We start from the raw sequence: 72,089 nt of genomic DNA, 5'->3' as shown, positions 1-72,089 counted from the left end.
GAGTTGCTTTAGAGCGAGAGAACCAGGTCAGCAGAGCTGCTGTAGAGGGAGAGAACAAGGTCAGCAGAGCTGCTTTAGAGCCAAGGTAGCAGGTTAGCAGAGCTGCTCTAGAGCCAGAGAACCAGGTCAGCAGAACTGCTTTAGAGCCATAGAACCGGGTCAGCAAAGCTGCTTTAGAGCCAGAGAACCAGGTCAGCAGAGCTGTTGTAGAGCCAGAGAACCAGGTCAGCAGAGCTGCTTTAGGGCCTAAGAACTAGGTCAGCAGAGCTGCTCTAGAGCCAGAGAACCAGGTCAGCAGAGCTGCTGTAGAGCCAGAGAAACCAGGTCAGTAGAGCTGCTTTAGAGGGAGAGAACCAGGTCAGCAGAGCTGCTCTAGAGCGTGAGAACCAGGCCAGCAGAGCTGCTTTAGAGGGAGAGAACCAGGTCAGCAGAGCTGCTTTAGAGACAGAGAACCAGGTCAGCAGAGCTGCTCTAGAGCCAGAGAACCAAGTCAGCAGAGCTGCTTTAAAGCCATAGAACCAGGTCAGCAGAGCTGCTTTAGAGCCAGAGGACCAGGTCAGCAGAGCTGCTCTAGCGACTAAGAACCAGGTCAGCAGAGTTGCTCTAGAGCCAGAGAACCAGGTCAGCAGAGCTGCTGTAGAGCCAGAGAAACCAGGTCAGTAGAGCTGCTTTAGAGGGAGAGAACCAGGTCAGCAGAGCTGCTCTAGAGGGAGAGAACCAGGTCAGTAGAGCTGCTCTAGAGGCAGAGAACCAGGTCAGCAGGCCAGCTCTAGAGCCAGAGAACCAGGTCAGCAGAGCTGCTTTAGAGCCATAGAACCAGGTCAGCAGAGCTGCTTTAGAGCCAGGGAACCAGGTCAGCAGAGCTGCTCTAGAGCCTAAGAACCGGATCAGCAGAGCTGCTCTAGAGCCAGAGAACCAGGTCAGCAGAACTGCTGTAGACCCAGAGAAACCAGGTCAGTAGAGCTGCTTTAGAGGGAGAGAACCAGGTCAGCAGAGCTGCTCTAGAGGGAGAGAACCAGGTCAGTAGAGCTGCTCTAGAGGCAGAGAACCAGGTCAGCAGGCCAGCTCTAGAGCCAGAGAACCAGGTCAGCAGAGCTGCTTTAGAGCCATAGAACCAGGTCAGCACAGCTGCTTTAGAGCCAGGGAACCAGGTCAGCAGAGCTGCTCTAGAGCCTAAGAACCGGATCAGCAGAGCTGCTCTAGAGCCAGAGAACCAGGTCAGCAGAGCTGCTGTAGACCCAGAGAAACCAGGTCAGTAGAGCTGCTTTAGAGTGAGAGAATCAGGTCAGCAGAGCTGCTTTAGAGCCAAGGGACCAGGTCAGCAGAGCTGCTCTAGAGCCAGAGAACCAGGTCAGCAGAACTGCTTTAGAGCCATAGAACCGGGTGAGCAGAGCTGCTTTAGAGCCAGAGAACCAGGTCATCAGAGCTGTTGTAGAGCCATAGAACCAGGTCAGCATAGCTGCTCTAGAGCCTAAGAACTAGGTCAGCAGTGCTGCTCTAGAGCCGGAGAACCAGGTCAGCAGAGCTGCTGTAGAGCCAGAGAAATTAGGTCAGCAGAGCTGCTTTAGAGGGAGAGAACCAGGCCAGCAGAGCGGCTTTAGAGCCAGCGAACCAGGTCAGCAGAGCTGCTTTAGAGCTAGAGAACCAGGCCAGCAGAGCTGCTCTAGAGCCAGAGAACCAGGTCAGCAGAGCTGCTTTACAGCCAGAGGACCAGGTCAGCAGAGCTGCTCTAGAGCCTAAGAACTAGGTCAGCAGAGCTGCTCTAGAGCCAGAGAACCAGGTCAGCAGAGCTGCTGTGGAGCCAGAGAAACCAGGTCAGTAGAGCTGCTTTATAGGGAGAGAACCAAGTCAGCAGAGCTGCTCTAGAGGGAGAGAACCAGGTCAGTAGAGCTGCTCTAGAGCCAGAGAACCATGTCAGCAGAACTGCTTTAGAGCCATAGAACCGGGTCAGTAGAGCTGCTTTAGAGCCAGAGAACCAAGTCAGCAGAGCTGCTTTAGAGCCTAAGAACCGGATCAGCAGAGTTGCTCTAGAGCCAGAGAACCAGGTCAGCAGAGCTGCTGTAGACCCAGAGAAACCAGGTCAGTAGAGTTGCTTTAGAGCGAGAGAACCAGGTCAGCAGAGCTGCTGTAGAGGGAGAGAACAAGGTCAGCAGAGCTGCTTTAGAGCCAAGGTAGCAGGTTAGCAGAGCTGCTCTAGAGCCAGAGAACCAGGTCAGCAGAACTGCTTTAGAGCCATAGAACCGGGTCAGCAAAGCTGCTTTAGAGCCAGAGAACCAGGTCAGCAGAGCTGTTGTAGAGCCAGAGAACCAGGTCAGCAGAGCTGCTTTAGAGCCTAAGAACTAGGTCAGCAGAGCTGCTCTAGAGCCAGAGAACCAGGTCAGCAGAGCTGCTGTAGAGCCAGAGAAACCAGGTCAGTAGAGCTGCTTTAGAGGGAGAGAACCAGGTCAGCAGAGCTGCTCTAGAGGGTGAGAACCAGGCCAGCAGAGCTGCTTTAGAGGGAGAGAACCAGGTCAGCAGAGCTGCTTTAGAGACAGAGAACCAGGTCAGCAGAGCTGCTCTAGAGCCAGAGAACCAAGTCAGCAGAGCTGCTTTAAAGCCATCGAACCAGGTCAGCAGAGCTGCTTTAGAGCCAGAGGACCAGGTCAGCAGAGCTGCTCTAGCGACTAAGAACCAGGTCAGCAGAGTTGCTCTAGAGCCAGAGAACCAGGTCAGCAGAGCTGCTGTAGAGCCAGAGAAACCAGGTCAGTAGAGCTGCTTTAGAGGGAGAGAACCAGGTCAGCAGAGCTGCTCTAGAGGGAGAGAACCAGGTCAGTAGAGCTGCTCTAGAGGCAGAGAACCAGGTCAGCAGGCCAGCTCTAGAACCAGAGAACCAGGTCAGCAGAGCTGCTTTAGAGCCATAGAACCAGGTCAGCAGAGCTGCTTTAGAGCCAGGGAACCAGGTCAGCAGAGCTGCTCTAGAGCCTAAGAACCGGATCAGCAGAGCTGCTCTAGAGCCAGAAAACCAGGTCAGCAGAGCTGCTGTAGACCCAGAGAAACCAGGTCAGTAGAGCTGCTTTAGAGTGAGAGAACCAGGTCAGCAGAGCTGCTTTAGAGCCAAGGGACCAGGTCAGCAGAGCTGCTCTAGAGCCAGAGAACCAGGTCAGCAGAACTGCTTTAGAGCCATAGAACCGGGTGAGCAGAGCTGCTTTAGAGCCAGAGAACCAGGTCATCAGAGCTGTTGTAGAGCCATAGAACCAGGTCAGCATAGCTGCTCTAGAGCCTAAGAACTAGGTCAGCAGTGCTGCTCTAGAGCCGGAGAACCAGGTCAGCAGAGCTGCTGTAGAGCCAGAGAAATTAGGTCAGCTGAGCTGCTTTAGAGGGAGAGAACCAGGCCAGCAGAGCGGCTTTAGAGCCAGCGAACCAGGTCAGCAGAGCTGCTTTAGAGCTAGAGAACCAGGCCAGCAGAGCTGCTCTAGAGCCAGAGAACCAGGTCAGCAGAGCTGCTTTACAGCCAGAGGACCAGGTCAGCAGAGCTGCTCTAGAGCCTAAGAACCAGGTCAGCAGAGCTGCTCTAGAGCCAGAGAACCAGGTCAGCAGAGCTGCTGTGGAGCCAGAGAAACCAGGTCAGTAGAGCTGCTTTATAGGGAGAGAACCAAGTCAGCAGAGCTGCTCTAGAGGGAGAGAACCAGGTCAGTAGAGCTGCTCTAGAGCCAGAGAACCATGTCAGCAGAACTGCTTTAGAGCCATAGAACCGGGTCAGTAGAGCTGCTTTAGAGCCAGAGAACCAAGTCAGCAGAGCTGCTTTAGAGCCATAGAACCAAGTCAGCAGAGCTGCTTTAGAGCCAGAGGACCAGGTCACCAGAGCTGCTCTAGAGTCTAAGAACCAGGTCAGCAGAGCTGCTCTAGAGCCAGAGAACCAGGTCAGCAGAGCTGCTGTAGAGCCAGAGAAACCAGGTCAGTAGAGCTGCTTTAGAGGGAGAGGACCAGGTCAGCAGAGCTGCTCTAGAGGGAGAGAACCAGGTCAGTAGAGCTGCTCTTGAGGCAGAGAACCAGGTCAGCAGACCAGCTCTAGAGCCAGAGAACCAGGTCATCAGAGCTGCTTTAGAGCCATAGAACTAGGTCAGCAGAGCTGCTTTAGAGCCAGGGAACCAGGTCAGCAGAGCTGCTCTAGAGCCTAAGAACCGGATCAGCAGAGCTGCTCTAGAGCCAGAGAAACAGGTCAGCAGAGCTGCTGTAGACCCAGAGAAACCAGGTCAGTAGAGCTGCTTTAGAGTGAGAGAACCAGGTCTGCAGAGCTGCTTTAGAGGGAGAGAACAAGGTCAGCAGAGCTGCTTTAGAGCCAAGGGACCAGTTTGGCAGAGCTGTTCTAGAGCCAGAGAACCAGGTCAGCAGAACTGCTTTAGAGCCATAGAACCGGGTGAGCAGAGCTGCTTTAGAGCCAGAGAACCAGGTCAGCAGAGCTGTTGTAGAGCCAGAGAACCAGGTCAGCATAGCTGCTCTAGAGCCTAAGAACTAGGTCAGCAGTGCTGCTCTAGAGCCGGAGAACCAGGTCAGCAGAGCTGCTTTAGAGCCAGAGAACCAAGTCAGCAGAGCTGCTCTAGAGCCAGAGAACCAAGTCAGCGGAGCTGCTTTAGAGCCATAGAACCAGGTCAGCAGAGCTACTTTACAGCCAGAGGATCAGGTCAGCAGAGCTGCTCTAGGGCCTAAGAACCAGGTCAGCAGAGCTGCTCTAGAGCCAGAGAACCAGGTCAGCAGAGCTGCTGTAGAGCCAGAGTAACCAGGTCAGTAGAGCTGCTTCAGAGGGAGAGAACCAGGTCATCAGAGCTGCTCTTGAGGGAGTGAACCAGGTCAGTAGAGCTGCTCTAGAGCCAGAGAACCAGGTCAGCAGAGGTGCTTTGGAGCCAGAGAATCAGGTCAGCAGAGCTGCTTTAGAGCTAGAGAACCAGGTCAGCAGAGCTGCTCTAGAGCCAGAGAAACCAGGTCAGCAGAGCTGCTTTAGAGGGAGAGAACTAGGTCAGCAGAGCAGCTTTAGAGCCAGAGAACCAGGACAGCGGAGCTGCTCTAGAGCCAGAGAACCAGGCCAGCAGAGCTGCTTTAGAGCCATAGAACCAGGTCAGCAGAGCTGCTTTAGAGCCAGGGAACCAGGTCAGCAGAGCTGCTCTAGAGCCTAAGAACCGGATCAGCAGAGCTGCTCTAGAGCCAGAGAAACAGGTCAGCAGAGCTGCTGTAGACCCAGAGAAACCAGGTCATTAGAGCTGCTTTAGAGTGAGAGAACCAGGTCTGCAGAGCTGCTTTAGAGGGAGAGAACAAGGTCTGCAGAGCTGCTTTAGAGCCAAGGGACCAGGTCAGCAGAGCTGCTCTAGAGCCAGAGAACCAGGTCAGCAGAACTGCTTGAGAGCCATAGAACCGGGTGAGCAGAGCTGCTTTAGAGCCAGAGAACCAGGTCAGCAGAGCTTTTGTAGAGCCAGAGAACCAGGTCAGCATAGCTGCTCTAGAGCCTAAGAACTAGGTCAGCAGTGCTGCTCTAGAGCCGGAGAACCAGGTCAGCAGAGCTGCTGTAGAGCCAGAGAAACTAGGTCAGCAGAGCTGCTTTAGAGGGAGAGAACCAGGCCAGCAGAGCTGCTTTAGAGCCAGCAAACCAGGTCAGCAGAGCTGCTTTAGAGCCAGAGAACCAAGTCAGCAGAGCTGCTCTAGAGCCAGAGAACCAAGTCAGCAGAGCTGCTTTAGAGCCACAGAACCAGGTCAGCAGAGCTACTTTACAGCCAGAGGACCAGGTCAGCAGACCTGCTCTAGGGCCTAAGAACCAGGTCAGCAGAGCTGCTCTAGAGCCAGAGAAGCAGGTCAGCAGAGCTGCTGTAGAGCCAGAGAAACCAGGCCAGTAGAGCTGCTTCAGAGGGAGAGAACCATGTCAGCAGAGCTGCTCTTGAGGGAGTGAACCAGGTCAGTAGAGCTGCTCTAGAACCAGAGAACCAGGTCAGCAGAGGTGCTTTAGAGCCAGAGAATCAGGTCAGCAGAGAACCTTTAGAGCCAGAGAACCAGGTCAGCAGAGCTGCTCTAGAGCCAGAGAAACCAGGTCAGCAGAGCTGCTTTAGAGGGAGGGAACTAGGTCAGCAGAGCAGCTTTAGAGCCAGAGAACCAGGACAGCGGAGCTGCTCTAGAGCCAGAGAACCAGGCCAGCAGAGATGCTTTAGAGCCATTGAACCAGGTCAGCAGAGCTGCTCTAGAGGCAGAGAACCAGTTCAGTAGAGCTGATTTAGAGGGAGAGAATCAGGTCAGCAGAGCTGCTTTAGAGCCAGAGAACCAGGTCAGCAGAGCTGCTCTAGAGCCTAAGAACCGGATCAGCAGAGTTGCTCTAGAGCCAGAGAACCAGGTCAGCAGAGCTGCTGTAGACCCAGAGAAACCAGGTCAGTAGAGCTGCTTTAGAGCGAGAGAACCAGGTCAGCAGAGCTGCTGTAGAGGGAGAGAACAAGGTCAGCAGAGCTGCTTTAGAGCCAAGGTAGCAGGTTAGCAGAGCTGCTCTAGAGCCAGAGAACCAGGTCAGCAGAACTGCTTTAGAGCCATAGAACCGGGTCAGCAAAGCTGCTTTAGAGCCAGAGAACCAGGTCAGCAGAGCTGTTGTAGAGCCAGAGAACCAGGTCAGCAGAGCTGCTTTAGAGCCTAAGAACTAGGTCAGCAGAGCTGCTCTAGAGCCAGAGAACCAGGTAAGTAGAGCTGCTGTAGAGCCAGAGAAACCAGGTCAGCAGAGCTGCTTTAGAGGGTGAGAACCAGGCCAGCAGTGCTGCTTTATAGGGAGAGAACCAGGTCAGCAGAGCTGCTTTAGAGACAGAGAACCAGGTCAGCAGAGCTGCTCTAGAGCCAGAAAACCAGGTCAGCAGAGCTGCTGTAGAGCCAGAGAAACCAGGTCAGTAGAGCTGCTTTAGAGGGAGAGAACCAGGTCAGCAGAGCTGCTCTAGAGGGAGAGAACCAGGTCAGTAGAGCTGCTCTAGAGGCAGAGAACCAGGTCAGCAGACCAGCTCTAGAGCCAGAGAACCAGGTCAGCAGAGCTGCTTTAGAGCCATAGAACCAGGTCAGCAGAGCTGCTTTAGAGCCAGGGAACCAGGTCAGCAGAGCTGCTCTAGAGCCTAAGAACCGGATCAGCAGAGCTGCTCTAGAGCCAGAGAACCAGGTCAGCAGAGCTGCTGTAGACCCAGAGAAACCAGGTCAGTAGAGCTGCTTTAGAGTGAGAGAACCAGGTCAGCAGAGCTGCTTTAGAGCCAAGGGACCAGGTCAGCAGAGCTGCTCTAGAGCCAGAGAACCAGGTCAGCAGAACTGCTTTAGAGCCATAGAACCGGGTGAGCAGAGCTGCTTTAGAGCCAGAGAACCAGGTCATCAGAGCTGTTGTAGAGCCAGAGAACCAGGTCAGCATAGCTGCTCTAGAGCCCAAGAACTAGGTCAGCAGTGCTGCTCTAGAGCCGGAGAACCAGGTCAGCAGAGCTGCTGTAGAGCCAGAGAAACCAGGTCAGCAGAGCTGCTTTAGAGGGAGAGAACCAGGCCAGCAGAGCTGCTTTAGAGCCAGCAAACCAGGTCAGCAGAGCTGCTTTAGAGCCAGAGAACCAAGTCAGCAGAGCTGCTCTAGAGCCAGAGAACCAAGTCAGCAGAGCTGCTTTAGAGCCATAGAACCAGGTCAGCAGAGCTACTTTACAGCCAGAGGACCAGGTCAGCAGAGCTGCTCTAGGGCCTAAGAACCAGGTCAGCAGAGCTGCTCTAGAGCCAGAGAACCAGGTCAGCAGAGCTGCTGTAGAGCCAGAGAAACCAGGTCAGTAGAGCTGCTTCAGAGGGAGAGAACCAGGTCAGCAGAGCTGCTCTTGATGGATTGAACCAGGTCAGTAGAGCTGCTCTAGAGCCAGAGAACCAGGTCAGCAGAGGTGCTTTAGAGCCAGAGAATCAGGTCAGCAGAGAACCTTTAGAGCCAGAGAACCAGGTCAGCAGAGCTGCTCTAGAGCCAGAGAAACCAGGTCAGCAGAGATGCTTTAGAGGGAGAGAACTAGGTCAGCAGAGCAGCTTTAGAGCCAGAGAACCAGGACAGCGGAGCTGCTCTAGAGCCAGAGAACCAGGCCAGCAGAGATGCTTTAGAGCCATTGAACCAGGTCAGCAGAGCTGCTCTAGAGGCAGAGAACCAGTTCAGTAGAGCTGATTTAGAGGGAGAGAATCAGGTCAGAAGAGCTGCTTTAGAGCCAGGGAACCAGGTCATCAGAGCTGCTCTAGAGCCTAAGAACCGGATCAGCAGAGTTGCTCTAGAGCCAGAGAACCAGGTCAGCAGAGCTGCTGTAGACCCAGAGAAACCAGGTCAGTAGAGCTGCTTTAGAGCGAGAGAACCAGGTCAGCAGAGCTGCTGTAGAGGGAGAGAACAAGGTCAGCAGAGCTGCTTTAGAGCCAAGGTAGCAGGTTAGCAGAGCTGCTCTAGAGCCAGAGAACCAGGTCAGCAGAACTGCTTTAGAGCCATAGAACCGGGTCAGCAAAGCTGCTTTAGAGCCAGAGAACCAGGTCAGCAGAGCTGTTGTAGAGCGAGAGAACCAGGTCAGCAGAGCTGCTTTAGAGCCTAAGAACTAGGTCAGCAGAGCTGCTCTAGAGCCAGAGAACCAGGTAAGTAGAGCTGCTGTAGAGCCAGAGAAACCAGGTCAGCAGAGCTGCTTTAGAGGGTGAGAACCAGGCCAGCAGAGCTGCTTTAGAGGGAGAGAACCAGGTCAGCAGAGCTGCTTTAGAGACAGAGAACCAGGTCAGCAGAGCTGCTCTAGAGCCAGAGAACCAAGTTAGCAGAGCTGCTTTAAAGCCATAGAACCAGGTCAGCAGAGCTGCTTTAGAGCCAGAGGACCAGGTCAGCAGAGCTGCTCTAGTGACTAAGAACCAGGTCAGCAGAGTTGCTCTAGAGCCAGAGAACCAGGTCAGCAGAGCTGCTGTAGAGCCAGAGAAACCAGGTCAGTAGAGCTGCTTTAGAGGGAGAGAACCAGGTCAGCAGAGCTGCTCTAGAGGGAGAGAACCAGGTCAGTAGAGCTGCTCTAGAGGCAGAGAACCAGGTCAGCAGACCAGCTCTAGAGCCAGAGAACCAGGTCAGCAGAGCTGCTTTAGAGCCATAGAACCAGGTCAGCAGAGCTGCTTTAGAGCCAGGAAACCAGGTCAGCAGAGCTGCTCTAGAGCCTAAGAACCGGATCAGCAGAGCTGCTCTAGAGCCAGAGAACCAGGTCAGCAGAGCTGCTGTAGACCCAGAGAAACCAGGTCAGTAGAGCTGCTTTAGAGTGAGAGAACCAGGTCAGCAGAGCTGCTTTAGATCCAAGGGACCAGGTCAGCAGAGCTGCTCTAGAGCCAGAGAACCAGGTCAGCAGAACTGCTTTAGAGCCATAGAACCGGGTGAGCAGAGCTGCTTTAGAGCCAGAGAACCAGGTCATCAGAGCTGTTGTAGAGCCAGAGAACCAGGTCAGCATAGCTGCTCTAGAGCCTAAGAACTAGGTTAGCAGTGCTGCTCTAGAGCCGGAGAGCCAGGTCAGCAGAGCTGCTGTAGAGCCAGAGAAACCAGGTCAGCAGAGCTGCTTTAGAGGGAGAGAACCAGGCCAGCAGAGCAGCTTTAGAGCCAGCGAACCAGGTCAGCAGAGCTGCTTCAGAGCTAGAGAACCAGGCCAGCAGAGCTGCTCTAGAGCCAGAGAACCAAGTCAGCAGAGCTGCTTTAGAGCCATAGAACCAGGTCAGCAGAGCTGCTTTACAGCCAGAGGACCAGGTCAGCAGAGCTGCTCTAGAGCCTAAGAACCAGGTCAGCAGAGCTGCTCTAGAGCCAGAGAACCAGGTCAGCAGAGCTGCTGTGGAGCCAGAGAAACCAGGTCAGTAGAGCTGCTTTATAGGGAGAGAACCAGGTCAGCAGAGCTGCTCTAGAGGGAGAGAACCAGGTCAGTAGAGCTGCTCTAGAGCCAGAGAACCATGTCAGCAGAACTGCTTTAGAGCCATAGAACCGGGTCAGTAGAGCTTCTTTAGAGCCAGAGAACCAGATCAGCAAAGCTGCTCTGTAGCCTAAAAACTAGGTCAGCAGAGCTGCTCTAGAGCCAGAGAACCAGGTCAGCAGACCTGCTGTAGAGCCAGAGAAACCACGTCAGCAGAGCTGCTTTAGAGGGAGAGAACTAGGTCAGCAGAGCTGCTTTAGAGCCAGAGAAGCAGGTCAGCAGAGCTGCTCTAGCTGACACTGACTGACTGACACTGACTGACTGACACTGACCGTTTGGCACTGACTGACACTAATTGACTGACACTGACTGACACTGACACTGACTGACACTGATTGACTGAAACTGACTGACTGACACTGACTGACTGACTGACACTGACTGACTGACTGACACTGACTGACACTGATTGATTGACACTGACTGACTGACACTGACTGACACTGATTGACTGACTGACTGATACTGACTGACTGACACTGACTGACGCTGACTGACTACTCTCTAATTCTCTACTACTCACTCTCTACTACACTCTGCTACTCACTCTCTACTACTCTACTACTCTCTACTACTCACTCTCTACTACTCACTCTCTACTACTCTCTACTACTCACTCTCTGCTACTCACTCTCTACTACTCTCTACTACTCTCTACCACTCACTCTCCACTACTCACTATCTACTACTCTCTACTACTCTCTCTCTACTACTCACTCTCTACTACTCTACTACTCTCTGCCACTCACTCTCTACTACTCACTCTCTACTACTCTCTACTATTCACTCTCTACTACTCACTCACTTCTACTCTCTACTACTCACTACTACTATCTCTCTACTAATCTCTACTACTACTCTCTACTATTCACTCTCTACTGCTCACTCTCTGCTACTCTCTACTACTCACTCTACTACCCTCTACTACTCTCTACCACTCACTCTCTACTACTCTACTACTCACTCTCTACTACTCTCTACTATTCTCTCTCTATTACTCACTCTCTATTACTCACTCTTTTACTCTCTACTACTCACTCTCTACTACTCTCTCTCTACTAACTCTCTACTATTCACTCTCTACTCCTCACTCTCTGCTACTCGCTCTCTACTACTCTCTACTACTCACTCTTCACTACTCATTCTCTACTGCTCGCTCTCTACTACTCTCTACTAGTCACTCTCTACTACTCACTCTTTACTACTCTACTACTCTCTACTACTCTCTCTACTACTCACTCTCTACTACTCACTCTCTACTACTCACTCTCTACTACTCTACTATTTTCTACTACTCTCTCTACCACTCACTCTCTACTATTCTCTACTACTCACTATACTAGTCTCTACTACTCTCTACCACTCACTCTCTACTACTCTGCTACTCACTCTCTCTCTACTACTCACTCTCTACTACTCACTCTACTACTCTCTACTACTCACTCTCTACTACTCTCCACTACTCTCTCTACTACTCACTCTCTACTACTCTCTACTACGCACTCTCTACTACTCACTCTCTACTACTCTCTACTACTCACTCTCTACTACACACTCTCTACTACTCACTCTCTACTACTCTCTACTACTCACTCTACTACTCACTTTCTACTACTCTCTACTACTCACTCTCTACTACTCCACTACTCTCTACTACTCACTCTCTATTACTCACTCTCTATTACTCTGCTACTCTCTACTACTCTCTCTCTACTACTCACTCTCCACTACTCACTCTCTACTACTCTCTACTACTCACTCTCTACTACTTACTCTCTACTACTCTCTCTCTGCTACTCACTCTCCACTCCTCACTCTCTACTACTCTCTACTACTCACTCTCTACTCAACACTCTCTACCACTCTCTACTACTCACTCTCTATTACTCTCTCTCTACTACTCTCTACTACTCACTCTACTACTCACTCTCGAATACTCTCTAATACTCTCTCTCTTCTACTCACTCTCTACTGCTCTCTACTACTCACTTTCTACTACTCACTCTCTACTACTCTCTACTACTCACTCTCTACTACTCTCTACTACTCACTCTACTAATCACTCTCTACTACTCTACTACTCACTCTCTACTACTCCACCACTCTCTACTACTCTCTCTACTACTCACTCTCTACTATTCTCTACTACTCACTCTACTAGTCTCTACGACTCTCTAACACTCACTCTCTACTACTCTACTACTCACTCTCTCTCTACTACTCACTCTCTACTACTCACTCTACTACTCTCTACTACTCACTCTCTACTACTCTCTACTACTCTCTCTACTACTCACTCTCTACTACTCTCTCTCTACTAACTCTCTACTATTCACTCTCTACTACTCACTCTCTACTACTCGCTCTCTACTACTCTCTACTACTCACTCTTCACTACTCATTCTCTACTGCTCGCTCTCTACTACTCTCTACTAGTCACTCTCTACTACTCACTCTTTACTACTCTACTACTCTCTCTACTACTCACTCTCTACTACTCACTCTCTACTACTCTACTACTCTCTACTACTCTCTCTACTACGCACTCTCTACTATTCTCTACTACTCACTATACTAGTCTCTACTACTCTCTACCACTCACTCTCTACTACTCTGCTACTCACTCTCTCTCTACTACTCACTCTTTACTACTCACTCTACTACTCTCTACTACTCACTCTCTACTACTCTCTACTACTCTCTCTACTACTCACTCTCTACTACTCTCTACTACGCACTCTCTACTACTCACTCTCTACTACTCACACTCTACTACTCTCTACTACTCACTCTCTACTACACACTCTCTACTACTCACTCTCTACTACTCTACTACTCACTCTACTACTCACTTTCTACTACTCTCTACTACTCACTCTCTACTACTCCACTACTCTCTACTACTCACTCTCTATTACTCACTCTCTACTACTCTACTACTCTCTCTCTACAACTCACTCTCCACTACTCACTCTCTACTACTCTCTACTACTCACTCTCTACTACTTACTCTCTACTACTCTCTCTCTGCTACTCACTCTCCACTCCTCACTCTCTACTACTCACTCTCTACTCAACACTCTCTACTACTCTCTACTACTCACTCTCTATTACTCTCTCTCTACTACTCTCTACTACTCACTCTACTACTCACTCTCGAATACTCTCTAATACTCTCTCTCTTCTACTCACTCTCTACTGCTCTCTACTACTCACTTTCTGCTACTCACTCTCTACTACTCTCTACTACTCACTCTCTACTACTCTCTACTACTCACTCTCTACTACTCTACTACTCACTCTCTACTATTCTACTACTCTCTACTACTCTCTCTACTACTCACTCTCTACTATTCTCTACTATTCACTCTACTAGTCTCTACTACTCTCTACCACTCACTCTCTACTACTCTACTACTCACTCTCTCTCTACTACTCACTCTCAACTACTCACTCTACTACTCTCTACTACTCGCTCTCTACTACTCTCTCTACTACTCACTCTCTACTACTCACTACTACGCACTCTCTACTACTCACTCTCTACTACTCACTCTCTACTACTCTCTACTGCTCACTCTCCACTACTCATTTTCTACTACTCTACTACTCTCTCTAACTCTCTCTACTTCTCACTCTCTACTACTCTACTACTCACTCTCTACTACTCTCTACTACTCACTCTCTACTACACACTCTCTACTACTCACTCTCTACTACTCTCTACTACTCACTCTACTACTCACTTTCTACTACTCTCTACACTCACTCTCTACTACTCCACTACTCTCTACTACTCACTCTCTATTACTCACTCTCTACTACTGTACTACTCTCTCCTACTCTCTCTCTACTACCCACTCTCCACTACTCACTCTCTACTACTCTCTACTACTCACTCTCTACTACTCTCTACTACTCACTCTCTACTCAACACTCTCTACTACTCTCTACTACTCACTCTCTACTATTCTCTCTCTACTACTCTCTACTACTCACTCTACTACTCACTCTCTAATACTCTCTCTCTTCTACTCACTCTCTACTGCTCTCTACTACTCACTTTCTACTACTCACTCGCTACTACTCTCTACTACTCACTCTCTACTACTCTCTACTAATCACTCTACTAATCACTCTCTACTACTCTACTACTCACTCTCTACTACTCACTCTCTACTACTCACTCTCTACTACTCACTCTAGTGCTCACTCTCTACCACTGACTCTACTACTCTCTACTACTCACTCTGTGCTACTCTCTCTACTACTCTTTACTACTCTCTACTACTCACTCTCTCCTCTCTATTACTCACTCTATAGTCTCTACCTCTCTACCGCTCTCTACCTCTCTCTCTCTACTACTCTCTACCTCTCTACCTCTCTACCTCTCTACCTCTACCTCTACCTCTCTACCTCCAAACCTCTACCTCTCTACCTCTCTCTACCTCTCTCTACACACACACATATGCACATATATATATATGCATATATATGCTTATGCATTTATATACATGTATGTGTATATTTATATATACATACATATATAAACATATATACAACCTACATATCTATATAAATACAAATATAAATGCACGCATACATATACATATACATATATGCATGCATATGCATGTTATGTACATGAAAGTTTGAAAAACACTAATAAAAGCAAAGCTAAAAAGCCACCTAATTACAAACAGAATTGCTTTAACTTAAACGAGGGCGAGAGCTATTGCATTTTCAATTCTTGTTTACTTTGGTTCCATCAAGAAGGCATTCAGATGTGTCACACATTTGCCATAAATTCTGAATGGTAGCACTCTAGTTGCTCATTAGATCACTGTAGTAAAGCTACTGCTCACCAGGGAAGTCTGCTGCTGGTATTCAAAGTGCATGTTTCAGTCTGCATGTCAGAATCTTTTAATGAAAGAGAAGAGGATTTGAGAAGTCAAAATGTGCCCTAATTTCTCTTTCTGCAGCACTAATCATAATTTCTATGGCAAAATGTACCCCCTCATTTTGTTCCTCTGCAAATTAAATGTTTTAAGTGTTACCACTTTATTCCAATCAAGGTGGCTTCAGGTGTGCCATACTTTTGTCATAAGTAAGACTGTTAGCGCTCTAGTTGTTCTTTAGAACACTCTGGGACATTCTGTCATTGGGCTATACTTGGGCTACATCTGGGTGATATTTGTGCTACATGTGGGCTATTTTGTCTCTGGTGGCCATCTTGGGAGACTTATTTGTTATGAAGTTTCCTAATTTCCTCATTTACTACAGTCTCCTCAGTAGGAATACTTTCAGTTGTTTGCATTGATTCCATCAAGAAGGCATTCAGATGTGTCACACATTTGCCATAAATTCAGAATGTTAGCACTCTAGTTGCTCATTAGATCACTGTAGTAAAGCTACTGCTCACCAGAGAAGTCTGCTGCTGGTATTGAAAGTGCATGTTACAGTCTGCATGTCAGAATTTTTTAATGAAATAGAAGAGGATTTGAGAAGTCACTCAAAATGTGCCCTATTTTATCTTTCTGCAGCACTAATAATACTTTCTATGGCAAAATGAACCCCCTCATTTTGTTCCTTTTTAAATTAAATGTTTTAAGAGTTACCACTTTATTCCAATCAAGATGGCTTCAGGTGTGCCATACTTTTGTCATAAGTAAGACTGTTAGCGCTCTAGTTGTTCTTTGGAACACTCTGGGAAGCTGCAGTAGAACACAAAGGAATCAACTGACAGTCTCTGCCCTTGTTGGATGTACATGTTTTACTGAGAATGTCAGACTTCATTCTCACATGACTGAGAAAGGTAATGTGAATTTACAGAAAATATGCTCTCAGTTTAGCTTATAGATCACCTTCCAAACCTCTGTGGGAAAAGCATGAGAAAATAGTTTTCTCTCAAACATGATTCATGATATCCCAGCAGAACGCTTTTTCACATGGTAAAATCACCTTAGAACATACCACAATTCCTAAAATGAGTATGGTACCATCAACAAATGATTTATAATACCACAATTCCTAAAATGAGTATGGTACCATCAACTAAGGATTTATAATGTAACTAAAGTCTTAAAACCTTCTATTAACTGCAATGCTTTTTAATGAGGTGCAATCATGTATATTGGTTCCAAGATGGCTGCCAACACTTCTTGGATGAAGTGCTGACAACCAATCAGATCTCACGATGAGATGTGTGGTTAGGCTCTGCCCAGATATATATGTGATTTTACTTTTGATTTTCTCAGGAACTACTGAACGGATTTACACCATTTAAGCAAAAGGCACGACTCTGAACCAATGTCTACCTTTCTCCAAATTTGGTGTCATTCCGTTCAGCAGTTCGGGCTGTAGCTGCGACTAAAGGTCCCAATGGAAAATTGCATGGGGAAAACATGTTTTGGGCCCCCCCTTTTTTCTCGGCCCCCACTTGACAAATCACCCCGAAACTTTCAGGATAGGAGCGAACCGGAGCGGGCCACGAGTTTTGAAAGTTTCGCGAAGATTCGTCAATCGGCGGCAAAGTTATTCTAAATAGAATGTTGCCGATTTCATAATTGATTTTCAAGTAGATATATGTCAATATATATATATTAATTATTATGTATGTGTGTTTAACTATTTAAAATTACGTTTATTTGTTATATTTGGTAAAATATATATCCAATCAATTTTTTTATTAATATTACTCTTTAATATATTTAATATTTATTATTTTATTGTATATAAATTTTAAAAACTATTTTTAATACAGTTATATTTATGACATGGTTATTTATTTTTCAATATTTTGTACTTACCAGTATAAGTATAGAATGATGATATTTTTGTCATTGATCTTTTGTTCACGGTGTATGTTGATATTTTGAGGTTCAATGTTTTCCAAGTGAGCCCTGGCACATCATTCCTCCAATCTCGCAGTAGGATGCCTAATGTACAAGCAGGATGTGAGAGGGATTTAGTCTGCTTGCTAGAACAGCACTCTTACTGCATCACCATTTTCTTCAGCGCGTGGCCACAGTCCCACCCACAAACTCAACTTTTATTACAAAAATGCTGCCAGATAAATACTACGAGGTACGACAAGCAAATAATGAGAAACCTTCAAATTAGAGCAAATGCTCGCAGCATCAGACTAAAAGGACAATTTTAACGCAAAGCCCCTTTAGAATCTGTTTTGAGTGCTAAGTGAACATATGTCTCTGCAAGTGCAAAGTTAATGCAATGAAATGGGGTGATATTTCTTTAGCACGACTCCGCTGACAGAAATGCTTTCTTTGAAATCTAAACCCCCTATTTGAACTTGGAGGATGAGGTAGGTGCCAGCGCATATGGCAGAACTTCTCTGCTGTCAACTTTTGGAGGTATGGTTTTGGCATAACTAGCAACATTTAATGTTCCGTCACAATACTTTAAATCTCTGCTGCCATTTCATAATCCTCACACTGTGCCTGAAGGATCCTTGCGGTATACTGGCATAAAGTTTAAAGGGACGTATAGTCATTCCTTAGTACATCTTTAAGTAACTTTTCAGTTGAGAAAATTGTTTTTTCTGTTTAGCTGAGTTTTTACCATAAATGCATCTTTATTTATGTCAGTGCTAGTCATCCTATGAACACTGTTTGGCAAGGTTTTACAACAAGTTAGCCTCACTAATTATCAATTTTCTTGTAGCCTCTTGTATTATTTAGTCTCTGCCTTATGAAATTTGAGTGTTTTATATTCTATATTTGTTTGCTTTCTCTTTTCTTCTTTTCCAAAAAGTCTACCCATTATTTAGATGTCATTATGTGGTAGATTCCTATTTATGCAACCTTTTCTTTGTTCTTTTCCTCAGCATTTTTCTCTGAAGTTGTTTTGAACTAAGCACCTATCATTGATTCCTTACCTTTTAAAATTACTGGATTTATTTCTTGGATTGAAAAAGCTGTAACAACCATATAAAATGAAAAAAAGTTTGCACTCATCTCCTTAGGTTAGGTGCTAAAATTGCTCTGTTTGTTCTACTACCTTGAGAAACATTGGGTTTTTAATCTTTTCCACAAGTCTCTTGCCATTAAACAGTTTTCACTAGAATCACATTCTCAGGGTAGATGGCTGTATTTTGAGATTTTATTGAATGGAATCCTTTTATCTATAATTAATGTCTATTGTACCAATACAGCTGCGGTAAACTTCTGTATGCATGTGTATGTATTTATATGGTATTTCTATAGCACAAACCTACCCAAAAGGAAGAGGAGCAAAGCTCAGGTTGAAAGACATGCATAAAGCCAAGGAGTGACAGGAGAGGTAGCTGGTTAGTGGACTGTTAATTCATTTTAATGTAGTGTTTTAAAAAAATGTGTCTTCAACTCTTTCCTAAATTTGAGCTGCATTGGGGAAGTCCTGATGGATAGGGGAGGCTGTTCCAGATCCTGGTTGCGTAGCTGTTAAACGCCTGCTGACTTTTTTCTTCTTTGTTACACTTCTTAGGACCCGATTACAAAGCGGTTAGGAAGGCCTCTTAATGGCATTTGCTTCATCCAAATCGGAAAGGTTTCCAACCGACCGAACTGACATGAGTTAGGCGTTACGAAAATCCTAATCCAATTCCGACAGCATTCGAAATGAACGAGCCGTACAGAGCAGACTTGTACGTCTCAATGGGCCGTGTTTCCAAACGATCGACTTTGATGCTGGTTCGGACATCCTTTCTGAATTGTGCCGTAAAACTCGATTCGACAGTCGGAATCAGACTTTGTGGGCCCATAGCAGGCGCCCCTGCACCCGGAGCCTTCCCAATTGTTCCCCTGGGTACCCATGGTTCCTCACTTACCAGCCATGCACAGTGTAGCAGGCACCAGGGGGTGCTTGATTTTCCTCAGCCACCCTTTTCTTTAATGGGAGCCTATGCATTCGGTTGGAAAATAGGATCTCATTGAAGTCAATGAGAGTCTGACCGAATTGTATCTGGAAGCATCCAGATCCATCGTAATCGGTTGGTTGGACACTTCCGATCTAAGTCGGTCAAAACCATTCCCTAACCAATTTGGTGGGAATGCTTTCCTAACCGCATCATAATCGGGCCTTAGTCTGCAGTCTTATGGTGTCCTGCCTGCAGGTGTGCAACTGGGGATGGTAAACTTGTCTGCAAGATAAGAGGGAGCGCTGGTCCTGACAGCTTTGTAAACTTTTGAAAGAATATTAAAGAGAAAACTATTACTATGAGTGCGTTACTTTGTTAGTAAAACAGTTTTATATTTTTTTAGATGAGCTAACCATAACAGTATATGTAGGTATGTGTGCCCGCATGTGCATGTGTGTATAATATACATAAAGGGTAACCAGGTAATATAGCCCAATAATGGTCAAATATTCCAACGAGAAGTACTAGTAACATCATTACTCACAGGGCAAAAGGCTGAGAAGTTTGTAAAGGTCATCAGCACAAGGGGAGGGCAATACAGGACCATATTACCCATTGTATCCATTATTTATTTACAATATGGCATGTGTATTTTGGAATAGTTATCTTGAAAAAGACATTTCTTAAAATTACAGCTAACAATGGGCATTGATTGCAATTATTTAGCTTTACTTTCATACTCTTATAAAACAATAGTTGATAAAACAATGGACAAAAGTGACGACCAAAAGATTTGTGCCGCATCATTTGCCACATAATTATGGATTCACTGCATTTGTCACATTTGTCACATAAGTTGCCTAATAAATTCCAAACTTTGAAGATTTCACAAAAAAACCTGTTCTTGTCCGACTCAAATCACAACCACTATCCTTTTCAGGGTGAACCACAAATGTTGCTAAATTAATCTGTGCTGAACCCTCTGGTATCTTGGCTCAAAAGCAGGCATGCATAACTTAGAAGCAATGTGTAAAGTATTTATGTAGCACAGAAACAGAACTAATGTAAAAGCATGTTGGACCTGGCCCTTTTTTCAGGGTTATCCCCAAATGTTTTGCCTTCTTCCTACAATTTTTTTCTGACCTGTTTTGTTGGCTCTAGGACTCTTGCCACTTTTCCACTGCTAATAAGTGCTGAAGTGCAAATACTCTCTGTGTAAATTGTATTGATGATTGGTTTATCCATGATTGGCATATTCGATTCACTGGTAAGTTCCTAGTAGAGGCTGCTGCATGTGCCCGGGGCCTGTAAATCAAATGCTATTAGTGGGCCTGTAGCACTGATTGTGCCATCCACATAAGCAGCCCTGCCAACATGTCTCAGGTCTGCCACTGCGGTGTCTGCAAGTGCAGTTTTGAACCGCCATATCAACCTGGCCAGTGCAGCCACTTGCCATGCCCTAACTTTGCCTTTTTCTACATGTAAGGCACCCCTTAGGTAGGCCCAAGGTAGCCTCAAGGGCAGGGTGCCGTGTATGTGAAAGGTAGGACATGTACTGGTGTGTTTTACATGTCCTGATAGTAAAATACTGGCAATTTGTCACTATTGCAAGTTCTATCTCTCCCATAGGTTGTTATTGGAGCTGCCCTGTAACATCTTACAAGTGAAGCTTTCAATTGGGATGAGATGGAGATTTGGAGTTTGGACTCCCTGAACTCAGGATCTGAAAATACATCTTTCTATGGAGGTGGTTTATAAACTGTGTGTTTGAAAATTCCACTTTTAGAAAGTGGGCATTTTCTTGCTTTACCATCCTGTGCATCTGCTTGCCTGTGGAATCAACGTCTGGTTTAGACTGACAGTTGGGCTGTTTGTCACACAAAGGGAGCTGAGGTGTGCCCTGCATATCCTGATTGCCTATCACCAGGCTGATCAGCCTTGCAGAGCTACAGTGGTGGTAAGAGTTATCACTGTCCCCACCCCTCTGTAGTGTGTCTGGGGCCAAGTCAGGGCCAGGCAGGATCTTGTGGAGTACAAAGACTTTCCTTTGAGTATGCCTATTTCAAAGGCAGACAGTGGAATAAGTATTTGACTTGTAATATCACATCTTTTGAACACTTCTGGACATCTTTAGAACACTTCTGGATGGGAGTCTCTGCCAAGAAGAATAGCTGTCAGAAGGAGTACTGTCCCTATTCTGTGTTAGCCTGCAGTTCCTGCTTCTGTCTGTGAACAATGAAAGAGCTGGACTTTGCTTTCTGGGCTCCTGCTTTCCAAGTTCTCCAAGGGCTTGTGTGTGTTTGTCTCCTATTGGAAGTCTCAGGGCCATCAAAGACTTTGCCTGCAGCCCCAGAAATCCTCTGCTGGGCGTTCTGACCAGCCAAATGGTGTCAATTCCAGTTCTGGTCCCTTGAAGGTGGATTTGCTGCAGAAAGAAGGAGAAACCCAACGCAGCGTCTGCTAGTGGCTGAGAGAATTGACGCAGCACCTGTTTCACCGCTGCCGTTTCGAACAAAGCCCATCCAGATTTACCACGCATCATACCTGTGCACTATGTCTACATCAACGCTGGGCTTCAGTGAGGAACCAAGGTTGCGTGTCCAGAGAAACGATTCATCAACTCGCCTTGCAGTAACAGACTGACACATCACCTCCCATGCAGTAAGAAATCAACACCTCTGGGAGCAAGGAACCGATGTATCTTCTTCCCTGCATGTAAGGAGCAGATGTATACCTACCCTGCTTGCAAGGAACTGACACATACCTTCCCTGAGTGTAAAGAACCAAGGTTTCACCTTCCCTGCATGTAAGGGTCCGATGCATTGCTTTGCTTTCCAGTCCCTCACCTCCCCTGTGCTTGTTTTTGTCTTGTGATTTTGACACATCCCAGGCACTTTGTGCTAAAAGTGATGCAGCCATAGATTTATATTGACTGAAGTGTTTTGAATCTTTTAAAAGTGATATTTTGATTTATGTATGTTGAATTTTTGTTGTTTTGGTCTTGTTTGGTTTAGATAAATATTGGTTATGTTTCTAAACTGGTGTGGTGTCCATTTATAGTGTTTTCACTGTGTTACTGTATGTTTATGTGCAAATGCTTTACACATTGCCTCTGAGATAAGTCAGACTTCTTGTGCGAATCTACCAAAGGGGTGAGCAGGGGTTAACTTGGGTTTGTAACTCCCTTACCTTGACAAGAATTAAGGGTCCCTACTTGGACATGGTGCATACCACTGCCAACTAGATGCCCCCATTTTTAAAAAATCACAACACGTGAAAAATCCCAAACCAATTTAGACCAATGGAGTGAATTGTAATGAGTTACATGATATCAGAACGACAAAAATTCAATTGGTAGATCCAGAGATGTTCAATTTGAATTTTTTAGGTAACTGTAGTGCCTAAAAATACAAAGCGCCGCTTGCAGTCATCTGGTCATGCTAGACTGGGGGAAAGTCACAAGTCCAAGATGACTGCGACAAAGCACAGGCCAGAAACAGGGACCAGGTTAATCCTGCTGAAAAGTTCCTTACTCAAAGTCTGACACAAAGAGTTCCATTTGGGGTGGAGGAGGACACAAGGAGCAAGGGCAGGGTCGCAGATGGTTGTCGCTGTAGAGGGAATATGTGGTTGGGCATCGTGGAACATTGTTGCTGAAGCTTCACATTGGCAGTCATGGCACCCTTTTGTTGCCGTAGCACAAAGTTTGGATCCCGCGTTGCCATTCGTCTTTGACTGTCGCTGTAGCACGAGGAGTTGGGTTCATCAGAAGCTACGCGTTGGCAGTCATCATGGGCAGAAGAGTCTCTGTGTGAACGTGCCCGTTTGCAGTTATGAAGAGGCCAAACCCTTATTTACAGAGTAGTGCATTCTGATGCAGCCAAGGTTCCAGGGCATGGGGTGGCCCCTCTGGGCATCAAAGACTCACTCTAGCAAAGGCCGAGCAGGTCTCAGGCCGGACCCGTTGTAGGTCTGTTCACCTGGGAAGATACAGGACAGTGCCCTGGAGCTTTTTATGACCCTGTAGCTCACACAGGAGGCCAGACAGCTACTCCTTGGAGTCACCCTAGTGATCCTGGGTTCAAGGAGCAGGTTGAGGATTCCTTCCTCTGACAGTATGGCAGCAGGGCAGTCCTTCCAGCAGCAAAGTAGCTCAGCAGTCCATCTGAGTCATCCACTGGTATCACAAGTAATCTGATGAGTGGCTCGGGAGGTCAAATATTTATACCTGGTGACAGGCTTTGAATTTGAAAGACACCCTACACTACCCACATCTGGTTTTGAAAGGTTCTTCCCCTTCCCTGTCAAGGCGGCAAGTAGTCAAGTAGTCTGGATTTAAAAAAGACTAGAGTCAGGTACGTTTGTGTGTGTGTCGGAGGCACATGAGTTTCTTAATGATTGATGCCACCACTTCTTTGATAGATTTTCTGGTTATTTTTTAAAATTACCGAACAGTCCCAATAGGGTATATTGCCAATGGGTCTTGTACAAGTGAAATTTCTGAATGTACCATATCTGCTTGATTGCAGTCTATACTTGTTTTTGGAAGTCTTTTCCTTTCTCCCACATTAGAAAATGCATGATGTCTGTACATGTTCATATAATATGTGACTTATATTTCTCTACATGTATTATAGGAGGTTCGTTAACTCTGTCCATTCTGTCTTACTCTTAACCAACAACTAATAACTTCCACAATATTAACAAACTTTGTTGTGTTCGCTATAGGGCTCATGTTACTAATTACACCCTCTTTGGTTTATCATACTTCTTGGGGTTGTATTTCCCCCAGGTGGCTTATCCATGAATAGCGTCTAGAAAACGTTACCCTTCTGTTTCACTGTTTGACTCGTGCACATTCTCAATGGTACTACCATTTTTTGACTAAACATTTTTTAGCGAGGTACACATTTTGTATGGACAACTGCAACTTCTCTTAGCAAGACCTAGAACATCGAGTTATACACATCCAAATTTGACTTTAATTTTTAAGTTTATCTTTAAAACTTTGGTATTTGTTTCATCGTATCTCTGACTATCCCCTTATCTAAAATTTGTGTCAGATTTAATAACGTTTTCCACTCTCTCGCTCCAACATGGCGGACACATATACACCATGACTCTTTTTAGTCCCCTTCTCACTTTCTTTGGCAGGAAGAGCACCCAGGTGCGTTGTCCTTTTACTATTTTCATGATCACACTGTATAAAGACATGCAGTCGCTGACCGTGGCCGATTCCACGGATCGACCCTCGAATTGCTGCTTCCATACTGGGCTCAGAAGTAATTATTAGACGATGTTTTTTAGAGAGACCGTCTATAGCGCTAGATCTGAGCCACATATACTGGAGAATGACTCCCTAACTGATTTTTGTTCGCTCCCCTACAGGGACCTATCATAGTCCTTCCAGCGCCTTCACATCCATTTACTGTTGCATGTGAGTATTGTGGAAATTTTTTCACAACATATTTCGCTTGGTTTACATCACTCGAGGATTGAGATCCTCACGTGAATCCTCCACTGGGTATAATTGTTTGGAACATCACGTGCTCGCCTTTGATTGTTAGACCGTTCCATATACTCACAGCACCATTATAACTCATGACATATTTCTCCATAGTTTTCAATGATTCGTTACCCTGGGGTCATCTACCATGACTAGGGGGACTCTGAACTTACCTCATGTTCTTAACCGATTTTAGCATTTACTGAGTACTCGGGCATTTATTAGTTTAACATCAGTCCTTATGTCTTTCTCTGTCTTTTATAGACAATTTGATGACGACTTCATAAACCGGAATGCAATCTTACTACTCACCACTTGTGAAATAGTTAAGGTATGACACACTGCGATGACCGCATATGTGATGTTATGAATTACTTATAACATGATCTTCCAGTGACTTATGTTGTTGTCAACAGACCTCGTGTCTGTTTTACGTTTACATATACAGGATTGCTCGAGTACATTGTGTCGACCACTGGACGACGGTTAACAACTTGGACTTTTATATATTTACCATTCGTCTCACCTAGAATTTAAGGTATTTATTATCTCTTTAGGACTTTGGTGGCTTTTTCACTCACTTAAATCGTGAATGTTACGACTCTATTTCACATGGAATTCTATCCACTCTCGCTTGTTGCGCTTCGAATCATCTGTTGAAAGTCTCACGTCTCCTCACACTATTTCTGGGACCTCTTTTGCACATTCATACTGATCTTCTTGGGTAACTTTTTAACTTCCTAGTTTTTGCCTTCTTTCACTGGGTATTCGAAAGAAACAGTAACACTCTGACTTTGCTAATTCACTTTTTAAGTACTTCTTAGCACGTATTCCCTCTGGATTTTAAGGAATTCTTTTGGTTGCCCTGATGCACAGATATTTGTACATAGACCCATGTGTTCAATAAATGTTAATTTGTGTTTTTTTCTTTCTGGAAATTGTGTTTACAGCATTGATAAAGTTACGTACTGTAATGAAACACTTGTCGGCTGTCCTGGATTGTTTCCCCGATGGGGTGGCGAGTTTGGATTGTTTCCCCCGGTGGGGTTCTTGTGTTCTCTGGCCTTTTCTCAAATACCTATCCTGAGAAACCTTCAGGACCAGATTTTCATATTGGGTCATTACTCTGTATATTGTGCATTACAAATGAGACAGTTGAATATTGAAATTGTGTTTCCCAATTTTGTATAGTGTATGAAGAATTATTTTGAAACCACATAGAGTGTGCTGTATATATAAGAAACCTCATTGTAATCTATAGAATACTTTTTTTTATCACTTTGAGATTGCAATTGTTGTATCTTAAAACCATTTATACCACATTAAACTGTGTTGATACTAACTATATAAATCATGTTTGTCCATTGATGTTCCTTTCAGTTTTTTTCAAGGAGCTGTGTATGATACATATGGTCTTTCACTGAGGGGACAGTACCAATCTTATGTAAAGTTACTTATGTTTGTGTTTATTCACTTTTTCAGAACACTGGTTGACATTGCAACTTTAATATTAGAGTGCCGGGGTAGTTCTAAATAACAAAAACGTAAATTTAAAGCTATTGACGTATAGAGTAATAATAAAAATATATCATTTAATATTTGGAATAAGAATTTCTTTTGAAAGGTAAAATATATAATAAAATATATGGGTATATACTTTTTAAGTATATATAAACACACACACACACACATATTTTTATTGGCAATACCAATAGTGTGGTAATAATATCTTACTATGCATTAAAAACAGTGTTGTCATCAATGATGTCATTTAAGATGTTGCAGTAATGTTATCAATGATGTCATAGACCATGTCCTGAGTGATGTAATATGTGAGGTCATAAGCAGTGCATGGCAAGGGTGCTAGCTGTAGCTCTAGGTCACAAGTTATAGTTAATTAAGATAACTATAACTGGTGAATTTCAGTGGTTTTGTTTGTTTAAAATGGTATGTTTTAAGTGACATTTTCACTTAACTATAGCAATTCCTTTAAACTTCGTTTTTCGGTGAATTTCTCAAATTTTTTGAATGGAAAGTAATATATCATTACCATATCTAGCAATTACATCACTTTAACCTTTGATTTTTTTTAGTGACTTTCCATGTATTTTTATGTAAAGTATTATTTTTTTACCATATGTCCCTCTAATACCAAGCAGTGCACGGCTTCAGCCATCCATGGTGTGGGGTTGGAAGCAGGTCCAAACCCCTATGGGCAGCCAACCCCATGCTGCCCACAGCCTTCAGTCCTGCTCAACAGGGGTTGGCCATCCACCCAAACCCCTGCAGATGTGCGTTGCTGACTATTTGATGTTACAATATAAAGGGTGTCATTTTAAGTATGGCAGACCTACTGACTTTGTCATCAGGTCAGAAAAGCAACATAAACAAAATTAGCCTATTGGCTTTATGACAGTGTCAGCATATCAACATATATAGAACACACCTATAGTCTCCGTCAAGAAATAACCAATAATTATAATCAAATGTATGTTTCATTAATTCACAAAGTTCAATGTTTAATAGGAGTGATTGTCATAAAATATGAATAACATTTTATTTGAAAAAATAATAGGTCATACAGTCTTTTTTTAACAGTTTTCAAGATACAAAGTGTAGCAATTGACCCAACCACAAGGGGGATCTGCGTTCAGCTAAAGATCATCGAACTCCAGCTAGGAGTGCTTTGAAAAAAAATGGTAACCTTTCTTGGAGTCATGGATTTAATGATCAGGAAACACATTGTTTTTTTCTTTCTAATGTTGATGGGCAGCTGCTGCAATCCCTGTACCCCCCTACAACATTTAAAACGGCTTGCTGGTGCCCCTGATCCTTATTGGAACATCAAATGGCTCCAGCAATATATTAAAAAGCTGTTGCTGGGCATTATGGGGGCTTCTTGCAAGGAGCAGTAACTAATACTTTAGCAGCTCCCACGGCTCATTTATTATTTTATTTATTTACTTATTGGGTGTCCCACTGCCCACCCAGGACACCCATATGTTAAGTTTTTGTTGGGGGCTGAGGGGACACCCATGGTACACCAGCGGCTCCCCTGGCTCCCTGCAAGCGACTCCATAGGCCATACAGGAGCTGGAAACTCTTTAAAAAACAAAATTTCAACTGGAGTGCCTCAGTGTCCACCCAGCACCCAGAAGACCCCACAGTATTTGTTATGATGGAGACATGGGGCAAGCCCCAGTGCCCCATGGCCCTTGTTGGCTCATTTGTCAGAAGCCTGCCACCATTTCATTGTTTGGTCTGTGCCCCGGTCCCACTCGAGCCACCCTCATGCAACTTTTCATTGGGGGCTGTGGGCGGAACACCAAGGGCCACGTCGCCTGAGCCGGCTTCCTGACCAGCACCATAGCAGGTGCTGGCAGGAGAAAGCCTGATTCCTTTGCACCCACCAAAGTTGGGGCAGAGGTCTACACTGCTCTTGTCAGGTGGGAGTAAAGTTCAGTTTTCTTCCAGGAAGAGTGTGGGTGAGGCATGTCTGCACTCTCCAGGCAGAATATAGGAGTGTCCCATTGGATGGGGACACTGCAGCCATATTGGGCCAAGTAGGATTGTTTAACCAGGGCCGGACATTTGTCCTTTTGCAAAAATTCTCCCTGGGGAAAGGGGTCCCCAAAACCTGTTTGAAGTCTCGGGGAGTAGGGCACACTCCCCCCTAGATTTAAAAATAAATGGGGTTATAGGGATGGGGTCTCTGTGGTCTGTAAAAGGATCAGGGAGGTGTGCTGCGAGCCCCTTTTGTGGAAAGGGGAGTGGACAGAGAAGAGAAAGACACTCGGGCTGGACCTGAATTCCCTTGTCTTCTGTTTTGCTGTCTTCTGGGATTCCTAATGCACATAAGGGGAAAAGAAGCATTCAAATACACATAACAGTTCTGCTCATTACTAACTATTCACTTCTTACTCTATCCTACCAGGTATGGCTGGAGTATAGGCTCCTCTTCTGTATTGAGGTCTCTCAGTCCCAACTGGCCTGGAACTGCAGCTTCCTAACACATATGGAAGACACTACATTAGTATCATAGCACAACTTTCTACCTTTCTTCTACTACTGGGAAATGGATGTCTCCTACCTAAATGGTAGCTAGACCTATCTCATATGGTTCTCATCAAATGTTCTGGATACTAGTCTAATTGAATAAGAGTCTCTCACGAAGTCTCTCTTCCTGAAGTCTGGTTCAGTTCACCTTGACATAGTGAAGATAAATGGCTTCTGGAAGATACGCGCAAGAAGGATCAAGGAAGCATAGAATGGAAGGAAAGGAAAGGGAAGTTCGCAAGGAAGGAAGGGTACAGAGGCAAACGCGCTGCTCCAAGGTTGCAGTCTCCTTTGCGCTGTAGCAGGATACATTCTTGGCTTACTTGGCTGTGAAGGATCTGGACTCACCAACCTAGGACTCTCAAAATTCCTGGAAGGCTTTAACAACTGGCCTCTCACAATGCGGATTTAGTAATGTCCCAAATATGAATTGGACACTTGAACTCCGCACACTTGAATGGGAAATAATTCCCTCTGTGAAATTATATCTTTGAGTAAGCGCCGCTTCCACTAATTGCTTAAAAGGAAGCGCGCTTCGAATTCGGACTTCTCTACCTCAGGTTCAAATTGAAGTGTGCAGTTGAGCGCGCTCGCGAGCCGCATCATTCCGAAAAGCCTTCAAGACTAGAACGTCACTTTCGGAGGCTCTGATGCTTTGTGGGCAACGTGGCGGCCATCTTGAAATGGTCTTTTTCGCCGGGTTAACATTAAACCAATAATTCACAGTAGCAGGTTTGATTACTACTCTATGTCTCTTGGGATAACACTGCCCTATGGTAAGGGCATTCACCAGGTTCCTGACACCTTTCCCCTTTCCCCTTTTTTAAAATACCAGCTCAGTGAGGGGTTCCACTTCCTGCCCTCCTGCCCTCCTGCCTGCCCAGGGATGTGTCCCCTTTATATTAACATACCGGCCTCAGTGGGTGTGGTCCCTGGGGCCTCTTGAAGGCTCAGGAGGGAAGGCCGCATGAATGGAATTACACCAAATATTCTCCTTATTAATGAATATGTGCCTGGGAGCTGGTCTATCCTGACGTTTTTCATTTAAATGTGCCCGAGTCTGTGCTTTTTTAAATTTAACTGCAGATCCTCCATGAATAGGCAGATTTTTATTTTTTTAAATATATGTTTTTGGCTTGGGGGCTCCCCTATAGGACTCTCTCTATCAGGCATAAGGGGGCCGGGTATCCTTACCCTGCCCACTGTATCTTTTTTTTAAAAAATCCTCAGGGCAGGGACCAAGTCCCCGAGTCCTAAGATGTCTGCCACAACATCTTTGTTGATGTGTGGGCAGCCAAACAGATCACATCTCGAGATCTGCTGATTCTGTGGATCCTTCACAGCATGAAATATCTCTATTTTTCTAACAATAATTTCTCAAAAATGTCTCAACTGAATGACACCAAACCACAAAACGGACACTATCTGGACCAAGATTTTTCTTTCTGATAAATTTGGTCCAATTCCATTCAGCCATTTGTCCTGTAACTGTTTTTCTTTGGAAAAATTAATGGGAAAAACGCGCTTTGGGACCACCTTCTTTCTCAGGTCCTGCTTGACAGATCACCCCGAAACTTTCTAGGATGGAGCGGAGGCGAAAACATTTTTTGGAAAGTTTTTGAAAATTCAACAAACGGCATCAAAGATATACGCAAACCAAAAAATTAATGTCCTATGGAGACATGATCCGAACTACAACTACCCAGTAGTGCCTTGGTTAAATCTTATTTATAGTTAGGAAAACGTTATGTATTTGTTCTATATGAACTAAACATATACTTCACAAACATTACACATTTTAAAGGTATAGTTATACCTTATTTTCATTATTTGTGCACCACCTTTAAATTACTATAACATTCTTTATTCTTTCTATACAATCATAGCAGCATAGAGTTGAGTAGAGGACTGTACAGTGTAGTGTAGTGGCATAGAGTGTGGTGGAGTGCAGGGGTTTGGAGTGTAGCGTCGCACAGTGACAAAGAATGGGGTAAAGTATTCTGCAGTGGAACAGAGTGGAATGGAGTCTAGTGGAGTGACATAGCATTGAGTGGAGTTGTGTGCCATACAGTGGAGTGTCCTGGTGTGTTGTAGAGTGTGAAAACGTGTTGTAGAATGGATTAGAGTGGACTGCCAAAGAGTAGATTACGCTATTGTACAGAGGAGTGGCATGGAGTGGAGTAGTGTGTAATACAGTATGGTTTAGTGGAGTGGCATAGACTGTTGTAGAGTTCAGTGGCACACAGTGGAGTGACATAGGGTGCAGTAGTGGATTACAGTGGAGTAGAGTGCAGAAGTGTCTCACAGAGTGGAGTATAGTAAAGTGGGTTGGCGCAGAGTGTTGTAGAGTGGAGTAGAGTGTTGTACAGTGGTATAGAGTAAAGTAGAGTGCTGTAGACTAATATCGACAGGAGTACATTGTTGTATAGTGGAGTGCTAGTGCGGTACAGTGGATGGGCGTATATCACCATTGAGTGGAGTACAGTGTCATTGAGAGTACAGGTGAGTGGCATGGTGTAGAGTTGGGTAGAGTGGAGTGGTATACACTGGAATAGCATGCAGGTGAGTGGCATAAAGTGGAGAGGAGTAGAGTGGAGTGGCATAGAGTGGAATAGCATAGACTAGAGTGGCATAGAGTGGAGTAGCATACCATGGAGTGGCATAAACTTGAGTGCCGTAAAGTGTTATAGTAAATAGTGGAGTGGTGTATAGTGGAGTGGCATACAGTGGAGCGAGGTAGAATGTTATGTTATGTGCTATGTTTGTTATAAAAATGTATATGGCGCAGCTTGCCACTGGTGAAGGTCTCCAGGTGCCTGTGCAGTAGCGAAGGTGCAGCGGTGCTCCTGGTTGAACAGCTAGGACTTCAGCTTCTTATGGAAGTTGAGGAAGGGAGTGGTGGTCCTGATGTGTAGAGGAATTTAATTCCAGCTTTTAGCAGCGATGAAGGAGAAAGTTTATACCCCGTCTTGCATCTGCAAATGCGGGGAATTCGGTGAGGGAGAGACAAGTGGAGCACAGCTGTCTGGGTTTTGATAGAGTTGGAGTAGGTTGTTGAGGTAGGCCAGTCCTGTGTTGTGGAGGGATTTGTAGGCATGGATGAGAAGTTTTAAATTGCAGTGTTTCTTGATGGGTAGCCAGCGCAGTTCCGTGAAGTAAGGGGTGACGTGCACTTCTGTGGGCATCTAGGATGAGTCTGGCAGCAGTGTTCAGGATGGTCCCGAGTTTTTGCATGAGTCGTTTGGAGTTTTTTGCCATAGTCAAGTCTGCTGATGAGGATGGCTTGGGTACCAGTCCGTCTTGTGTGTGATGAGGGAGCATTTAAAGATTTTGCAAAGCATTCTGAGAATGTGGCAGCAGGATGCAATCATGGCGTTGACCTGTTTGATCATGGAGAGCTTGTTGTCAAGGGCGATGCCAAGGTTTTTGTCCTGGTCTGTGTGGATGGGCGTTGGACCTTCATCAGGTGGCCACCAGGAGGAGTTCCAGGGGGAGTTCTGATTACCAAAGATAAGGATCTCCATTTTGACTGTGTTGAGTTTGAGGCAGTTCTTTCTTATCCAGTTAGCCACGTTGGACATGCAGGTGGTAAAGTTATTCCTGGTGGTATTGTTCATGCCGGTGAGAGAGGACAAGCTGGGTGTCATTGGCATAGGAAAAGTTGATGTTGTGTGTCCTTATGATACAGGAGAGAGGTGTCATGTAGATATTGAACAGGGTTGGACTGAGGGAGGAGCTCTGAGGGACTCTGCAGAGAAGCTTTTTGGGTTCGGAGGTGCTGGTGAAACGTCTGACTAGTTTTGTTCTGTTGGAGCGGAAGAAGGCAATCCAACTTAGGGCTGGTCCTTGAATTACAGGTTTCCGAAGTCTGGTGATGAGGGTTCCGCGGGAGACGGTGTTGAATGCTTCTGAGTGGTCAAGCAGGATAAGTGCAGCGGTTTCTCCTCTGTCCATGATTAAACAGATGTCGCCTGTTGCAGTCAGAAGGGTGGTTTTCATGCGGTAGTTGCTGCACAGTCCTGAATTGGTGAGGTCCAGGAGGTGATGCTGTTCATGATGGGCAGAAAGCTGCTTGTTTCTTTCTTTCTCCAGGACTTTGGACGGAATGCGTCTGTAGTTGCTGAGGTCTTTCGGGTTATGCCTAGGGTTTTCTCAGCAGGACAGTGATCTTCATGCTTTTTCAGCTGTCTGGGTGGTTTCCATTAAGGATGAAGGAGTTGATGATGGTGATGAGGTTTGCGCTGATCAGAGTGCTCCCTACATTGTACATATGGTGAGGGCAGGGGTTTAAGGGGGGCCTGAGTGGATGGTCTGCATGATTCTGGTGGTGTCATCAGTGGTGAGGGGGCTCCAGTGTGTTAGGATGTGTTTGTGGTAGAGGGTTGTGTAAAGATGCCCTCTATCATGGGTTGGGGTGCAAAGTTGGAATAAATCTTGAGAATTTTTTCAAAATCTGAAATGTCATCGCAGAGGGTCTCTGAGGGGAGGATGTGTTGGTGGCGGCTGTCAGGTTGGTGAACATTTTGGCAATGTTAAAGAGTTCTTTGCTGGAGTTGGGTCAGGATTTGAGTCTGGTCACAGAATATATGTTTTCCTGGTTTCCTTGAGCTGTGGGTGGTACCTTCTGAGTGCAGATTTGTATGAACCCCTGGATATGGTATATCATCTGGTCCTCCATTTCTTTCCAGGTGCTTACAAAAGCACTTGGAGTCTCTTAGGTCCTCAGAGTACCAGCAGACTTAAACACAAGTTCTAGTATGTCTGTTCTATGTGGGGGCCAGGTTGTTGGTGCAGTCTGAGATTCAATTGTTGAAAGTGGATAGGTTCTTCTGTAGGTCATCAGTGAGGCTTGGTTGGGTGGATTTGAGGTTCTGGGTCCAGTTTGCTCTGCTATGTTGTTCCAGTTAGTGCTGGTGATGATGGTTGGTTTTGGTTTGTTGTGGTGGAGTGGGGTGCCCTGATGTAGAGGTGTACGATGGAGTGGTCTGTCTATGTGAGCAGAGAGGGTGATCTTTTAGCTTGTGGTGAAGATTGGGTCGAGTGTGTGTTCAGAGATGGGAGTCAGGCCTTGCAGAAGCTGTTTGAGACCGATGTTCTTGAAGCTTTCTAAGAGGGCATGGCATTGTGATCCATAGAGACATTGAGGTGGATGTTGAGGTCGCTGAGTAGGAGGAAGTTGTTGGATCTGATGGGGGTGATGATGTTGGTGAGGAGATTGCGGAAGGTGGTGTTCCTGGTGTTCCTTGTGGTCGGTAGGCAAGGGTGCCTGACCTGGGTGTGTCGTGGTTGAGCTGCAGTTGCAAGAGCGTGGTTGGTTCATCTGAAGAGGTAGTGCAGATTATGGTGTATAGTGGAATAACATACAGTGGAGTGACACACAGGGGAGCGGCGTAGAGTGAAGTGGCATACACTGGAATAGAGTCGAGTGGCGTACAGTGGAGTGGAGTAGATTGCAGTGGCATATGGTAGAGTGGCGTAGAATGAATTGGGTATAGTAAAGGGGCATTGAATGGAGTGGCATACAGTGGAGTGGCGTACAGTAGAGTGGCAAAAAGTGGAGCGGGGTAGAGTGGAGTGGCATAGAGTGAATTAGCATAGAGTTGAGTGGCATAGTGTGTAGTTGAGTTCAATGGAATATCATATAGCAGAGTGGCATAGAATGGAGTGAGGCACAGTAAAGTGGAATAGTCCTGAGTGGCAAACAGTGGAGTAGTGTACAGTGAAATAGCTCACAGTGGAGTGGCGTAGAGTGGAGCGGCATAAAGTGGAGTTGCTTACAGTGGAGGGATGTAGACTGTAATGGCATATGGTGGAATACCATAGAGTGAAGTGGCGTAGAGTGGAGTGCCATCGGGTGGAATAGTGTAGAGTGGCGTCGCATAGAGTGGAATTGCGCACTGTGTAATAGCATAGAGTGCAGGAACGTAGAGTGGAGTGGCATATAGTGGAGTAGCATGTAGGGGAGTGGCATAGAGTGAAATAGCGTACAGTGACGTGGTGTAGAGTGGAGTGGCGGTGAGTGGAGTGTGGTAGAGTGGAGTGGTGTAGAGTGGAAGGAACAGTGTACAGCAGAGTGGCATAGTTTGGAGTTTCCTTCTAGAATCGCAGTGCCATACCTGTTCTGCAGCATTCAGGAGGAGCAACGGATCCTTAAAAATTTGAAGTAGACATAGGCCTCGATGTCTTTAAATATCAGTAAAATGATTGACTGCTCACAGGCCTTGAACTAGTCTTTTGTGCAAGGGATAGTCAGAAATCTGTGGGCAATTATCAAGGTAGTTCCTTTGGAAATAGAATTTCATCAGTCATTCTCCCACTTCAAGATTTGAACAACATGAAAAGTGGATACGTTTCACTTTTTTAAAGAAATTTTACGCATGCTGTTGGCAGAAACACATCTAGGTGATACTTATAAGTTACTCGTCATCAAACTCCCAGTTTCAAGCAGAATTATTAAGCCAAATCTGGAGAAGTTTGATTAAAACTACTTAAATTTCTTAGAGACTTCCAGGAAAAGCACAAATGCAACAGTTTTTATTTTCTCTTAGTATTACAAATGGGAAAACTACAAGAGTCATCTTCTAATTTAAAGATTTTCTGTTACTTAGATATTCAACATGTAAAAATATGTTGTATTTCCCCCACAAATTCCAACATCCAGAGAATAATGCTCAAAATTCCTTAGAGATGTTCCCTTGGAAGTAACATTTATATTTGTGACTCACCCCTAAATGAGGTACCTTAGATCTCCAAAATGTCATCATACTTCTCTACTATAATAATAATAATACTAACAATAACAAAAAAAATTATTATTATTATGTGTTGCTAGATTCAGGATGTGCCAATCTCTATCCTCCTCTGATACTAGCTCAATGCTGGGGATATCCAGTGGCTCAAACTGGCAAATTACATCACCACAACTATTTTTAAATGGCCAACTGGGAGACCTGTCATATTGGTTGTGAGCTTAGTGACTATTGGAGATTCCTGTTTGTTACTCATAGGTCTGGAATGGATGTTATAAAAGCATATTACTTGACCTGTTGAAACAGTAAACAAAAAGACCCCAGTCTTTATTGTCTAGTTTAGTGCTTATGCCTGCAATGTTCCATGATAAAACCCTTAGGGTGAGCATAGGATCTACAGGTCCTGGGGCGTTTTTGTTGCCTATTCGTACCAACATTACCTTGGGGTCGACTGGTGAGGGAGCCAGGGATGGGGCTGTGTTGCTGTGTTCGCCTGGTCTGCTTGCTATGCCGGATATGCTTTCACCCATGTTGTCCATGTGGGAAGTCATTCCTACCATAATTGCCTCACCACCCTCCTCCGTACCTAGATTAGTGCTTACAGTGGCCACTGGGGTAGGGGTGGGCAAACAGGCTTGGGCTCACTGTTGGCTGGTGAGGGAGGGTCTGACCGACTCTGAACCCCAATTTTTGAATACTCACCTTTGGAACAGCCATCTATTGCAAACTTGATATGATTCAGATGCTGTAGGACCTCATTATTGGCTAGTCAATCTACTTGGTCAAGAGCGTCATACTGGTTATACACGGGAACACTATAAAGCCCCGCAGGCCAAAGTGGGCCAATGGTGGGTACACTTGGGTATGTTTGTTGTGTGTGATGTAGCGAGGAGGAAGGAGTATGGGCAACCCAACCTAAACATGATGTCAGCTTGTAAAAGTACCCCAGAAGGAGAAGATGAATGTTAGTGTGCCCCTCTCACATGTGCGCTGCATCACATAATAGTTTTCGAATCAGAGTTGGGTCATTAAAGTTAATAATGACACAGTACCTCATGCAGTCCTTCGGACTCCTTCCAATCCACTGTATTCTGCGACTAAAAAGTATATTGTGGGCCAGTGAGGCATGGAAATTCTAATTCTTTGTGAGCCAGTTCACACACTTAGCAAGATTGGCAATGGATTCAATAGACTCTTCATCCAATCCTGGTACACCTGTCAAGATTGCTACATAAGGGGAACACTGCAGGGGGTAGTTTGATAATGGGGAGGTTCCCAGTCGCTCTCTGTGCTGCCACATTTCCACTGCGTCCATTGGTGCCCCCCTGTTGGCAATTTTACATTGTACATTGATGCCTCTCTGGGTTATCTCCTTTTTTTCAGGCTTCATTGTGCTGGTACTGCTGTGTGACCTATTGACTCTGGTAGTTGCACTTGCATTGGTTTTCTTTATCATATCGTGCCCTGGTTGTACACCCAAGGGGGGTTGCGCACGATCTCCTCTGTCAGTGGGCTGAGGTGGGGTTGGTGGCGAGGGTTTGGTGATATATTTGAGTGTTTGTTCAATCGCTGTCAAGTGAGTCATAAAGGGTATGCGTTTATTTATTTAATTATTTGATGAGTTTTATATAGCACTGGCTAGACCCGAATATATCAGAGTGCTTTACATGAGGTTCCACAAAGTTACAAAATTACATCAATTAACAGGTTACATCAGTTACTAGTAAAACATTTAAAGAGCATACAAGATGAGATAAATGGAGTGTAGAAGGGTAAGGGGGTTGGGTGAAGGGGTAGGAGGGAGATACGATGGGAAGACAAAGGAAAGTCTGCCCAAGTCTGGCTGGGTAGGTGACAGCCGAGGGGGAAGTCCACAACCCATCTTCTCTTTAGCTAATAGGTAGCTCCACCGGGTATCGGTCAGCTAACTAGGTCTCAAAGGTTGGAGGTAAGATCACATATAGTATGTCATGATGGGTGAGCCAGGTGGGGGATGATGGTGGGGGAGCACCCCTAGCCTTGCTGGTGTAAGATCGATGAGCCAGTCCATGGAGTCCGGTGTGGTTGGAGGGGCTTCTCTATTTGCTGCAGTCCGGTGGAGCGAGCAGGGGGTGGTTGGTGGGAGGGCTTCGACAGTGAGGAATAGTAGGTAGGGGCCTAGTTGTTTTGTCCAGTTGGGTTGTGGCTATGTCGATGTCAGGCACCCGGGTATTCTGAGATCCCTCATCCGCTGCCTCCTGATGCTTCTAGAAGACAGGGTTAACTGCTTAGTAGTCTCTACAGATTTAATTGGCCCCATCGGTACATGCATTAGTAGAGATCTTTCGTGGCTCACACGGCTGCCATGTTGGAGTTAGGCATCCTCCTCCACAAGTGTATTCTCTCCTGATCACTGCATCGGAGGGGAATCTCCTGGTAGTCTGTCGCGTGTAGTGTGGCCCAGGCAGTTGGGAATCGTGCCGTGCATGGGAGGTACTTGCTATTAAGTTTTGATGAGTGAGTGTGGGGAGGATGGCCTGTCGCCCTCCCATCCACCCCGCCGAGCTTCTCCCGTTGTGTGCTCGGGTAATGTCGCGGGCCGTAGGTGCCTGCCACTTGTCTGTGGTGCTCATAGGGGAACAATCAGAGCTTTGCTGCCCCTCCGGTGTTCAGGAGCCGCTCCGCTCTGAGCCGATTCTTCCAGCCGCCATTTTGTCCAGGCGGCTCCTCTGCAAAAAGGGGACCCTTCGGTCCACAACCTTGCTTCCCCATGGCTGTACAGCGATCTGTACCGTCCAAAATAGCAGTGCTTTAAGCGCCGTCACCGTGGAGTAATTCAGACCCAGATCTTCGGCAGCAGCTCAAGTGCCCCACCAGGGGGGGGACCGGGGCATCACTACACCAGCACCGCAGGGCATCCTCGCTGCAGAGGAGGGAGGCAGAGTGTCCCACGCACACCACGGGGAAAGGAGACAATCTCACCGGGGGGAATGACGTCCAACGGTGCAAGGGCGACAGCCTCAATCCACCTCGAAGTGGTGGGGTCGAATATCATCCGAGTCAGAGGGCTCAGCGCTGCAGAGGAGCGGCAAGGCAGTCAAGGTAGAGAACCTCAGAGCCCAGGCGGTTGTTCAAGCCCAAAATCCACAAAGGAATTGTAGATCAGGAAACAGGTGGCGTTAGCAGTAGCTAGGTTTTTGGGGGTGTAGGTCGGGTAAATAGGGGATATCTGTCGAATTTGAGGTCCCCAACCCAGGAGCTTCCGAGAAGAGCTCCTACCCGGCGGCCATCTTGAGGGAAGTTCCTTTCTGATGATCCCTGTGAGCCTTCCAACTAATTCTTCCACCAGGTCGACTGCCCAGCCTGGTTTTGTGCTATGGCCTGTGTCATCCTCTATGCATTCGGGGTTTGTAGCTGCTTTGAAGGTAGGTAGGGAGTTACTAAAGGTGCTATATGCTTGTTTCAACCGGACAGTCCTTTTTGGTCTTTTTTCTTTCAAGCAGTTGCTGTTACTGTCATGTGTCCAAAGAAAAGTGAATATTGAGTAGGAAAAGAGATGAGGTTGGAGTATTTTGCAACCTCTAGATTGGCATTGAGGGATCTTTGCCAGAGATCAAACCAAATGTTCATGTCACCCAGGATGCAGAGGTTGTGGTGGTTTAAAAAGATATCTAGTATGACATCTTTAAAAGCAGCAATGAATCCTCTGCTATTTGGTGAAGGAGTGTAAATCATAAAGAATGGAGAGAGCAGCAAAAGGGGGAACAGCGACTAGGAGTGATGAAGTGTTGGATTCTTAATGCTCATAAATAGTCCTTAAAGCTAACTAGTTCTCCTATATTTGTCAGGCAATCTCACATGGGGATTCCATGTGCATTGTCTTCTGCAGGACTGGAGATGTGTTCCTCCTAACCAGATTGGGTTTTAACACTAAGTGCGATTATAACTCTGTACTTAGACTGTAGATGCTGACTTGACTCTTGTTCATCAGTTGTGAGTTGTTAGGCTTATGGGCTGGGGGGCAGAGTGGCTACTGGTGACAGAATGCAGTTGAAAAGAGAAAGAAGTGATAAAGGTAGTGGTAGGGAGTGAGGAAATTGGGAGAGGAGAAGGAGGTGCAAATGTAGAAATGGTTGATGTGTTAGTGTTGAAAGACATATCGTCCTACTCCAAGAGGTAGATTAGGGACTTAACTTATCTCGAAGGCACTGAGGAGGCACAGAATGCAGTTGGTTTGGGATGAAGCAGAGATGAGAGGAGGTTATTGCTTGACGTGTCTATTCTAGATTAACGGGGCAGAGAATAACACTTGGGATTTGGGTGGAAAGCTTCAAATATGATGCTGAACAGCCACATGCGGGTAAAAAATGTGAAGGTTCATCGAATTGAAGCACTCCAAAGGAGTTGATATATGTGGTGTAAAGCATGCTGGAACATTTGGGCATATATTTTAGCCAAAGAGAGGTACTACTCACACTCAGCTATTGCTGAGGCAGTCAGTGATTGACAGGAAAAAGTCTTCCGAGGGAGAATTAAGGCGTAAAATGACAAGCTACAAAGGATATATGTGATAATGCAAATGTCACTCTTTATTGAGTCTATATTCTAATGCAATATTCCAGACCGAAAACGGAATATCATATTGGTCAGACAGCGATTTGTACGTACATGATCAATTTATTGTGCCTTGGAGCAGTGTGCTGGCAGAAAAGGGATTCTTCAGAACACAGTTATGCCTTTGTAATCAATGCTTGTTGATGTGAATCAGAAGAAGAAGATGTTGAGGGATGAAAAGGTAACTTTATTAATGGATGTTACAATGTGAAGGCACTCTCTGATGTGATAGTTAGGCAATTAAGGTTTACGGTTTTGACTTTACAGAGCAGAGGTTTTTAATAAAGCTGTTCATTTAGAATGTCTTCTCTTAGAAGTAGAGGCATAATTTCAATCATTCACGATGCAGTGTGGGATGTAACTAGAGAGAGTAGAGAGCTTTGAAAGACAGGGGGAATGTGGCATCTCTTTATGACCCAATTACACATCATTACCATGACTTTCTGCACCTGGCTGCAGAAAAACTTTTTTACTGGTGGGAGTCGCAATATCATATGTGATATGTGTGATAAATTACTCCCTTGCTGTACATTATAAGTATATTGCACATCACTGAGAAGTCCTGTGTCCATACAGAAGAAAGAGGCAGAAGGCCAAGTTCCTTTATAGGATCATGGAACTTTGGTGTACTTTATTCCTCATAAAACTCGGTCACCCAATCAACCTTTTCATAATCCACTTAAATCCTTAGGGGCATACATTACAAACATTTTTTATCAAGGATGTGACACTTTTTTGATGCAGCCACAATACAAAATGTTATTCGTGGTTTACAAAGCCATGCAAATCAGATTTGTGTGGTTTTATGTAGGATTTTCCCCAAAAGGAAATGCAAGGCAGTACTTTATGTCAGGGAAGTATTCCTTGAATGGATCATGGGCACTAGCATGCATCAACCCATGGATTCTGGCACATTCCATGATTTACTAAAGCTAGTAAACATTGGAATGCATCAAAATACTATGCTTTCCTGAATCAGGTGTAACAAGGAGAAACATCTTTATATCTCCTTATTGCTTCCTTTTTCTATGCGTTCTGCAGAATACACAAGGAAAGAGAAATATGGCTTTACAGATTGTTTTTGTGCAAGAAGGTATCCCTTCCAAAACAGTCTTGTCTGTAATACAGGCACCCTTGCATCGTGGTGCAAGGATGCCTGCATTAGCGCTAGGCTGCCCACAATGTGTCAGTGCTAGGAGACAGCAGAAACATAGTGCAACATATTGCTTGCTGCCTTACGCTGCATTAAATGTAAGTAAATATGCCCCTTGTTATTTTCCTCTTTCATATGAAAGAGATAGGATGTTTATAAACATGAATGATAACATTAGAATCTCTTGTGTAATATTAAACACAAAAAAAGCAATCCGAATCAGTTTAATACACACCAGAATAAGAAAAAAGATGTAACTCAGAATCCTTAAAAACATGCATAGAGCAAGACATTCTTGACGCCATCACTGCCGTCCACACGTCCTTGCGGGTATGCGTGCCATGAACTCCCGACTCAAGGATGTTGAAATAAAGGCAACCACCCTGGTTGAAGATACATCCGAGCTGCAGAGGAAGCTGGAGGACCTACAAACGCATGCCGCAAAGCTGGAGGCACAGCTGGATGACTATGAAGGGCGCTCCAGGTGCAACAACGTCCGGATAATTGGTGTGTCGGAGCGCGCGGAGGGGCCGACCGCGGACCACTTCATGGACGACTTGATCACCAACTACCTCAAACCACGTGGACTCTCCAACTTCTTCTCGGTGGAGCGCGCGCACCGGGTGCTTGGTGGCCGACCGAGGCCTGGAGCCCCCCCATGGCCGCTTCTCGCACTTCCGTGACAGGGACGTTGTCCTGCAATGTGCCCGCTCCGCCCCACCAGTGGAATTCCAGAAGTCGCATAACCTTTTTTCCGGACTTCACCCTCAAGGTGCAACAGCAACGACGCAGCTTCCTAGAAGTCAAGAAGGCGCTGCGGGACAAGGACGTGAAGTACGCAATGATGTTCCCAGCCAAGTTGAGGGTGGAATCAGAGGGAAAATCCTGGTTCTTCACCACTCCAGAAGAGACCTGGGACTGGCTGGAGGGATGGCGAATGGCGGGCCGCCATAACCACCATGCCCGGGGTGAGAGTATGGACGATGATACGCGAGCTTCCGGCAGAGGCTCGCCGCAAACGGACCTGGTGGAGGCTACGGGTGATGCCGAATAACTGGTCTGTATGCTTTTCCTCTGGGGGGTGCACTGACTCTGGGTGGATGGTGAGCATTGGGGTGTGATTTAACTGCTCATATTGCATCAGCTGTGCTTCATCCGAAGGTAGACTGTCCTATCTGTTTTTGAGGAGCGGAACTCCTACCCGTTCCCCCGCATACCAGGTGTGGGGATGTGGCACTTGACAATATTTTTCATGCAAACATATTTGGTTGTTCTGGTTCATTATTGGGACAGATATTGACTCTTTGGGGATATGTGCTTGGATTGGCCATACGGTCCTGCAAGTTCTTGGAAGGGTGGGCGATAGGCACTCTACTAGTTTGGGGGGTGGGAGGTTATGTTACCGCCAAGCAGGGAGGCAGGGTGGGGGGGTTTGGGGAGCACATGTTGGGGATGTGGGGAGGGGGGGTTGTTTTGGGGTGTTTTTTTTAGTATTGGTTTTGTTTAGGCATATCTCCTTCCATCTTTGGAAACTATTTCCGGCAACACAGAGAAGCATTAGACCATTGCTGAACATAGCGCGCTCAATTGGGGCATTATAACAGTTTTTAAAAGTTCCCGTTTTGCTCGTTTAATTTAAAAATTGTTTCATCATTGTACCTTGTTTTTATCTTTCATCTCACTGCCTCCGCCTCATACCTGCACTTAAAATTTGAAAGCACCGCGTTTGGAGCAGGCCCCTTTCCCCCACTTGCATTAGCATTGGCTCACACTGCCAGAACGGCGGACATCTTGGGTGAGGGCTGAGGATCGCTGCGGTCTAGTCGTCACAAGGACGCTAGACCGGTACTTAAGACGGGTAAATTAGGCGGCCGGTCATCTTTGGAAACTATTTGCAGCAACACAGAGAAGCATTAGACCATTGCTGAACATAGCGCGCTCAATTGGGGCATTATAACAGTTTTTAAAAGTTCCCGTTTTGCTCGTTTAATTTAAAAATTGTTTCATCATTGTACCTTGTTTTTATCTTTCATCTCACTGCCTCCGCCTCATACCTGCACTTAAAATTTGAAAGCACCGCGTTTGGAGCGGGCCCCTTTCCCCCACTTGCATTAGCATTGGCTCACACTGCCAGAACGGTGGACATCTTGGGTGAGGGCTGAGGATCGCTGCGGTCTAGTCGTCACAAGGACGCTAGACCGGTACTTAAGACGGTCATGCTGACGCGCAGCGGGCACGCGCTGCGGGTTCGCCAGAGCATCGCCGGAGTCACGCCAGAGTCCAGCCCGTCTGCGCCCGTCCGCGCACGGACGGGCCCGGAGGCTCGGACATCTGGCTACAGGTTTACTTACTCCTCAGAGGAGCTGCGCAGTCTGGATAAAGGTGAGAGGGATCCGGACTGCGAAACCCTGAGGACTATCAAGACTCATGCTATATCTCGCCCTCATAAGGTCATTCCCTTAGGCCGGGGCTCTATACTGAAGATTGCCAGCTTAAATACGAGATCACTCCACTGCCATCATGTAGAGGTATATAACCTACTTCAGGACAATGACATCGATGTCCTGACCCTCTCGGAGACCTGGCTGGACGACAACTCGTTGCCTGACATCATTGCCGCTCTCCCAGGGGGCTATGATGCTATATGGCACAACCGTCCGGGAGGTGCTCGGGGGGGAGGGGTAGCTATCCTCTATAAAAAGAGCCTGTCAGTCGAGCTACTGTTATCTGAATCAGTGGATTTATCTGACTTGCTTGGGGTAAAGTTAACAATGTCTAATGTCTGCTGGGTGATTCTGTCAGTATACCGCCCACCAAAGTCTACCCCGCTTTTCTACGACCTTTTCGGACCCATTATGTCGGACCTGTGTACCCGATACACGAAAATCTTGGTGACAGGAGATTTTAATTTGCATTGGGATAACCCCCACCGGGACTTGGCCACACGCCAATTGGATATTATGATGACCGCCCTGAGTTTTACACAACTTGTCGACACTCCCACACACATTAAAGGCCATATTCTTGACCTTGTGTGGACGACAGACACAAATGTCACTCTTAAAGATGTTACTCATTGTATATGGTCAGATCACCATCTAGTCTCTTGTAAGATACCCATTGATGGCCATATACATACTACATCATCAGAAACCAGGAGTACCCGTAACTGGACTGAGGTTGATTTAATGGCCTTAACTAAGGTACTATTGCCATTGAATCAATCCTCAGATTTGGAACGTAGCCTGGACCAAGAATATACGGGTCTAATACAGAGCCTGGCCCAGGCCATTGACCAAATAGCGCCAGTAAAATCACAGCTGATAAGGGGTGCTGGTAAGGGGGCTCCTTGGTTCTCGCCTTTATTAAGGGAACATAAAAGAAAGCTCAGAGCCTTGGAAAGGGGTTGGAGGAAAACCAAGCAAGACACAGCTAGAAACCTCTACAAAGCCTCCCTTAATTCTTATAAAAAGCTTACTGCTCTAGCTAAAGCGGAATACTATGAGTCCCGGCTAAACAAGGCTGCCAACATTCAGAAAGAGACTTTTAAAATCCTGTCAGAGATAAGCAAAAAATCTGACAATTCCAAGTCCCCTATAGATTGTAACTCCTTTCAGGCGTACTTTTTAGAAAAAGTGAAGGCCATTATCACGGAAATAAAGAGTGGGTTGTTAAACGGAACTGCCACAACTTCAATCTCGCATAATCTAGCTGGCTGTACTGTTACAGCATTTCCAGAGCTGGATGAGTTGAGTCTGGAGAAACTGATGGGAAAAACTAAATCTGGCTCTCCAGCAGATCCGTGCCCACCCAGCGTATTTCGTGTAGCCCGTCCTCTATTGGAGAAATGTATCATGTCTCTCCTCAATAGATCTCTGGAAACAGGGTATATACCGGTGGAATTCAAGGAGGCACGTGTAAGGCCACTACTGAAGAAACCCGGTGCGGATCCTGCAGTGCTAAAGAACTACAGGCCTATTTCCCAACTGCCTCTCCTCTCCAAAATACTTGAACAACATGTATTAAAATCCCAGTCCCTGTATCTGGAATCTCACCATCTACTCCATGAGCGGCAGGCAGGATTTCGAGCTCATCACAGCACCGAGTTGGTGATGCTCTCGGTGCTGGATGAATTAAGAGGCATGGCTGACCATAAGAAACCGAGCGCCCTGATTCTGTTAGATCTATCAGCGGCGTTCGATACGGTCAGTCATGCCTTGCTTTTGGAGAGATTGAGAGACTTTGGGATTAAAGGTCTGGCCTTTAAGTGGTTGCAATCCTTCCTTTTGGGAAGAACGCAAAGGATACAACTGGGGGAACACACATCTGAGGTGGGGACCCTGGAATGTGGGGTGCCACAGGGCTCTGCCCTATCCCCACTGTTATTTAATATCTACCTACAACCGCTGATTGCATCACTGGCCAGCAGGGGCTGCAGAGTCTTTAACTATGCGGACGACACTCAGCTGTTGCTGAGTGTCGATAATTCAAGTACCGCACAACTCAATGCGCAGAACATATTGAGGTATACTGTGCAATGGATGACTGGAAACCTATTAAAGATCAATCCAGACAAGACCGAGGTACTGGTGATTCCTTCTACCGCCTCACCCTGGAGTGACCTCTATTGGCCAGCTGAGTTGGGCCCTGCTCCAAAACCAAGCATGAACGTAAAGAGTTTGGGGATTAAACTGGATTGCGACTTGTCAATGGCCAGTCAAATTTCATCTGTGGTGGGGAGCTGTACAAACATCATCCGACAGCTACGAAAGTTAACCCCGGTCCTCTCCCAGTCAATGATGCGTTCAATTGTAGCAGCAACCGTCATCTCAAGGATAGACTACGGAAACGCTCTCTACCTTGGCCTACCCAAAACTCTTACTAACAGGCTGCAGGTCGTGATGAATGATGCTGCACGACAAATTTTTAGACTCCCAAGGAGAACTAAGGCCTCTCCCCTGCTACACAGCTTGCATTGGCTCCCCATTAAAGAGCGCGTGGAATTCAAAAACTTATGCACAGCTCATAAGGCAATCTATGGTCAGGCACCAGCTTACATCACTGAGCGTCTGGAGGTGTACAGTCCAGTGAGAACACTTAGATCCTCAGACTCTCAGCTTTTGGTCTGCCCCCGTTACAAACTTGTAACTAAGGGAGGAAGAGCCTTCTCTGTATTAGTCCCTCAGCTATGGAACACACTGCCTGAGGTGATGCGCAGGGAGGGGAATCTTCTGCGATTTAGAAGGACGCTAAAAACATTGCTGTTTAAAAGAACCCTGGGTGTAAATTAGACCAAAAAGTGCCTCTCATTCTGTGTGTGCCGAGTTTATTGTCTGTTACCATCGATTTCCGCGCGCCTAGAGACCTGTAGGTGATTGGGCGCGATATAAATCCATAATAACAATAACAATAACAATAACAAAGGGTCTCGAAAGCAAAGGATAACGAATTGGGTGCTTGGTTTATCCCAATTGTGCGTAGTATTCTTGGTATTGTTTTTGTTTCAGATATGCCCTTTGTTTTTGTCTTTGTTTTGTTTCACACCGGTACACGATATTGGTCACCTCTCCACTCTCCTGCTCCATTCGCTTGTTATTGGCATCTGGGGTTTACGCCTAGGTCGCCCACTCCCATGCTTGACTATCCGACACTACATGACTCCCACTAGATGGATGTGATGACACGTGGTCTGACACTTAATCTGTTCACTTGGAATGTTGATGGGTTGGGTGATACAATTAAGAGGGGCATTGTGTTGCAGTACGCTAAGCGCAACGAGTTTGACCTGGTGTTGTTGCAGGAGACGCACCTGATTGGTAACTCCTGTGGCGCCCTGAACATGAACAGGAAAGGGTACAAAATGGTGGTCCACTCTGGTTTTACCTCAGGCTCCAGGGGGGTGGGGATTTTACTTAGGAAGGGTTGTCCCTACATCATCCATAACGCCTGGACTGACCCCCAGGCAGATACGCTGCGGTTTTGGGCACCTGGGAAGGGCGTGTTGTTAACGTCGTCTCTGTCTACGCCCCCCCCCCCCGGACTGCAGAGCCTGATGCTGACTTAGGGACCCTGTTGCTGGACCTCCCACTAGGGGTGTTAGTGTTGGGAGGGGACTTCAATCTCATGATGGATGGTTCTCTAGACCGCCTTCCTCCCCAGGAGGACTCGTTGAGAGGATCACAATTGTCTGAGTTCGTGAATGCTTCGGGGGTCATGGATATCTGGTGGTGGTTCAACCCATCGTACACCCGCTTTACGTTCCAGTTCGGGGTGCACGGTAGTCAGTCCAGGATAGACTATTAATTCACTCATGCCCAGGATGTTCGGGTTTTTCACGAGGTCCGGTTGCCTGGCCCGCGGTATCTACGATCACTCCCCCGTCCTGACGACTCTGGGCTCTTGCACTGGGGGACGCCCCTGCTCCATTTCCATACATCCGTGGGCACTGAAGATCCCACACATTAGGGATGCTCTCCGCAAAGACTCTGAATATTATTTTGCAGAAAATGTTGGCTCAGTCGACTCTGCAGAGACACTATAGGGGCCTTTGGGCGGTCATTAAGGGCAGGGCTTTATCACTCATGGTGGGACACAGGGCTGAGCGAACCAGGAGAGTATCGAAACTGGAGGCTGAGGTCTCGAGTTTGGTTGCCTGAGATCCTGACCTCACCTCACGCCACAGTCTTGCACTCAAGAGGCAGGACTACAGACAGCTTCTTTTTGAAGATGGGGCGGCGCGTTTGCTAACCTCCCAAAACAGGATTTATGAGCAGGGGAACGGACAGGTAATATCTTGGCATGGCTTGAACGGCGGGAACAGCCTGCTAGATGGGTCTGCGCGATATCAAATTCAAAGGGTACCCTAATTACTGACCCTCAGCACATTTGCTTAATTTATACACTGAATGTTTTGAGTCAGGTGTTTTACCCGCAGAGATCTGCACTGCCGCTATAGTAGTCATTCATAAACCGAACAAGCCTGTTGAGGAGTGCAAATCGTATCGCCCTATATTCCTTTTGACAGTTGAGGCTAAGATTCTGACCAAACTTCTCGCGAATCGCCTCCTCCACTTTATTGCTGATTTGGTCCATCCGGACCAATCCGGGTTCATGCGGGGGAGAAATACGGACCGAAACTTGCGTCGGGTACATGGGGTCCTTGGCAGACTTCACACCATCAAGGAAGACGCGATTCTCTTGTCGTTGGATGCCTCAATGGCTTTTGACACCATTGAGTGGGATTTTCTTTTCGCCGTTTTGGCCCGTCTGGAGCTGGGACCCAAATGTATTTGTTGGATTCGGCTATTGTATACCCAACCTACGGCTCATGTCGTTGTTAATAATCATCGCTCCGCCACTTTTTTGCTTCATCAGGGCACGAGGCAAGGCTGCCCCTTGTCGCCGTTGCTTTTTGAACTTGTCTTGGAACCGCTCGCGGTGTGGGTCTGGGGTGATCCGGAGATACGAGGGCTTAAGTGGATGCCATATCACGAGGACCGCATATCATTGTATGCCGATGATATCCTCTTATCTCTTATACCTGGCCTCCCTTGCGCAGTCGCTGTGACGGGTGCTCCACATTTTCGGCATCCACTTTGGATATCAGATAAATTGGTCCAAGTCCCAGATGTATGCACTGTGGGGTTCTCCCCCGGCGAGTCCTCGGGGCTTTAATATCCCGGTGGCATCTCGGGGTTTTCAGTACTTGGGCATTTTCGTCACTCCCGAACCTGATCTCTTTTTCGAACACAATTTACTCGGACCTCTCCAGCGCTTCGAATCAGACATTGTGCTCTCTCCCTCTCACTCTTCTCGGACGTGCGTCCCTTTTCAAAATGTTAGCACTCCCGCGCTTTCTCTATGCACTACAGAATACCTCTATCCAGATCCCGGATTCTTATTTTTCCCAGATCGATGGACTATTGCGGAAACTGCTATGGGAGGGCCGTACGCCGCGCATCGCAATGAACAAACTTACCATGAGTTGGTATGACGGGGGCATCGCTTTACCAGATCTCCGACTCTATTACCAGGCGTCGAAGCTGGTGGTAGTCATTCGCTGGGTGTTTGAACCTCACGACGAGCCTAATTTCCGAATGGTTCACTGGCTCATGGGTCGGCGGTTACAACAGGGCACTTTACACCAACCCCCGCAAACTAAATTTAACAGGCCCCACGGTACGCATGGTCGAGATTTGGCATGAAGTCACCAGATGATTGGGGTGGCGCGGGTGCCTGACGAAGGCAACCCCCCTGTGGGAGCCCGATGTTTTAGGTCTTCTCAGTGCTTGTCCAGGGTTCGACAAGTGGGATTTGATTGGAATCTCCATGGTCAGAGATATCTGGGTTAAGGGGAGGCTAGGAACATTCCCGGAGCACCAAGCTAAGTATCAACTGGCTCCGTCAGAGACATTCAGGTACTTACAGATCACTCATGCGGTGTCCTCAGCCCTACCTAGAGACAGTCCTCTCCCTGACTCGTCCCCTCTGGACCGCAATGCCATCTCACTCACCTACAAGACGCTGGTCAACAATCGCCCAGACCCGATGTTGAAACTTAGAGTGGGGTGGGAGAGAGATTTGGGAGAGATGGAGGAAGACATTTGGCAGGACGCTCTAGCTTCACCCCGAGAAATAGCCATCCCTATGCGCCTGCGACTGCTCCAGCTCAAGATCCTCCACCAAGCATATTTTGATTCCAAACTCCTGTTCCGGCTAGGTAGGCGCCCTGATCCACTCTGCCTCCAACACTGCAATCAAGAGGGTACTTTTTTTCACATTTTATGGGACTGTCCACATATTCATGAATATTGGGCGAGAATCTCCCGCCAACTTGAGAGGACGGGAGGTAAATCCTTTGAGTTCTCTCCCCAATTATGCTTACTTAACATTTGGGGGGCGTCCGACCTCACACAGGCTGAACAGACATGGGCCTCTATGGGCTTCATTATAGCAAAGCGGAATATTGCACGACATTGGGGGGTGGCTACGGTCCCACGCATGGTTAACTGGGCAAAAGACATGGATACTGCCATGGTGGCTGAAAAGTCGGTATTTAAAGGTCAAGGTTGCCCCAAAAAATGGGACCAGAAGTGGGGGAAATGGAATAGGTACAGAGGGGACATCTGCATCTCCCCAACGGTGGAACTCCGGAGAGACAGACGGGCGCTAATGGCCCAGTTGACGGCAGAGGTGCTGGGTTCTCCCCTTAAGAAGTGACGCTCTAGATCTCTCCATCCCCCGCTTCCTGTTGTTGTCTGTTCGCACCTGATGCATAATTTGTTCTCTCATTACTGCCTAGGAAATGTATAACAAGTACTTCTTAGCGTGGACCCCCATTGCCATGGGGTGAATGGCGCTATGTTAATATGCACATATGTATTGTAGGGGGGTTTTCTTACAGTGACTCTATTTTGGATGTACCGATCTTTGGTTGGTGTGAAAATGCAATAAAACGTTTTTAAAAAACATGCATAGGGATTCTATCTTTTCAATAATTACCTAAAGGAAAAATAAACATGTTGCTATAAACGGTAGCTCTGTTCTGCTTATCACTGTTCATCTATGAAAACAAAGCAGAAAAAGAAAATACCATGTTACGTTTTTCGTTTTTAAAGTGCAGCTTCAAATATGCCCTGTGACCTGCCTCTGTCCTTGGCTGCTGACTCTAGCAGCAGACATTGTGATGTCATTCATAATTCACCTGTAATAAGGAAATTAGAGATGGGGTTTTATATATGAATTGTGGGCTCTCAGTATTTTATATAACATAACAAACTTATTCCATCCACTACATCAACTACTACTGTTTCATCAAGGTATGTAGATGTACAGTTATGTGAAGCAAATATATACTAACCTTGATAATGTAGTGGTAGATGATGAAGTGGATACAATATTTTTGTAGGTTGATATTGCTGACCTTGCTATCATGTTTGTTGAACCTGACTCTTTCTGCAGGGTCACCCCAAATTTTTGCTTTCCCTTGCTAAACCCGCTTTTATTTACTTATAGGACTCTGTGCGCTTTACTCCTGCTAATCACTAGTAACATGCTTGTGCTCCCCCCTCATAACATGGTAAAATTAGCATACACCTGATTGGTACATTTAGTTCTCTTTTTTAAGTTCCTATTACATTTACCCAGGGCCGGTAAATTAAATGCTACACGTGGGCTGCAGCACTCATTGTGCCCAGCACTTTAAAACATGACTCAGGCCTGCTACTGGAGCCTGTGTGCAAAAGCTGCCATGTCGACTTGACAAAATAAACATTTTGCCAGCCCTAAACCTTCCTATTTATACTTAAAAGTCACCCCTAATGAAGGGCTGTAAGGCCAGTGACAGTGGGATGACAAGGTTCAAGCAGGGAAGAATAGGTTTGATCACTCTAATTAATATGTTAAAATGTGAGGCCAAGTTATTTTGGCATGAAACGGGGATCAGAACACCGCTTTTGCTGAACCCTTGTGGAGGGCGCGTTCAGCACTCACCCGGTTCTTCTGTAGAACATATTGGGAGGCTGAATAACAGTAGGTTAACTGAAGGGGCAAGAGTGTCAATATTAAACAGTGTTCTTGATACTTTTCCACTCGCCCACAGTTAATTACCGCGTCCTTCTAGCCTAGGCTAGTGCCAAACAACTTGGGTAAGGAATTGCTGTTTAGGGCTGGTCAAAACTCAAGCAGCATTTGTATAAATGTGAAATTACTCAAAACGAGCGACATTGTTGTGGGGATGTATCGATTTGTAAACCGAAACAATACCCTAAAATAGGTGCATTCGTTTTTTTAAATTTGTTTTTCAAGAAAATGGTTTGCTTGTTGATTGTAATAAACTGTTAAAAACACATGGCTCTCCTAAAAGCACACAAGCACACATCTGTGACCACTCTGGCTTAATCCGTCTTTAGATAGAATTGTAATGTGCACCATTAATATTAACTCATCACATTTAAATTAGTTGGTCAGTTTCCAAGGACAACATTTTGCAGCACTATGGGAATTAAAAGGAGTCACCCTTGAATTAAAGCCAAGTCAGACTTATTTTCCGAATAAAGCAGTTCTAAAAGCACCTATCCTATTCCGCGCCTCTGTAAGTGGCCGCATTTATAGCAGAAGTAAAAGAGGCATAATGCAGAAATGTTCCTTTGTAAGTTTTACTGCAAAACTAGCCTTCACCATTGTTCAAGAGCAGGTTAAAATTCCACCTCTTATATTAAAATACAAAATATCGATATTTATTTATTGAGGAGTTTTAATAAATCTTTATCGGATGCCACAATCCTGAAGTGGAACGGATGGTATTTGTCAACATTCTTCACACTCAGCATTTTATAGTAAAATAAAACACCTTGAGTAAAAGAAACATAAAAGAAAAGAAAAAGAAAAAGGCTACAACAAACGATTAATATTTGATTAAGGCACAGCGGGCAGGGATAGGCTTCCCGGGATGGAGAACTGACATCTGACTAGTCTGTGAGACCACAGAGTGAGCTGCAGTTGGGGAAACTGTGGGGGGTGGTGGCAGATCACAGTAAACAGACCAAGGACAAAGATAAAGGCGCATACAGCACAGTATGTATTAGGTGTTTGGAGGTGTTCTGTAAAAGGCTCATCACTTGTTTGTAGTGTTTACATGAATTGTAACTCGAATGTGGGTTCTCTAAACACACAGCTTTTTCTACTGCAGTTTAAAATGTTGTGTAGAGGAAGTGAGTATGTATAACTAATGTATTTGCTGAATACTTGTATTACTGCACCGTCACTTTCTGTATCATATGCCTTTTGAATAGGTTTATGATGGGTTTCAAAAAGCAGAGCAAACTTCCTTCCAAAGGTACATTTCCTTACTCAAACTTGCAAAATATATGGCCTCTCATCAAACATGCTACAAATATTGATTTTAAATATTTCCCACCTATGCAGCATCAGAAAAAGGGCTCAGAGAATCACAATGTATTTTGGTATGAGTGCATGCTAGAAAGTTCCTCTATTTCCTGAGAACTCTCACAAGAACCAAGTAATTTATAAATTTTGAGAACATTTTTGATCCTGAGAGAAGACTTGGGTATATACCGAATTGGGCATAGGTGATCATGAATATGCAATATTTGTGGGGACTTTTGACACCTTGGCAGGGGGCACTAGCTAAAGTGGAGTGAACTCAAATTCACATGGGTGTGTATAACTAGACTGCAGCTGAGCTCCGCTCCATGGCGTCAGACCACTATGTCAAAGCTAAAAGTCGCATAAACCCTCACCTGAGAACGATAGAGCGCCTCAAAAAGCCAATCAGCTCCCATTGAATGGGAATGGCAAAGTACCTGCCCCACTGACAGCCATGTGAAGAATGATGAAAGAGTGACACATTGATGAGTGGTGAGAAAGCCAAAGAGAATAACAAAAGATGAGTGGTTAGCAGGGTGAGAGCTTTAAGAAGAAGGGAGGTTACTGATGCAGCCGAAGTGCCCTCTGGATGGTTTCTCATTATGGTTTCTCATCAGCTTTGGCATATACTTCACATTCCTAGCACAACCACCAGTCATGTTAAGCAAACACATTTGCGAACGCATATTTGGTTTCTAATGCTTTACAAGATTTTGCGCAGTGAGGTTTAAGAAATCACTCTTTGATGTTGGTGACCTATTAGCATTAGAAAAGGCACTGGAAGGCAAAATTGTAAGCGATAAGCAGAAAATACTGCTTTGCCAAAGAGCCAAGGGCCAGATGTATGTAGCATTGTTGTGGTGCTGCAAATTGCCTGATTCACAAAATTGGTCCAGCTGTGATTGCTAAAATGCATTACTTATGCACAAACCACACATTACATTTCAGTGACAACTTTCTGAATCGCAATATAGGTTTGCGACTGTTGGACATGACCTTTTTTTGCAGGAAGACTCCCAAACATTTTTGCATTCCTCCTCTTACTTTTAGCTGATTCGTTTTTGTTGAGCTTAGGACTCTGTGTACTTTACCACTGCTAACCAGTGCTAAAGGGCTTGTGCTCAGTCCCCTAAACATGGTTTGATTGGCCTACCTAATTGGAATATTTAATTTACTTATAAGTCCTTTGTACAGTGGTATACCATATACCCAGGGCCTGTAAATTAAATGCCACCAGTGGGCCTGCAGCACTTATTGTGCCACTCACTTAGGTGGCATACTAAAACATGTCACAGGCCTGCCATTGCAGCCTGTATACAGTTTTAAACTGCCATGTCGACCTGCCATTTTAACGTCCTTGCCAATCATTAAACTCCCCTTTTATTACATATAATTCACCCCTAAGGTAGACCCTTGGTAGCCCATAGGGCAGGGTTCTGGGTAATTAAAAGTTTGGACATGTACATTTAAGTTTTAGATGTCCTAATAGTGAAAAACTCCCAAATTCGTTTTTGACTACTGTGAGGCCTAACCCTGCCATAGGATAGCACTGGAGATTTCTTATTACATTTAATAGGCTGTAATTTCCAAATGGGGGCTGGTGTCTATGTCATGTTTAAGACCTAGGAAATTGTAATGATAAACCCTTGTTAATGGTAACACCGGATTTTTCATTGCAATTTGTTTTTAAATGTCACTTTTAGAAAGTTGGCGTTTTCCTGACCTTAGCCTTTTGGGCCTGCAGCCTGTCTTGGGTCACATCACTGGGTGTAGCTGACAATTATACTGAGTGAATTCCTCCCAGAGTTTCACACAATAGAGGGATTAAGTGTACCTCAATGGACCACGAACTAGCAAGATGGGGGAGGAGCTGAGCACAGCCCCACTTACACCTGAATAGGCTGTGCCCTGCCTTCCCATAAAAGGCTTAATGACCCTATATTGTCACAGCCGCCAGCTTGGAGCCAGTGCAAGGAAGTCGGAATATTCCTTGCACTTCAAAGCACCTTTACAAAAACCTCTCCCACCTTCTAGAAGAAGGGCAACAGAGGATTAAAAATAGGACCTTCAGACCAATGTCGGACTGGCCGTAGCAGGCACAGGGCATTTTCCCGGTGGGCCTGAAGGGTGGGGCTGGTTTTGGACAGGTGGCGGCTGTTTTTGTTACCTGGGGCCGGATTTGCTGCATTGCTGCAAAATCGCCCCCTGTAACAAAAGCGCAGCAGCAGTATTTTCCACCAGCACACCCTCTGCCCCCCGGGGGCTGGTCTGACGTAATTGCCAGGGCTGGTTAGCTTTCCCTGTCCGGCCCTGCTTCAGACCCACTATTCAGTTCAATACTGGACCTGTGGAAGGAGTCTCAGAGGAATGTCTGCTGCTCTGACCTCCTGTGCACTCTGTCAGAATGCTGCTGTACTCAGCAAGATTGTTATGCCTTGAACACTCAGAGGCCAGCTCTGCGGTTGAGCCCTGCATCTTCACCTGCACCCAGGACTACAAGAAGTGACGCCAAGGGCTAATTTGCTGACCTCCTGTTCAGACCCACAGGGACATAAAAGCCTCCCACCAACTTGAACCCGCACCTGGATTCAGCCTGAGTGAGTACTGAACCCCACAAAATGTGTTCCACAAGCCCTGGACCCTTAGTTTTGGTGCTAAAAGTGCCCAGGAGGCCAATGTCCAAAATTGAAGATTTGATCAAAATTTGGCCAAAAAGTGCTTTGAGAACCAGGAAGAGACCGGTACCAACCTGCTTGTGGTTGGATTGACTTTGCGGCTTCTCCCGCTACGCTGTTCTCTATAGCAGCAAATTCGTTTCAGCGGTCCTTTGTCAAAGGGGTATCAAATCTTGCATGGAACTGTCTTTAGCTACAGCTCTCTACCACATCCCGCTAGAGATTTTTGACTTCTATTTCGAAGACTAAGTCCAAAGGTAAAAATCTTCACTGCTTTTCATACCAAGGCCATCCAACGATCCTGGTCTCTCATCGGATACTCCTGCAGTTTGTCCCACTGAACTTTTACCTTCTCAGATGTTTTTCTTCAAGAATTTTTCTAAGTTCGAAGGCAAGCACTGACCGGGACCAATCCACTTCTTGTATCCAAACTGACCTCCATTGTGGGCAGCCTTAAATTTTGACTTTGACCCGGTCTCAAGTGACTAGGGGGGCATATCAACAAGGGCTTTATCTCTCCTTTTTTGGCTTTAAAAGCCAAAAAAGGAGAGATAAAACTAGCGCCCTATCAACAACAGGGTGCTAACATGCAAATTTGCATGTTAGCACCCTTTTACTCTACGCTTCCCCTTGCATCTCTAATGAGATGCAAAGGGGGCGTTCCCGAGTAAAATAATAGGAGAAATGTCGCTAAACGACATTTCTCCTATTATCAAGAATGTCGCTAACCCTGTTAGAGACAAAAAAAGCAGCGCTAACCGCGGTTAACGCTGCTTTTTTACGTCTGGTATTTTTCTGACTTAGCCATGATATCCTATGGAAGGAGGATATCATGGCTAAGTTTTCCTGTCCCTATCAACAAGGTAACGTGAGATTATCGCTGGGTTTCCAGCGATAATCTCACGTTAGCCTGTTAGCGTGAGAATTTTTATCGCTATTGAGATAAGCGTTGCTAATAGCACGCTATCTCAGCGATAAAAATTCACGTTAGCCGGCGATAATTATCCTAGCGCTAAGTGCGCTTAGAGATAATTATCGCCGGTTGTTGTTGATATGCCCCTAGATGTCTGCAGTTGGCACTTGTAACTTTTAGGTGATAGTTTTTACTAAAAATTTTAAAACTCCATAACTCCAGTTCTACTAATTGGATTGTTGTCGTTTTGATGTCATTTAAATGTACTCTATTTTTCTAAATAGTTTTGGGATTTTTCTTGTGTTGTGTTTTCACATTATGACTGTTTGTGTGCTGCATAACTACTTTACACATTGCTTCTAAGTTAAGCCTGACTTATTTTTGGACCAAGCTACCCAGGGTTAAATATAGGTTAATTTAGTGACCTTTTGTGGTTCACCCTGCAAGGGCTTGTGGCTGTTACTTGACCAGAGCTCACCCCCAGTTAACCAAGAACCCAATTTCTCACAGCAGGCCAATGTTAATTTGGTATTTAGAGGGGGCATGTTTAGGCTGTCACTTCCAAAATACCAAATTCCAGTGTCATGTATAAATGTTTTGTAACCAAATTCCAGTTGCAAAACATTAATCTTTTACTGCCTCCTCAAAAGAGGTGGTAAGCCATTCACAAACTGGAAGAGGTCCCCAAGGAACCCCTTCCTGTTTGTGAATACTGACAAAAACTTATTTTTAAGAGTAGGCAGTGGTACCATGGACCACTGCCTACTCTTAAAAATGAAAGTTACACTTTTCATTTCTTCTATTTTTAATGCATGCCATTTCCTTTAAGTGAAAGTATTCACATTTATTTTAAACAATTGCTGTATTTAAAAGCAATCACAGACATGGTGGTCTACTGACCTCAGCAGGTCACCATCCCTGTGTTTCCTAGTGGGTCACAATTTGCAACCTACCTCATTAATATTCATGATGTAGGTCAAATTGCAACCCACTTGGAATCAGCAATTTTTGAACTAACCTAATTAGTACATTGAACTTAATATTATTATTTAACTTACTATTAAGCTTGGTTTTCCATGATTTGTTTTTCTCCAATGTCATTTCTCAGTTTTTGTTACCCATTAATTCACATTAGTACATAGGTCAGTTCACAAATTACCACACTGGCCACAAAAATACTGGTTGCAAATTACAACCAGCATTTGGCGACCAGTTGTTAGTATATCTGGCACAAACTTAGGCACAATTGTGATTGCAAGCCATTTGATTAACAAAATCTACAGGTTTATGTACAAAAGAACTTTGTGAGTTGAAAGATTCTTTACGACTCATAAACGTTTTTTTAAATATTTTCACCAATAGGAGTGGGCATGAAAAATGCATCACCACAGTCATCTACTGGGCACCTTGACAGACCGTCTGCAAACATGTTTTCCACTCCAGTTATATATTTAATTTAAAAATGAAATTCTTGCAATTTACATTGCCATCTAGCAATCCTGGGAGTTGCCTTCCCACACCCTTTAGTATTGGATAAGTCAACTAATTGTCGATGATCTGGTCTCACTCTAAATTGTGTCCCATATCTATACTTCTGGAAATATTAAAGTCCCCACATGCATGCTAAAGTTTGTTTCAAGACGCAAACACAAACGTGACCAATCTACCTTTGTGGTGTTGAATCAATACAGCCCCTCTATCTACTGCCCCTCTATCAACATTATTAGCATCTGCAATAACTGAATCACATCTAATATTAAATGTTGATAAGGCTGGAGCTTTCACACACTTTTCGTCCCATACAAACTGTTGATTTTTTTTCTTCAAATTTCTTCAAATTTCTCATATTCATTGTCTTGTTTGCAAATACAGGTATGAACTTAGCATAATATTCTGCCAACCCCAGAAATGATCTCAGTTGATTCTTATTTTTCGGTTCAGGAGCCTCTTCTGTCACCTTGACTAAACTGTGTGTTTAGGTGAAATACCATGTTTGCTAATACTGTGCCCTAAATAAACCACTGATACCATTTCAAATTTGCATTGTCCGCTAGTCAAAGTGAGACCATTTTCTTGTAATTGATTCAATATCATGTACAAAATTTCTGCATGTTCTTGTTTTGTTATCCCGAGGACTAAAATGTCATCCTGAAAATACAGCACATTCTCCACATCCTTAACCAGTTTGTGCATTACTCTTTGGAAAACTGAAGATACAGAAATCAGTCCACATGGCATCTCTTTTACATCTGTATCTACCCTCAGCTGTTACAAACGAAGTGTACTGTTTGCTTTCCTTATCCAGTACTATCTGATGGTATGAGCAGGATAAGTCCAATCTCAAAAATACAGATGCTTCTTTCAACATGGAGAACATGCCCCCTATATTTAGCAAAGTGTGTTGATCAACCCCTACACCCTCATTTAACTCTCTTAGGTCAACACACAATCTGAATTTTTCATTAGGCTTGTGCGCAACCACCACAGGGGATAACCATTCAGAGGATTCAATTTCCTCAATTATGTCTTGTTGTCTTAACTTCTCCAATTCTTCATTTAATGCACCCCTCATAGGTAGTGGCATATTTCTCACCTTGTGCACTTTGGTTATAACATTCTGTTGTAATATAATTTTGTGCACAAACTTTTTCAAAAGTCCAAACTGTAACAAAAACGCTTTCAGAAACAACCTTTCCCAATCAGCTATTTTATCCTCATTAATTTGCAAAATCAGGTCATTATACCCCCGGGATGATTCGGATCAAGTGTGATCATCAAATCTCTTTGTTGAAGCCACCCAAACAAACAAGATCCTTCCCTGGCCACACAAACATTAGCTTCAATGGTTTTGGCTTTAAAGCTTAGTTTAGAAGAAAAGTATCCAAACACATCAATAGATTTGTTCCCATAGCCACCCAATTTAATATCTGGTGGTGCCAGCTGTATATCAGGAAATTAGTTCAACTAATTGTCCCCAATCAAAGTGTGTTTAGCTCTGGAATCTGCAATTACCTTTATTTCCTTGCCTCCTATGTTGATAACACAAAAAGGAGCATATTTTTCTTTCTACTTAACTTAATGTATACTTAATACATATTCTTCTATCATCAGCTAGTTCCTGATTAATTTCTTTTATATAATTATTTTTTGTTTGGTTCCCTCACTACCACTCTCTCTAGGTATATTCTTACTTTTGCACATCCTAGTAAATTGTCCTTTAGCCCTACAATACCTACAAATCTGCCCTGTTGCTCGGCACGATTTGTCATTGGTCAGGTGTCCAGCAAACCCTCATTTGGAACATATCCATTTTTTCCTATCAGTACTTTGCATGGAAAATCGAGTTTTAACCTTCCCTTTTCCTGACATTTCATCTTCCCCTGTAGATATTTTAATCAACTGTGATTCAGCAGCATTTTTTGCTGGCAACTACTTCATGCCTAAATCAATTTATTCGAAATTATGTGCCATAGCTATAGCTTTTAGATTTACTCAATGTTAAGTCACTCACTGACAAGGTTTTTCTTGTAACTTTGTATCAGCTATCTTATGCACCAATTGATCATGTATTATTTGATCATGAAATGAAGCATATTTACATTTGGCTACTAATACGCTTAAGTCAATAACAAACACATCAATGGATTCATTCGGTATTTGACCCCAACTTATAAACTTGTATTGTGCAGCCACTTTGTTGACTTTCTTTGTATATAAGGTATCCATTTGAAATATAGCAGATTCATACTCATCTGTCTCTTCTTCTTTATCATCCTTATCAAGTACTGTTGTTGATGGTAAGTGAAATAAAACATGCATACCTTCTGCACCTAAACAACGTTTCAAAAGGGCAAATTTTCATTTGCCAGCATACGCATCACCCCTAATTGCTTCTATATAAACTTCAGACTCATCCTTCAATTGTCTCTATTCCAATATGGGATCTCCTGATGTAGATACAAATGGTACTGGTGCATTTATACTATCCATCTGTATCAAATATCAAGAGAAATATAACCTTTTAGCCCACAACAAATTATAACTACTGGTGTGCGACGTTTATTTTACTTAAATACAGTATTCGTAATGGTGTGTGAATCACAAGATATGTTGGCGCATATAGTATGATGTTATACAACGATGTACAAACTAATGTACCACATACATTAATCTCAAGTACATTTTAGTAATTCCCAATGTGTAAATTATATGCAGGTGTCCGTACAGGTGTGCAAATCACCGCTTCAATATTTTACCTTTGCAAAGATGGCAGCGGAATCACTTGACCATACACACTGGTGTGCGAATCATCACATTTAAATCAATAGTGGTGACCGCACTAACGACCCAGCTGAAGTCTGCAAAGGTGTGTGAATCACCGCTTTTTATAGTTTTTGCTACAGAGCATCTAAATCTGGCTTGACTATGATGTAAAATACACCAAAAAGCAATAAAAGCTTCTCAGTGACTAAACATGGCCACTGTGAGTAGCAAAATGACTGCTTTCTACAGTCGGCGGGGGTTGTTTTGTGCTGCCTGACCACTCTCCAAATGGGAGAGGTAACATAAGATGACCACTGAAAATGCACACATAGAATACAGCACTCAGCAACATGCATAATGGTAAATTGAAATTACGCAACAGCGCGTAGGTTGCTGGTGCGCATGGAAGTATTTATGAGAGCTGCCACATCACATGCGTTCTCACATGCTAGCAGCTTACAGTTACTGTGAGCTCGCACAATGCTGCCACCACACACTTTACTCTTGGTTCCCCAAGCTCAATGCTGAATCCAAAATAAAAACAAGGTTAACCATTCATCGATACTGCTAGGTTCCTTGATGATTACTTGTCACCAAGCACAACTCCATGATCTGAGATTAGTACCACCAACACACAGCTCTGTGGCCTGCGACCTCACAGGACTCCATATTTCCCAAATCCAGGTTCCACTCCTTTCTAGTGTAAACTCCCTCTCAATAACTCGATCCATGCGTTGGATACTTTAAAGGGTGAGTTTATTACTATGAACTAAATAACATTCTTCTTAGTTGGGAAGCCTGGGCCAACTGTCCTTTTATGGAATCTGGATGCCTCGGTGGTTCCACATCCCAGATTTCATACAACCCGATTGGTCATGATATAACAAATAAACAATGTATAATATATAACAGTTGACGGTCGGAATACAATTGGTGATATAGGTATTGACTTACATTCAGTGGATTGACATTACATATTAGATTAAGTATTTTCAGACTTTTTAATTGCCATGAGCAGATGTGAATGATTCGGGACGCTTTACTTTACATTCACTCATAGGAAAGGTCCAATTTAAATGAATATTTATTTATCAGGTGCCTTAAAAACCAATGTCAGTCTTTGTGCTGAATCAAAACACCACCATAACATTAGAACATCCTTCAGATACACACAATACAGTGAGAAAGCCATAGTTATTACACAGCAGAACCCTGTCACATTTCACTTTTTCAAAGGCAATGGTTCCCTTCAAAGTGTTGTATTGGATTTTGACACACATTTCAGTACTTGTCACCCATATTGAAAATGATGCTACCATGCTTACAGAAAGTAACGTTTTCCGGAACTTTTCTTTTAATAGATGCTTTGAAAAATTACTTTTCTACATGATGTTGAATGAAAATGCTAGGAACATGTCAGTCTTTTAACAACCAAAAGATTTAATGCTGTCTGAAATGCAAATACGTCTGCAGTAGCATCTGAAGCAAATGTTTGAAGTGTCTCACTTCACCTGAAGGGCAGTGTGACCCTGTTAATCCTCTATCATGGGTCCCCTTGAGAAGTGCCCTTTTTAGAGAGTCCTCAGTCAGAAAATGTCTTCTGTAGGGGAGGAGTGCTGCCTTGCTGGAGCATGTACGTGGTACAATGGACCTTACTTCATTTAGCAGCAGTGGTGGTGCTGTTGCATTTTTCAGAGTGGGGGTGTTGCCATCAATGTTACATCGCCCAAGCAGGATGTTGGAAAAGGTGTGGTATGTAGCCAGCTAGTGTGCATGTTGGAGCTCACTGTCATAAATATATACATACGTATGGTGTGGTATTGCACTGTCATTTCAAGGCAGCACATTTTTTATTGAAATGGCCACTAAATCTTCTGGTAAAAATAAATAGCGCACAAATGACAATGTGTGGAAATCGGTTTTCAGTGAATAATTATCATTAGCACATCACTAGATAAAGTGTCTGATTTGTTTTGACCATATTTCCACTCCCTTCAGAATTACAACAAAGGGCTCCATTTGTGTTTAACTTCTGTTATAATTTAGAATATTTGTACAATCTATTTGCAAGTATTTAGATATAGTTGTAAAAGCAAAAAAATTATAACTACAGACTGTCCTTTCACACTCCCCCTACTACAGCAAGTTTGTCATATAGTTCGCTTCACAAAGTTTTCTCACTTTGTATTCAGAGAAGGAAAAGTAAACACCAATCTCCATTTTAAACAAAAAAAAGCAGTAATTCGTTAAAAGAAATAACCTGACTTTTCACCTCTATCTTTGATCACATAGGAAATGTGGCAGGATAAAGAAAAAATGTAAAGGGATCTTTATTACCTATTCACAGACTGAACTCAAGCAGAGGTATTTCTGGGGGTGCTGCAGCAGCCCTGGCACTCCTAATCGGAGTATTAGGTAGGGTATATATTTTAACGTGTAAGTGAGATGTGGATTTTCAAGATAGTTGTCAGTTTGGTTTCAAGATCAATTTTCAATTTGATTTTCAGGTTTATTTTCATTTTGTTTAATCACTCACCTTTGTCCTGTTGCTCCCACCCCTTGAGGTCCTCTTTTGTGGGGTCTGTGTGGCTTCTGAGCTCTCTAGCTCAAGTTCCAGCTACAGGCAATTGTTCTCACAACTAGTGTCCTGGTGTTCAATGATGCAGCTCCCTGGAAACTAGCATGTTATACACAGGATATGTCACATTTCATTATTACAGTATCATTTTGTGGGTGATACCATGTGTTTTCATGCTATAGAGGGAAGATGTGAAGGCATTGATACACTCCAATTTCTTGATGAGGTTATTCAGTAAGTAATTAAAACGTATCCACCCATGTACCTGAACAGGGCCCTATGCTTCCAGACATGCTACCTCAAATGTTGTCTCTATTATTCTCTCTAATGTTGTGGCCGATCTCCCTTTTGAAGGCTCAGTGGAACTTAGTTCTCGTGACACCCAGAGCTGCGACTGTGATGTCATACTTGGTCCATGCACTGAGCTATATTTCTGCTGCTTCTACGAATAGGTGGGAGACAGTTGTGGCATGAATGCAGGTCTCGCAAACTCGGTCAGTTGCTTTGAACAAGGCACAATTGCCTAGTTCTATTCCTGATTAGCCCTCTTCAGATGTATCAGTGTCCACTCTGATACTGTGATACTGTGGCTTGAATTACCAAAGCTGCATGGCTGGAGGAGTGGAGCACATGACAGATGCATAACTTACACAGAAAGCCACGATACAGAGCATTGAATTCAGCACACTGACAAATGGTAATTGAACAACATGGCAGTCGCGCTGAAGCACAACGCAGGAAGACAACCCTCTGCTCTGTGGATGACAGTGGGTAATGGGTAGTGTCATCACTATGACTAAATCATAGCTACTCTTCACTGCAGCAGTGATTTGCCTGTAAGTTACACTGAACTGTTTAACAGTATGTGAGATGCAACAATCTTATTTGTACGACCTTAAAGTGAGGAGTGATAAACTGATTTACAAAGACATTTTTAGCTGTAACCTTACACGTACGGCCAAAAATGCCTGGCTTATACTTGGCAGGTATTTACTAAAGGATACATAGGAGGTGTAAAACTATTTAGTCCTGTTTAATTGTATACCAAGACTGTGTACCATTACAAGGGGAGGTTAGTGGATGCAACAAGGTGTGGTTTGCCTTCTGTGGTTATGAACATCCACAAATATGTCAGCTCGTGAATTTCACAATATTCTCTGTGACGTGTTGCACTATGGGATTGGTCAGAGATTTGCTCCTGCAAAGGAATAGAAGAAGTCCCTTGTCTAAGTGGGACGAGAAACAGAACACCCCAAACTTGAAGGGGTACATAGGAAGGTGTTGCTCCACACGCAAAATGTTTTTTTGGGGAAACAAAACAAGAAAAGCAATGGGCAACTGCAAATTGGATCTGCATTGCATAATTGTACATTGTCCCCAATTTTGTACTAGGGAAATAGAAACATCATGAAAAGTCATTAGCCTCTCCCAGTAGCATGCCTGAAAGCTGAAAGGTGCAGCTTTCTAGATGTATTGAAGGTACTTGCACCAGAAACATTTGAGGTAATGCTAAAAGTTTTGGTGTTAACTGTTTTGGTGAATGTCGTTGTGAGATTCTTCTTACTACCGAAGTAAAACCATTAGAAGAAAGAAGTTCTTCAGATAAAAGCAGTTTTATTCATCAGATACATTGGGACCCATCCAATCCTACATCCAACTCTGACACTATCTCAGTTTGTCCTTCCAACTGCCACAGTAGTTAGAATCTTCTCACAACATGGCATTCTCTAACCTAGGCAACAGACTGAGCATTCCTACAACCTCACCATAGGCAAGAGATTACCAGGTGCTAGAGAAACATAACAATAACACCCAAGATGCCACACACCTCCCCCGTTAATCAAAAAAACACAAAAAACAAAACATTATGTACAATAATCTCTCAAATATTCTGGCCTCCTTTGTGATCTAACAGATTTACGTGGAAGCTCAGACAAAACAGCATCATCTGTAAAAATATTCTTTTTGTCCACCTTTACATCAGAACATACAAAAATCCTCCCCAAGTTCCAGATCTTATGATCATGAGTCCTAACTGCATTATTAAATACTTTGACAACTTGCATAGGCTCAGAAAATTTCACTTTTGAACCAGGAAGTCTAACAACCACACTATCTCCAACATTCACTTTCATTTCTTTAGCAGATTTCCTCACATCAAAATTTTCCTTCCTATCCAAACATTTTCTCTTTACTTTTTCTCTCCACTCTTCATCATTACCCTCAAAGGAACCAGAAAAAGTATCACCCAAACGTCGTACCCATGAAGGTTCCACCCGAGTACAAGGAGCCCTCCCTCTAAAAAGAACGAAGGGAGACTGACCCGTTGAGCTGTGTGGAGTCATCCTATGGTCTTCAACTTTCCTCAAGACTTGTTCTTTCCAATTCTTCCCAGAACTTTTTGCCAAAGAAATGGTCTCCTTAATCACCCTATTGAATCTTTCAACCATTCCATTGGTTTCCGGGTGATACAGGGAACATTTTTTATGTTTTATGCCTCTATCCTTAAGAAACGTTTCCATTTCTTTTGAGACTAACTGCACCCCGTTATCCATCAGTATAGATTCTGGAAAGCCTTCTCTACTCATGAGATTTTCAAGAAACCTAATAACATGAAAAGTTTCTATCCCAGATGTAAACTCTATCTCAGGCCACCTTGAGAAAAAATCCAAAAGCACAATTATAAAACTCTGTTGTCCATTGTAATGAATAGGACCCACAATATCCAGTGCTACTTCCTTCCAAGGTCCCCTTGGAAGTTCCCTGATGATCATGGGTTGAACTCGAACAAACGTCGACTTTTCACTAGCCGCACAGACACTACAATCTCTAACAACCCTTTGCACATGTAGGTCCATACCAGGCCCCCAATAAGTGGCACGAAGTCGCTCTTTCGTCTTTGACATACTTGAGTGCGAATCATGCGCCATATCCACTAGAGCCTTTCTTACCTCATATGGTGGTATTAAACGTGTACCACGTACCAACACCCCATCACACACACCCAACTCATCCTTCACACCCCAAAACTTTGTAGCTTCCAAAGACCCAGCATTCTTGTTGTTCCAACCATTCCTCATTAAAGACATCACTTCAGATAAAACAGGATCCTGAGACAGCTTAATCCGTGACTGATCTTCACCAATGATACCTCCAGTAATCAAAAATACATGCACATCACTCTCATCCCAATCGTCCATGTCTTCATCAACACTAGATCCCCCAACCAGCCTAGACAAAGTATCAGCCACAGTATTCTCAATACCTGGGATGTATTTCATCTCAAAGTCATACTCTTGAAGAGCTATAACCCACTTACTTATTCTCCCAGAAACCTGATCAATACCCTTCCTCAAAAATATCTCACATAAAGGCTTGTGATCAGATTTGACCAAGAATTTTGTACCTCACAAAAATTTCTTTAACTTCTGGATTGCCCAAAACACAGCAAGAGCCTCACGCTCAATTACTGAGTAGAGCGTTTCCATATCTTTCAACCCTCTAGAAATAAAAGTTATGGTTTCCAAACCTTTCTCACCCTCCTGCTGTAACACTGCACCCAACCCTTTTACACTTGCATCTGTGGTTACCACAGAAGCCCTAGAAGGATTAAAACCTTTAAGATTAGGTGCATTCTGAAGTTTTTCTTTAAGCTTAACAAATTCTTCATCACACTCCTGAGACCAATTGAATTCTACACCTTTCCTCAACAGTGCTCTCATACTTGAACAATGTTCTGCAAAACCTTTTACAAATTTGTTATAGTATTCAGCCATCCCAAAAAAGTTCATAAGTTCCTCTCTAGAAGATGGAGGTGGCATGTGAGAAATCGTGTTAAACAACTCTGGCTTTGGAGAGATCCCTGCACCTGAGATCGTGTGTCCCAAATAATGAATTGAGGAGGTTTCAAAATGACACTTCTCCAACTATATAGTTAAATTGGCACTTTCAAGTCTCCCCAAAACATCATAAAGAATCCTCCTATGCTCCTCGTGATCCTTTGCAAAAACCAAAGTGTCATCCTGATAGACACAAACCCCATCACACCCATCAAGAACTCTCTCCATTGCCCGTTGAAACACAGATGCCGCCGACACTAACCCAAACGGCATCCAAACAAATCTAAAAGTTCCAAAAGGCGTAATAAAAGAAGTTAAATCTCTCGATGACATCTCAAGCTCAATCTGGTGATCCGCAGAGGCCAAATCAATCGTGCTAAAAACCTTCGCTCCCCCAAGTAAAGTGAGTAGCTCTGATATGTTGGGAAGAGGATACCTATCCACAATCACCCACTTGTTTAGCTGTCTTAAATCCACACACAAACGCAAAGATCCATTGGCCTTGCGCGCAGCTACAACCGGAGCAAGCCACTCAGTGCTTGAAACCTCTTCAATTATTCCACCATCTTTGAGCTTATCTAGTTCTTTCTTCATCTCCTCCCTAACCGCTAAAGGTACACTCCTTACTTTACACGTAGAAGGTTGAGCATTGGGAAGCAGAGGTATACTCAATTTGAAATCCTTAAGACACCCCAACTCCTCTCTAAACACTCTTGAAAATTTCCTTTTAATGTCACTCACAACCTGTCCATCAACATCAAAAGGAATCGTCTGAATTTTCTTTTTGAGAATGACTGGAGAGGGACTCCCTGGATCTAACATGACTCCCAAATCTGCCTGGTGAAACCAGCTGATGATGCTATCACCTTTTTGAGAAACATATACTTTACCCGCAACATAACGTCCACCATATTCAATCAAACCTAGAAAATACCCACACAGAGGTATAGGTTCACCCCCATAAGCTAAAGGACGTATATCTGGTTTCAGTAATTTGACTTTTCCAGCAAGCTTTGTTTGAAAGAACATTTTAGACACAATGCTAATTTTAGCCCCCGAATCAAAAAGTACCTTTGTAGATTCACCCTCAACTTGTATTATATCCAAGGGACAAGTTCTTTGCTCTTCATTCATACTTTGTTGTACATCAGAAGTTACCTGAACCACAATTTGTCCACATACAAAATCTTCCTCACGAGACTCTGTCTCTACAGTTTTGACAATGCTAGGAGCAAATTTTGTTTTACAAACAACAGATAAATGGCCCTTGCGCTTACACTTTGCACAAATTGCCTTTAGAGCTTGACATTTTTTATCATTGGCATAATGTCCCAGTTTGTCGCATCTAAAACATTTCGGCACAAAGGCCTTAGGCTTATTTTTGACTGTGTCATCTCCTCTCATCACATCTTTACTTACAACACCCTCCTTAACTGTCTGAACAGAGACTTTCACGTCCCGTTTCAAAGTGTCAACACACTTTACAGAATGTTCAATTCTTTTAGCCACCTGTAAAACCTCATCTAAGGAGGGTTCATCTCTTAGCCAAAGTTCTTCATGAACCTTTTCTAAGTTGCACCCCAACATAAATTGATCTCTCAATCTCTCCTCTAATAATTGATCAAATTTACAAGAAGATGCCAGCTTCCTTGTGTAACATACACTTCTACTGACTCACCATCATTCTGTAACCTTTTAGTAAACTGATACCTTTCAAGTATTGTACTAACCTTTGGTAAGTAATGATTATCTAACTTCTTAATGCACACATCATATTCATTCAGACCCCTGGCTTTCTGCCGCAGTAAGATCAGCTAGATGATCAAAGACATCCTGACCCTCAGACCCAAAACAATGTAAGAGAAGAGCAGTTTTCCGCTCTGCACCCAGATTCGCACCACAGACTATCCTACATCTAACTCTGACACTATCTCAGTTTGTCCTTCCAACTGCCACAGTAGTTAGAATCTTCTCACAACATGGCATTCTCTAACCTAGGCAACAGACTGAGCATTCCTACAACCTCACCATAGGCAAGAGATTACCAGGTGCTAGAGAAACATAACAATAACACCCAAGATGCCACAGTCGTTTTTTCAGAAGCCTCTGCCATTTGCATGTTTTCAGTGACCTCTCTTTTCACCACTGGCTGCGTAAAGTGCACGGATCAGCAGAGCTGGTAGCAGTGGTGCAGGTTCTATTTTTGTCCTCATATAACCTCTGATAGATAAGCATCCTCCAGATCTCTGCTGTCCCAATTGCTTATGTCTTGAGGGTCTCATCTCAGCTGATGTCACTACAAGTTTCCAGCCCGTGTTATACATCATGAGCTGACCAAGAGGTATAATCATTGGACTTCCTAATCATAGTGTTCATCGTCCAATAAGATCCATAATAACCAGAGCTCTGTTTTTTTCCTAAGCCGGTTAGACTATTGATCCAGATCTCTAAAGAATCTCATAGAATTCCACCACTCTTTCCATGTGGGGGGTGCCATCTGGCCTCACCTTGTACATATCTCCCTTTTTGTGAAAAGAGTTAAGTAAAATACAAGCTTGTGCTGCAGCCTCAAAGAACCTTCAGAACCACCCATTCGCTGCATGATATCAAACAAAATTAGTGTAGGTCTTACCTTTATTTCTTTGCCCAAAGTGTCTGACATAGTCTTATCTTACCCACACAATCCCAAAGCTTTTTCAGCACAGGCAGCTGGCAAGCAAGTTGATATCGTCTGCTTCCTGATCTCCGCACCTTTTACATTTGGCATCTCCTCCATCTCTTATTTTGGACAGCTTAAGCGGTGACCAGTAGATTCTGTGTAGAGTAAAGAAATTATGTTTCCTTAGTGCAGCAGACTTAATCACAAGAGTAAAGCAAGTCTAAAGACACTTTCCATATGTTTTTCAGCTCTTCATCAGGCAAGCAGCCTTCCCAGACCAGGTGAGGGGGTCTCAAGCTTTCTTCCATTGCTGCGAGCAGGTATCCATACCACAGAGCCACCTCCTTCTTTCTAGGTCTTAAGTCTTAAAGGGAAAAAAAAGAATTGACTACTCGCCTATTCACTTATCCGAACAGGCTGCAATTTGGTTAAAAATCAAACTTCCCTTGAATTTGACTCTCAGAAGGTGGACCTTGAATAGAAGGTTACTCCTGCAATCAGATATTATGAGTAAGATAGACGGGGACGCAGCAGACGGAATGGAATTTAGCTTCAGCCCCAGCACATGTGGTAGGGACTTATTTAAAGCCTGGTTAAGGGGGTCTTTAAAGGGTGCCTCGGCTGCTTGGGTTAGAGCAGATAAAAGGCAGATTGCTCTACTCGAAGATCAGCTAGCAGTAGCAGATGCCAACCTGAAGTCAGGGCATTTCCAGGGGGCAGAAAAGGAACATTTAGTTGAGAAAGTTGAGGATTTGCAACTTAAGTTCTGACTTATAATGGAGGAGAAACTCCTGCAGAAATGGGAAGTTAGTAAGCTGCGTGAGTATGACCAAGTTGTTGGCAATGAGGAGCAGAATGGACAGGTCTCGCAATTTCATCAGGAAAATTAAATTGGAAGGTGGGGATAGGGCCGTGGAGGATAAGGAAGGACTGAGTTTGCCTTCACTAAATTCTTTCAACACCTAAACCTCGAAGATCTTGTGGAGGATGAGGCTGTGTTAGACCACTGGCTCTCTGAAAAACAACTACCAAAATTGAGTACTGAAGATCACCTATATCTGAACCAGGATATATCAGGGAATGAAATTCTGACTGCTGTTAAAAAACTTTAAGAAAGGGGAAAGCAGCAGGGCTGGACATGATTCCAAATGAAATCAATGTATTACTGGCTGAAGTGATAATTCCGATCTGGCCAGAGCTATTCAACAAAGTGTTGAGGGGCACCTCACCACTTCCGATATCTTGGAATGAGGCTGTCATCTCCCTAGTTTTAAAACCAGGCAAAGACCCTACACAATGCCAGTCATATCTTCCAATATCCTTATTGAACTGCGATTATAAAATCTTCAAAGGGATATTAAAAGTCTGTTTAAGCAAAATCGCTAGGTCTTTAATTAACGAGGATCAGAAGGGCTTCCTTCCAGGGAGGCAGATGAAGGAGCTCACACACACTCTGATAGGCTCAATAGACCTTGCCTTGTTACAGGGAGCTCCTTTATCAATAATTACCCTTGATGCAGCAAAGGCCTTCAACTGGGTGAACTGGAAATATCTGATTGTGACTTTGAAAGCTCTTGTCAAGACATTTAGGGAGGTCCTTAAAAAATCTACAGGGCAGCCGAGCTCAAATACTGGTGAATGGCAGCCTCACGGCCCCCGTGCAAATAGGAAGAGGGACGAGACAAGGGTGCCCCCCTATGTCCTATCCTCTTTGATCTATACATTGAGCCCCTGGCACTGAGTTTAAGGCAGAATAAGGAAATGCCCCCTTGTCTGTGGGCGGCTTCTCTAGGAAGCTGGCTCTGTATGCTGATGATCTGATTTTTCTTACCTCTGTCAACAATCAGGCCCTTCTGGAACTGTTTTCTGAAGTGCAGATATTTAGGAAGATGTCTGGATATGAGATCAACAATAGTAAGACTGAAGTTATGGCTTGGAACCAAGAGGCGCATGATGTTAGGTTGTCAAAAGAAATAAGATATCTGGGTGTAACAATCTTGGGGACAGGATGTAGCCTTACAGCTAGAGCGGTCGACCTCGAAGCTGGGGAACTGGGTTCAAGTCTCGGCATCGACACTCAACATCCTTTGATTCTGGGCAAATCACTTAATTTTCCCGTGCCTAAAAAGAAAAAAAAGAATGTGTCCATCTGTAACGAATCTGGTGCTCATATAAAGTGCTCTGATACCTGATATCATCGGGTCTAGTTCGCTCTATATAAAAGACTAATAACAAATATTACAAAAGCTAGAATAGCTCCCTAAAGTGAATGTAATGAAAGTCTTTAAAGAGGTGGATAAGCTGCTAAAGAGCTGGCAGAACCTCCCGCTCACTCAGTACGGGCGGATTAACTTATTTAAGATGTGTGTCTTGCTCAAGTTTGCCTACCTGTTTGACAACATCCCGTTGTAGTTTGAC

The sequence above is a fragment of the Triturus cristatus genome, chromosome 1_2 (genome assembly GCF_964204655.1).
Source record: "Triturus cristatus chromosome 1_2, aTriCri1.1, whole genome shotgun sequence".
NCBI classification, from domain to species: domain Eukaryota; kingdom Metazoa; phylum Chordata; class Amphibia; order Caudata; family Salamandridae; genus Triturus; species Triturus cristatus.
This window is presented reverse-complemented; position numbering follows the sequence as displayed.